Raw genomic sequence first — 72,089 nt, forward strand, 5'->3', positions numbered from 1 at the left:
GGCTCTTCCAATTTGAAAGCTAGAGTTTCAACAATTGGAAGGATCGACTGGGCAATTTCTTGGAGTGTTGATGGTTTTCTTGATCCCCGGCTTGGTTCTCTTGCTAAAAGAAACTCGAGCTCCTCCAAGACTTCTTTATTGGATAACTCATGCTCATCTTCCATCATCGAAAGGGACTTGTGGAAAATCTACCAACAATTCCTCTAATCGCAACTCAAAGATCATCAATCGTACATTCTTGTTGATAGTCTTTCGGAGGAATTATGTTCGCTTTCTTTCTTCTTTTCTTCGGTTCCATCTCCATGCTCAAGAGATCGTCACCGCACAGTACATCATCATCAAACATAGTAGATAAACCGGAAAAATTCTCACCTGAATGCAAAGTGATGGCGCTCAAATGCTCCTCGGATTCGATGGAGTTTCCAATTGCTCTGCCGCTAGTAACTAAAAGATCAAGCCTACTTGATGCTCCATGTTCTTAATCGAGGCTTGTTGATCTTCAAGTATCCTCTCCGTTTGTTGGAATCATCATCAAGACTTGTAATGAACCTCATCATCGGCCTCCTCCGACACTAACTCTTCATCTTGAGTCGAAGGTGCAACATTAGGTCATGTAGTTGCTGAATTCCTAGTGGTTCTTGGCCATTTAAGCTCCATCCAAAGGGTGAATGAGTGCTCCACTCTTGATTGTAGGTGCTTCCATACGAGTCATTTGGCCAACTTCCCGTATAATTCACCTGTTCACAGTTATAAGAACAATGAGCAACATCATTATACAATGGACAATCATTACACACATGTAAACCACAACAAAATTCACAAATGACTTGAGATGAAAGGATAGGAGAAGAGAGTTGATCGGTAGCCCTGCAAAACGATTCCACTCGAGCATCTAAAGATGCAAGGGCATCCCAATTTTTAGCACTCTCTTGGTTCCTGATCCCATTTTCCATTGTATCATACAAAGAGTTTAAATTTAGCATTGAACCTCCTTATCATTCACTATATGAATCATAAACTTAAACTATATAAATATGTACAAAATTAAAATAATTAAACAAATAAAAATAAAAATCATAAAATAATAAGAAAGAAAAAAAATGGCTAAATTAACAAATAGCAAATTTCACTCTAGTTTTCAAACAATTCCCCGGCAACGGCGCCAAAAACTTGATAGGCTAAATACGTGTTAGCTACAATCTAAGGCAGTGTACCTATCGATGCAGTATAGAACTAATGGCGAGTATCAAGGTCGTATTCCTCGGGAAAGCGAAAGCCCAGTGTTACTTCTTTGTTCTTTGTTATATTAACCTAAAATGGATGATGAATAACTTCTAAACTAGCTATTAACTACGAACTAAATTCTAAGGGAGATGCAGGAGTAATTGATAAGTGAAATAATCAAGACAAGAAGACAAATCCAAAGGGAATCTAAACTAGTTGGCAATCAAACAAAAGATAAAGGATCGGTGAGTCTAATTATGCTACCGTGGACGAATTCTTAACCTAATAACCTAAAGTTGGAATCTCTTCCTAACGATTGATTCTTAAATTAGCATTAAGCTTTAATCCGCCTCTATTAAGCTTTGTTAATTCTTAATCCGGCTAGTTAATTATCCTTATCTCTAAGCGATTATTAACCAGTTCTTGCTATTCAAAGTTCCAATTGCCAAACGGATTTCTCAATCTCATAAAGCAATCTAAACATCACAATTCACAACGTCTCATGAATAATGCATAATCTTATTAACACGGAAAACAAGAAGAATACAAAACCAACTCAAACAATCCAACAATATAATATCAAATCAACATAGCAAAGAAATCCCAATGGATTTAATCAATTTAGCTAAACATGTTCATGTTTAAAACAATATAGGAAATCAATTACAATGAAAGAATAATGAAAATAAAACATGTACACCCTTTTCTCTCGAATTGGATGAATAGCCCCAAATCTAGATCTACACTTTGATTAATCTCCCAAACTGCCTCTTGAATTGCTCCATCATCAGCACTCGGAATCTTACGATTCCGGATTCTTACTCACCGCAACTCTCTCTCGCACTCAAGACAAACCGAACCACCCAGGCTCAATGTCACTCTTTTTTCCCTCTCCTCTTCTCTAAGAAAAATGAATTTTTCTTATATATTTAACTCAAGACTACCGTGGTGAGTCCATGCCGCGTCAAACTGTGGATCTCACCATAGGTTTCACCACCAGTGTTTCTCCCCGTGTTGGCTACCACGGCCGTGTTGCCTCGTGTTATCCACCACGGGTCAAGGCCGTGGTGGCTACGGAAACCGTGCCCAAACTATTATTTTGAAGACCAAGTTTTGATGGTTGGTCACGGCCGTAGTCTAGGCGATGGTCGGCCTTGACTCAGCCGTGCTCAATGTGCAATGCGGGCTCTTATCCGATCTTGATGAATTCTCGTCCGCTTCCGCACGTATTGATCTATAATTGCTTAAACACCGATGATGGTCCTATAAATGTTCCTGAAATGCAAAAGAACATAAAACACGGGTGATCTGGGAATAAAAGCACAATAATTGCTAAGAACATACGCAATAATATGCAAGCAAATATGTGTAAAACTATGCTCATCACTAAGCCTTATTTGAAGTGAAGGATGCTCATAAGAATTAAATTCAAAAGAGCTAAGAGCTAATAAATAAGTCAGAAATTTTTTTCTTTTACTTTTTCTTCTTTTTTTTTTTAACATATATATATGCCACAACAGCTTACATAGGGGTTGCACGATTAGTGACATAAACAATGAGAACAATTATCCAATTTAGATTGAAGGGAGCATCAAAGAATGAATAAAAAGACTAAGTGAATTTATAACAAAATTAGGCACTATGATTCTATAAAAGAAGAAGCATAACACATAATTATTCAGTATACAGGGTGAAAGGAAAGATAAATGTATAGAATGGTGTATGTGTAGGGTGTATGCGTAAATCATGAAGAAAAGGTTAAGGCTCAAAACTGGTTGACTAATGGAAACAAAGGGTAGGCTTTTGGCCAGATGTGATGAATTCCTGAGTTGCCCAAATCATCTAATGGTATTCAAAAGTTCATGTAACCTCACCAAGCATTACAAAGCAAGTTCTAGAAGCAAAATTAAGTACAGTGCATACTCAAACAAGAAAAATCATGAGCATAATGTGCAATGGATGCTCAAATTTTAGTTCAAAAACTCACGTTTGAAGTGGCTAAAATTTTGAATTGGTTTCCAAACTTATCAATTGAATCATCACATAAATTGTATAAGAGATTGGCATAATCAAAGTTCAAAGTTCAAAGTTGAAAGTTGTAAATTTGCAAGGAACTCAAGTAACACCGGTTTAACCCGACCAAATTGACATATTGAATACAATGAAATTGCTTTCTAAGAACAAAAATCGAAAGGGACAATCAATTACTAGTGTGTGAATTAAGTCATTAATTATGAAATAATAAACTAAGCTTAAATGTCATGAAAAACATAGGTCCTAACATCCTAAAAATAAACAACACCAGTGATAGCAATTTCAGACACATCCAAAAGTCATGGGAAAAAGAAGAGAACATACGGTTTACCCACACCCACCCCACACTTGAAGAACACACTGTCCTTAGTGTAAAACAAAGTGGGTACCCCACATGGGATGTACAAATAAAGAAAGCAAAATCAATAATATCTAGGTACATGATATGTATGAAAAAAAAAGTAAATCAACACAGAAAATAAAAAGAAGATCTAGGGGGACTGCCCTGATCATCCGCCGAGGCTGGTGGAGTGGAAATTCAGTAGGTCCTCTGCAGGAGCTGAAAATGAAAAATAAAGAAATAATAGAAACTGAAAATAAAATTTAAATAGAATATGAGAACTAAAACTAATAAAATGTTTCAAAACTAAAAAAATAAAATGGTAAAAATATAAAATAAAATTTGGGGTGCCTCCCAAAAGCGCTTCTTTTTAATCTTTTATTTTCAATCGAAAAAAAAAGAACTTCAGAAAAAAAAAGATTGAGAAGAACATATACTCAATTTAAAATAAGTACATAAACTATATATATAATCTTCAGAAAGCGACCCATAAAAAGATTTTTTTTCGTCTAGCTGGACTCGGTAACCCCTCCTTTCGTGTGCGGCTTTAGCTTGCTCTGCGGCCCAATCGCCAGGCTATTGATATTGTCTATAAAAATATGAGTTGAGCAATAAGTGAGGCTAATCCTTAGAATGTCAGCATTTTTCCAAGTGAACCCTTGTAGGCAGTCCCTTAGAAAGGGTAAAGGCATCTCCCCCTCCTCAGGTGTCAAGTCCGCTGCTAGACTGACATGCAACCTGATATCATCATCCAGATATGTATAGTTGAGATGTTGTGGAAGATTTTTCAGCTCGAGGACTGGTGGTTCCTCAAGTGATGGTCTCAATTGATGCACACCTACCCTGTCAATCTCACAAAACTCCCCAATATTATCGCTTGGCTCCTAGGCTAACCAAAATTCAAGCTGCTCCAATACCTCCTCCTTTGACAGCTCATGCCCATCTTCCATTGGCGAAGCAACTTCTAAAAGGTCTACTCGATTAGAATTAGATCTCCTGGTCATACATTACCTGTAATGATAAAGTAGTAACAACCCAAACAAATAAATAAATAAGTAAATAAAATAATGACAAAAATAGAAAAGAAATAAGAAAAATATGGCTAAAGTAACAAATAAAAAATTTCACTCTAGTTCTCAAACATTCCCCCCGGTGCCAAAAACTTGATAGGCTATTTGTGTAGCTACAATCTAAGGCAGTGAACCTGTCAATGTAGACTAGCACTAATGGTGAGTAATATCAAGGTCGTATTCTCAAAAAAGGGTGATCCTAGAACTACTGCAGCATCTTATGATATCTAACCTTAACAAAATCAATGAAGTTGCTATTCTATGATTAAATGTAAGCGAGTGACTATCTAAGTGTTAGACAGACTGAAAGGATTTCGTGAAACAATCAAAGGAAAAAGCAAACCCAAGGGGACCTAAGCTAGTTGAATTTTAGTGAAGGTAGAGATTATATTGATTACCAATTGCGATTACCCGTGGACAAATTATTAACTGAATTCGGTTTTCCTCTCGAGATAACCGAAATCCTAAACCTAAGATTCTAAAGTTGGAATCTCTTCCTAATAATCGATTATTGAATTAGCATTAAGCTTTAATCCGTCTCTATTAAGCTTTGTTAATTCTTAATCCGGCTAGTCAATTACCCTTATCTCTAAGTGATCATTAACCAGTTCTTGCTATTCAAATTTCCAATTACTAAATGAACTTTTCAATTACATAAAGCAATCTAAACACCACAACTCACAATGTCTTATAAATAATGTGATTTCTCATTAATAATGAAAGCAAGAAGAAACAAGCATTGATAATCAAAGTCTCATAAACATTAAAAGCAATCCAACAACATAAGAACTCCAATGGGTACAACAATTCTAGCTACTCATACTAACAAGCAACACAAAGTAAAGAACAAATTCAAAAAAGTAGTTTGAAAGCATGTACACCCTTCTTCTTCAAGTCAGATGAACAGGCCAAAATCCCAAAATCTAAGTGATGAACCTCAAATTGCCTCTTGAATGCTTCCAAATCCACTCTTGATCTTCAATATGATGCTTGAACCAATGGAATCCGTCCATCAATATGCGAAATAGTCTCCCAAAGTCGAATATCGAAGTCTGAAAAAGGGTGGCTCGTGCATGTATGTGAAATCTCAAGTTAGAAAATCGAACTCTAGTAAAATAATTCGATTTTGCCTATATAATTGTCCTAGCACATCCGTGGTCAAGCCTGTGTTGGTCAGCACGGGCGAAGTCCAGGCCGTGTTGGACCTTCGAGTCTCAAAAATCAGGTCTTCTCCCTGACCGTGCCCTCGCCGGTGCTAAGCCACCATGGGCCGTGATGGAGGCCATGGTGGCCTTAAAAACCATGCCTAAAGGACACTTTTAAAGGTCAAATGTTGATGGTTCAGCACGGCTAGAGTCCAAGCTGTGCTCAACTTTGAAATAGTAGCCCTTGCTCAATTTTGATGGATTTTGGTTTGTATTTGCACGTATCTCCCTCGACTACTGATAATGTCCATCGATGATCACCTGAAACATGAAAGGAACCAAAACACAGGTGATTCTGGCATAAAATAAGATAACTATACACAAAAATGGAAGTAATTGGGCATATAAACATATGTAAAACAATGCATATCAGAGGTTTTCATGGACAACTTCTCAGTGTTCGGTAACTCTTTCTCACACTGCTTGTCTAATTTAGACTGCATGCTTGCACGATGTGTTAAGGCAAATTTAGTTCTAAATTGGGAAAAATGTCATTTTATAGTGAGAAAGGGTATTGTGTTGGGGCATAAGATTTCACATGCGGGGATAGGGTAGATAGAGCTAAGGTAGAGACCACATCTAAATTGCCACCCCCTAGTTCTGTTAAGACTGTTAGGAGCTTCCTCGGGTATGCTAGCTTTTATAGGAGATTCATTAAGGATTTTTCTAAAATAGCTAGGCCTCTTACTCAATTGCTTGTTAAGGATGTATCTTTTGTGTTTGATTCAGATTGCTTATAGGCTTTTGAGTTATTAAAAAAGTTACTAACCACAGCTCATATCATGGTTTCACCTGATTGAGGGCTGCCCTTTGAACTCATGTGCCATGCTAATGACTATGCAGCTGGAGCTGTTCTTGGACAGCGGGTCGAGAAGAAGTTCCAGCCTATCTATTATGCTAGCAAGACGTTCACAGACGCCCAAGAGCACTAAAACACCACTGAGAAGGAGTTGTTAGCTATGGTTATGCCTTCGACAAGTTCTGTTCATACCTTGTGCTATCAAAGACCATCGTCTACACAGACCATTCGGCATTGAGGTATTTATTCAGAAAGAATGATGCTAAACCAAGACTGATTAGATGGGTTCTACTCTTGCAGTAGTTTGATATAGAAATCAAGGATAAAAAGGGCACTGAGAACTTGGCAGCGGATCACTTATCGAGGTTAGAGAACCCAAGCTTGGTGGCACTTGATGACAGGGCCATTGATGATAGCTTCTCTGATGAGAATTTGTGCTCATTGCAGGTATATACTGATTCCCCTTGGCTTTTAGATTATGTGAATTATTTGGTTGCGAAGGTCCTACCAAAAGGTATGACATATCAGCAAAAGAAGAAATTCTTTGCTGACTTAAAATACTACATTTGGGAAGACCCCTTTTTGTTTCGTGTTTGTGCAGATCAAGTTATTCAGCGGTGTGTATATAGGGAGGAAACTTAAAAAATCCTTAAGCATTTCCATGAGGGACCAATTGGAGGCCATCAAACAGCTAATCGTACGACTAGGAAAGTGTTAGATGCGATATTCTACTGGCCTACAATCTTTCAGGATGCGAGAACCTTTGTCCAGGTTTGCGATGCATGCCAGAGGTCAGGTAATATCTCATCCCATGATGAGATGCCCCAGAATAGTATACAAGTTATTGAGATTTTCGATGTTTGGGGCATCGACTTCATGGGACCCTTTCCTTCTTCTTATGAAAATAAGTATATACTTGTGGCTGTTGAGTATTTTCTAAATGGCCAGAGGCGCAAGCCTTCCCCATTGATGATGCCAGGGTAATTGCTAGGTTCCTCAAGAAATTATTTGCTAGGCTTGGTACACCTAAAGCATTGATTAGTGACATGGAGACCTATTTTTATAATACCCAACTTGGGAAAGTACTTAAACGCTATGGGGTCACACGCCGGTTCTCTACACCCTATCACCCACAAACTAGTAGGCAAGTGGAGGTAACTAATAGGGGTCTAAAATGCATTCTAAATGGAATCGTGGGGACTAATAGGAAGTATTGGCTGCCAAGTTAGATGATGCACTGTGGGCTTTTAGAACAGCTTATAGGACTTCTATTGGCTTTATACCGTATAGGCTAGTTTATGGTAAGACGTGTCATTTACCTGTTGAATTGGAACACAGGGCCCTTTGGGCTTTGAAATCATGCAATTTTAGTGTTGATTCTGCAGGTAAAGAAAGACAATGGCAGCTGGATGAGTTAGAGAAGTGGCGTCAGCAAGCTTATGAAAACTCCATAATTTACAAAGCTAGGACGAAGAAGTGGCACGATCAGCGACTAAAAGGCTCGAAAGAGTTCAAAGCTGGAGATAGGATTCTTTTATATAACTCACGTCTTCGATTGTTTCCAAGTAAGCTAAAGAGCCTATGGTTGGGACCGTTCTTAGTCAAGCAAGTCTTTCCATATGGCATAGTAGAGTTGCATCATCTGGAGAAAGGAGACTTCAAGGTTAATGGACATAGGCTGAAGCACTATCACGAGAACTCGCTAGAAGTTGAGGAGTGAGTGAACATGGTGCTTTTCCCGCGAGAGTAGTATGATGTCGAGTCCAGCTAAATGACTCGAGAACTAAAAAGAAGTGCTTTTGGGAGGCATTCTCATATTTAGCTTTACATTTTTTTTATCAATCATTTGCATGTTTGATGGTAGTTCTACTTGCTTAGTGACTAAACCTAATTGTTTGAAGCTAGGGTTTTAATAACTTAAGTAGGATTCTTGGTGATTGGTGAATATGAAATTCCCTGTTTGATACATTTTTACTTGAATTATAGCCTAAATGTGTATGTATGTTTGTTTAATGCAGGTAGGGAGTTGGACGGTTCGAGATGTCAAAGAAAGGTTTGATTTCTTCACGCTTTCATGGGCGGTGGATCCATGCTAGTCTTGAGTCCTACCGGATGAACATGCACATATAAGAGTTTGGGAATTGGCCGTCCACCACGGCTTCCAAAGCCACCATAGGTTGCAACACCTGCCCACACCGAGTGGTGAACCCGCACATGAGGACACTTCAAGTGCAGGTGGTAATGCCTCGCCTCGCCGCGAGACCCGTGACTATAAAAGGAGGCCATTTCAAACCTCTTACAACTTTCCCTCTCTAAAGTTCTAAGGTGCTTTCTTCTTCTTCTCGATTTTTCTTACCTGTCACGGCAATTTCAAGTAAGTTTCTTCGCCTTTTACTTTTTATTTGGTTAAGTTTTAGTTTTTTATGTATTTTTATTATATAGGACATTTTGATATGCTCTAGTATTTGTCAATATTTATTGCTTTGATTGGTTTATTATTTTTTCATTTTTATTTACACTGCTTGAGTTTGATTTGGATTATATTTAGCTCAAATTAGTTGTTGTATTTTTGTGATTTTAATAATCACATGCTAAGTGTGGGGCTTGGGAGCTGTAAAGTTAATTTATGGCATTTTATTTTGATAAATTTATAGGATAAGTTCTCTTTATTTAGTGAGTAATATTGTGGGCTGGAATGCCATTGGGAATTAGTTTTCTATAGGAAATTGAGGCTTTAGTCTTAGTTTTAAGCCTAAAGCTTTCTGTTAATCAAATTCTAGCTGTTATTCTGCTAAATTTTCAATGTAATTGTGTGAACTTGATTTCTTGTTCGAATACTAATGATTGATTGTATTAGGCAATTTGAGGGATCGAGATCAATCATCATTGTTGCATGCAAGAACAAGACAACGCTATCTACTGAAAGATGGTGAAAATTTTTCTTTACTTCACTCTCACAGCAACCAACAAGAGATGTGATACCCCACCACAATAGCAACTAGTCCGAAAGAGCAAGAAGAAGAAATAAGAGGCTGAGTAAATCCACCCGCACCTGGTCGACATTGCTTATAGACATTTCAAAATGCTGATAATAAGAGCCACTTCTAAGTCATGAGATGGAAGCAAGTAATGGTCGGACGATGCATTGACTTTATATTCTGGAGAGAGTGGGGTTGGCTCAGGATGTTCATGCACTGTTTAACACACTGCCTTATGCACGCTTCTTCGACATCATTGAGCCTACCTACCGCGAGCTCACCATTGAATTCCTAAGCACCTTCTTCCTATAGCAACAGATCATAAATTGGCATCAGCCTAATGCAGTTTACTTCAAACTTGGAGGAAGGGAGTTCTCAAGGTCAGTTCCATAGTTCGGGATGCACTTGGGTTTATAGACTGAGCAGGAGATCTCAGGCGGGTAATATCAAGGATGCATCTACGTCCACCCCATCTCGTACGACACCATGTGGGATTCATTAGTACTCAGGCAAGAACCGTACTATCCCAGCAGGTCTAAGGCATCTAGCCTTCCGGATCATCTCCGCTATCTTCATACACTTTTAGATTACACTATTACAGGCCAAGGAGATAGTTTTGGAGCGATCACACAGACCGATGTATTCATTCTCTGGGCTATGCAACACTTCTTTACATGGGATATTTGTTGGCTCATTAAGTCCGTTCCTTCATAGTCAACGCCCAGAAGAAAATGCTCTGCTGCTTTGGCCCATATGTGACTAGATTGGCTAAGAGATTGGATGTACTAGACGACTGTCTAGCCGAGCTTTCTCAGATTGGTGACATGACACCATTAGGGGTTAGACATGATCAACATGGAAATGATCACGGCCACTCAACACCCATATGGCATTGAGTACGGGCTGTCATGCATAGTTTGTGCCATTTCAAGGGAGGAGCCCATACTCTTGAGATTCCAGATGTTAGGATTCCTAACCCAGCCAGAGTATTTATGCCTACATCTGGAGCTTCCTCTTCTTACTCTGCAAGGATATTGAGTGCTTAGATTAGTGCTTTGGCTGACCGACTAGATCGAGTTTGTGATTTACAGCAACAACACTATACTGAGTTTGTGCAACGTAGAAAAGAGTTTGGGCAGTTTCAAGATGAGACTAGGGCACAGTTCCAAGGGTTAAATGATATGCTCCAGCAGCTTATGCATGGATTGGATAGGCAGGCTACCCAGACGGACCTAATGGCGAAGTAGATACAAAAGAAGGCGGATTCCGAAGCATAATCTCAGCGATTCATTGATGATATGGAGTTTGATCTAAAGTGTTGTTTCACTTGATCCCGGCACACCACCATCGCCCTTCATGCCTTTTCTACTCTCTCTCAGATTAAGGATTAATGCTGGTGATAAAAATTTATGGTCTATTTCTTTTCCTTTTCCTTTTTATTTTCTTTCTTTATTTTTATTTTTATTTTTGTTTCTTTTGCATTTTCATTTTATTTTATTTGCTTTCATATTTCTTTCATCTTATGTTATTTTAATAAAACACTTTGTCTTGCCTTTATGCTATGTACATTTAATATGATCTTCATTCTTCTTATGTGCTAGCTATGTATATACCCATTTTTTTCTAACACTAAGGGCAGTGTTCTATTTAAGTATAGGGTGGGCATTTGTGGTTTTATTATCCCTTGATTGTTTAGGCAATGATAATGGACTGTTCTTAGGATGTTAGGACCTAGGTTCTTCATAACGTTTAAGCTTAGTTTGTTCTTTTGTAATTAATGACTTAATTCACACACTAGTAATTGATTGTCCCTCTCAATTGTTGTTCTTCAAAAGCAATTTCACTGTATTCAATATGTCACTTTTGCCGGGTTAAACTGGTGTTGCTTGAGTTCTTTTCAAATTTTTAGCCTTTATTTTTGAACTTTGATTATGCCAATCTCTTATACAATTTATATGATGATTCAATTGATAAGTCTGGGAACTAATTGCAAATTTTAACCACTTCAAATGTGAGTTTTGAACTAAAATTTGAGCATCCATTGCAAATTGTGCTCATGATTTTTCTTGTTTGAGTGTGCGTTGTACTTAATATTGTTTCTAGAACTTGCTATGTAATACTTGTTGAGGTTATATGAATTTTTAAATACCATTAGATGATTTGGGCAACTTAGGATTCACCACATCTAGCCAAAAGCCTACCCTTTGTTTCCATTAGTCAGCCAGTTTTGAGCCTCAACCTTTTCTTCATGATTTGCACCTATACACTACATCTACACTATTCTCTATATTTATCTTTTTTCTCACCCTGTATATTGAATAATTATGTGTTATGCTTCTTTTATGGAATCATAGTGGCTAATTTTGTTATAAATTCACTTAGTCTTTTTAATCATTCTTTGATGGTCCTTTTAATCCAAATTGTATAAATATTCTCGTTGTTTGTATCATTAATCATGCAGCCCCTGTGTAAGCTGTTGTGGCATATATAAAAAGAATTCAGACTTATTTCTTAGCTCTTTTCTCTTTTGGATTTAATTCTTTTGAGCATCCTCTACTTCAAATAAGGCTTAGTGAGTACTTTTGTTGATTTGGCATTTAGCTCCTAAAGCATTCATTCTAAATAACTATATGATTTTTCAGTATACTTTACACTTCTATCCAAATATTCTTACCTTTAACTTAGCCACATTTCAACCCTTGTAAAGACCCTTTGATTTTGGTATTCATTTATTCGCAGTAACGAAGATGGGGTTTATGAGCAAGCTTATGGTAAACAGGTTTTGTGCAGCTGCATTGAGGGAATTTTCTTGTTTACCTGTAAACACTATGAATGATTTAAGAGATTCCTATAAGGCAATGGTTCTTAGTCTTTAATACTGAGTTGCTATATATGTTGTACTTCAAGATGGTATTACTATAGTTCTTCTTTGAAGGTGTATGATTTTTTTAGCTACTTGAGTTTCATTCTTTATATGTTGAATAAGGTTAAGTTGTGAAATTTAACATGGATTTTGAGGGGTAATTGTTGCTTGTATATGCATTGAGTTATTGATTGCTTAAGGACAAGCAAAAGCTTAAATATAGGGTGATTGATATGCATTGTTTTACACATGTTTATATGCCCAATTACTTCCATTTTTGTGCATAGTTATCTTGTTTTATGCCATAATCACCTTTGTTTTGGTTCCTTTCATGTTTCAGGTGATCATCGATGGACATTATTAGTAGTCGAGGAAATACGTGCAAATACGGACCTGAATCCATCAAAATTGAGCAAAGGCTACCATTTCAAGGTTGAGCACGACCTCGATTCTAGCCATGCTGAACCATTGACATTTGACCCTTAAAAAGTGTCCTTTAGGCACGGCACCGGCCACCACGCCTCCATCATCAGGTGTGCTCAAGGCACGTGCAGAGGGCAACAAGGAAGAGCTATTTTGGGACTCTGGAGGTCCAAAGACGCTCGGCTCGACCGGCCCGCGTCGCCAAGGAGTTCTTGGCTTGACGGGCTTGAAGCCACGTGGTTGGGACAATTAGGCAAAATTGAATTATTTTTCTAGGGTTCGATTTTCTGACTTGAGATTTCACATACACGCACGAGCCACCATTTTCCAGACTTCGATATTCGACTTTGGAAAACTATTTCGCATATTGAAGGACAAATTCCAATGGTTTAAGCATCACATTGAAGATCAAGAGTGGATTTGGAGGCATTTAATAGGCAATTTGAGGTTCATTATTCAGATTTGGGGATTTAGGGCTGTTCATCTGACTTGAAGAAGAAGGGTGTACATGTTTTCAATTTGCTTTTTTGTATTTGTTCCTTACTTTGTGTTATTTATTAGCATGAGAAGCTAGTATTGTTGAACCCATTGGGGTTCCTTTGTTGTTGGATTGCATTTAATGTTTATGAGATTTTGATTATCAATGCTTGTATTCTTCTTGCTTTTATTATTAATAAAAAATCGCATTATTCATGAGACGTTATGAATTGTGTTGTTCATATTGCTTTATGTAATTGAGAAGCTCATTTAGTAATTGGAAATTTGAATAGCAAGAACTGGTTAATGGTCACTTAGAGATAAGGGTAATTGACTAGCCGGATTAAGAATTACGTAGTGAATTTAATCTTAAGGCTAACTTAAAATCAATCGTTAGGAAGAGATTCCATCATTTAGGTTCTTAGGTTTAAGGATTCGATGTTCTCGAGAAGGAAATCGAATTCAATTTAGAATCCACTCACAGGTAATCACAAATGGTAATCAATATAATCTCTACTTACACTAAAATCCAACTAGCTTTGGTCCCCTTGGGTTTGCTTTCTCCCTTTGATTGTTTCACTAAATCTTTACAGACTGGTTGACATTTAGTTAATCACTTAGCTTGCATCTAGTCATAGAATAGTAACTTCATCGATTTTGTTAAGGTTAGATAACATAAGATGCTGCAGTAGCTCTAGGATCATCCTTTCCCGAGAATACGATCTTGATACTCGCCATTAGTGCTAGTCTGCATTGATAGGTTCACTGCCTTAGATTGTAGCTATATAAAAAGTATATCAATTAGCTTTGCTGAACTGTTTAATAACCTTCGCTTTAGTGTCGGCCTCGTGTTTGGCCAGTAAGATACATTTTTCCAACTCTACAATTGCAATACCTTATAGATTTAGTTCACGATTAATATCCCTCTTCTAAGTCCTTAAGTGTGTTAACAATCGTACTCCTTGAAAAACACACAATCATCGTGCTAATAAGAAAATGAATCGCCTGTTAGCAATGCAGAAATGCATATTTAACAAATAAGACATAAAGATCGGTTAATGTATACCTCCCAAAGCTGACATCGATATAACCTTTTGCTAGGGCTTTTGAAGCTCCACATGGTCAATATTGGAGATCTTAATTTGTGATCACATTGCACGCTAGGAGAAGAAAAAGACACTGTTGTTTCATATTGTTGAGGAACTGCCCTGACTTCAACTAAAATAATAATATATCCATATTTAAGTGATATAAATACCTCATTCTATATAGTTAGCTGTCCATATAAAGAGTACTATGGTAGGTCTTTCACTTCATTTGCAATTATATGGAGGGAGAATTTGAAATACTGAAATTTTTAGTCGAATGCTTCAATGGAGGAAAAATAAATTGTAACCCCCTAGCTTTCAACTTGATCATATAAATTACTTTAAGGGAGAACCTTGCATTCAGAATTCTCATCAGTTTTTCCGTCTTTATAAATTATTTAAGATTATAGTGTGATTGATACCATAAATTTTATACAAATTAATGTATATGATAACTGATGCTCCAATATAGATGGATTATGATCATAATGATTCTATTTGGGAGCCAGTACGGGGCTATTGCCCTTACTGATCTCCAAAATTATATTTTAATATCTTTAGTTTTTTCTAATTTGTTCTAATTTTTCTTATTATCCTTATTGATATTTTTTAAATATTCTTGATTCTTAAATTTTCATACGTTTATCTCTTATTTTTATTAATGTTTTTATTTTTAATTATTAGTTTATTATTTTTTTTCCTTTATTCTTACAAGATTTTTCTCTTCATCTTTATTATTTATTATTTTTGTCTTTAGTTCATGTTAAATGTTTTTGCCCCCACTACTTAATTTTTTTTGGATTATCATGTAATTGTTGATATCATTGGTCACTTCTATAAGATCTTCACCATTGAATTAATATTTAATGGTTGAAATTTGCCCAATTTAGTATCTAAACTTCATTAAATAACTAATATAATTAATTTTTGTATTAATGTGTAGATGAACAATTATTTTTTATAATATATTAGCATGTATGAAGACAATAAGAAAATACAAAGTTAATAAAGATCTCATTAGCAATTAAACTATTTTGTGAAGCAAAACAACTTCATCATAGCATAGCATAACAAGGTAATCTAGATAGGATAAGATCCAACAATCAAATGACATTTCTAAGTTTCAAGCTCTCATTCTTCTTGGAAACATAATGCAACTCGTTAAGAATAGTATTTATGGCATTGTCCTTTCCCATTGCCTCATGTTGCCAATCAAGCACGAAATCTTTTAATGAGTCAGCCACCGAAGTTTGTATACACAAATCATTCTCCAAATCCGTCTTCCTCGTGTGCAGTTCAAGAAGCAAGACCTTTTGCCTTAACTAGTTGTCTTCTAGGTTTATCCACTAGAAGAACCCACAGTCCTTAATCTAAGTGAGAAATAAAATCACAAGGACTAAAAGGAAATGTGAGGGCATAACACTTGTTACTCAATACTAATGGAAAAGAGTTAGAATACATCAGCAATAGGTTAAAAATTTACCTTCCTAGCATACCAACCAATGTATCGCCTCTTTAGATCTAGAGTCCCACCTAAGTGTAAACATGAGCTTGAATATCATGCTCATAGTAAAGTTTTACAAATTTATTAAGAAAGGTTTAGGACTCAGAATCTCAAACCATGGTAGAGACCAGGCTATGGACATCTCTATCTCTATAGTGTTTGTAAGCTTAGATTCAAGAAGTCAAGCATGTAGTATGCCTAGCATCAAGCATTTATACTAGGACAATCTAGGTTTTTGCATGTGGGGAGGGGGGCTTGGATTGCCTAGTGTATAATATAAAAATAAGAAAATATGTAATATAAATAAAACACCAAATATATAAATAAGAAAATTAAATTCAACATTTGTCTACACAAGATGTCTAATTCCTCTTATCAGAGTATTAATTAATGGAGTGGGAAGTGTGCTACTTTTTTTATTAAGTATAAATGAGATGACGAGGTTCAGATGATTGAATAAAACTGAGAAATCACTTAAATGGGTCAAATGGTCATGTGAATTGGTAGATGTGGCAAATTAAGTGAAGTGCCACTTAGAGCATGTGTGTAATTTCTCATATTAGAGTGTCTGTCAGCTGTCTTATTTGTCATATTAGAGTGTTCATCTATATATGTGGGAAGTGTACTATATGTCTTGCTATATAATTTTAAGGCCAAATGTGAACTTTGGGCATTTAATTAGTTTAACACTCTAACTTTTGATGTATCCTAACATATACTTAAGCTTGCTTTTTGTTTGTTCTAATACTTTTTGATATGTGACTTCACACAATACATCCATATGTATCACACAAAGGTGTTCAAATATTACTAAAAAATAAAATTACAAAAAAATTCAAGCAAATCTAACTATATCCAAATCTACCCATTTTTCAAACCTATATAAACTCAATTACAATAATGGCTTATCTTTTTACTTACTATCGAAGAAGGAACAACAAAATAAATTATTATACTAGAGCATTCCAGTGAACTGTTCATAACAATTATGTAAAATCTTCATTTCAAGATCGATGGAACAATCGAAGCAACTCCCTTTTCGATGTACTTCTAGCCACTGTGACTAATATCCACGAAGTGGTTTATGGTTCTCATGTGGGCATATCCTAGGTACCTGCATAGGAAGCAAATTTTTTCATAGGAAGCATACATGGCACAACATTTTTCTTGATTATATTAGTGGATTGCAGCCATTTGCATCCCAAGTGACTCGACATGATGTATGACCTTATTTTACATTTACTAGAATTATTATAGGAATCCGTAGAAAATACACAAACATTGGGCATTATTATTGAGCCACTTTGAGCAAATGAGAAACAACTCTGGTTCACTCAATGAAAAATAATTTAACTTCAAAATACAAAAGTGAAACTTTATTCTCCGCATGCAAACACACAACAAGGAACCTTTCTACACTTTGATGCATTGGCCAAGGCAAATTATATAATATATGCATGATTTTAGCTTTCCTTAAGACGCTAGTATATTTTACAGTCTTATTAAATACCTTGCAACATAGTGCGAAGTTGTAAATATCTACCCTATTTCTGCCATGCATCGCACCGGCAATAGAGGATATCACATTAGAAGTAAGAAGTTGAAAATGCAAGTTCTCCATATGGATAGTTATTTTTGGCTTCTTTTTTAAATAAAGGTTTTAAGGGGAGTTAGTACTTTGACGACAAATATTAAACATGGCCATTAGTATTTATATAACCACAGTAATAACCTTTAATAATTACTCCGATGAATGAGGAGTTGCGTCGATTGTTCCATCGATATTCAAAATTTCTTTTTCAATTTTATTAAATCACATATTTTTAAGCTGAATCAATAAAATGACTTAACAACTTGCTACCTATTGTTTATTATTTAACCAATGAATGCCATTTGTCACTGTATTATATTTCTTGAAAGTTCAAATAAGAGTTTGATACAAATTATATAATTTATAGTATGAAAGAAGAATGAAGAGCAAAAACAGAGAACATTAGCGCAATACACCCCCTTATTCTATTATTCTTGTTATTTACATAAAATAATCTTATTAATTATTAAGGTTTGCGGCCAAGGCCACATTATAATCATTTATTTTAAACACTAATTTAGTAAATATTTAAAAATCTAATACCAGTACCTTGAGATTTTTATATATAAAATTAAATCATGAATTGATTTTAATCAAATAGAAAACATGTAAATACTTTTAAAATAATTAAATGATTATTTTAAAAGTATTCCTACAATGGTTGTTTATTTATTTTATTTGTATATATTTTCTCTTACATATATATAATGAGTTTTTTTCATTTTATTTATGTATAAAGAAATCATAGTTTAATTTATTATATGCTATAACCAGACTTTTCATGTGTGAGTATTAGCTACAACATATTATAAAGACAAATCTATAATATTTATATAAAGAATGCCAAGTTTTTCTATTATATTCCATGTGGTAAAATTCTATGAAGCCATATTATATTGTTTTCTAATGAGAAATGACATATAACTGTGAACGGCGGTTTCAGGCGCACGCCCAAGTGTCTTTAGCGACTACGGCACTGCAAAGCGTTTCCAGCTAATTAGGAATGCACTAACTAGTCATAGAGACTAGCACGGAGATGGCAGTTGCCACCCGGGTAATTCATCGGGATATTTTTATTAGTGAGTGTTGTTTTTAAATTCCATAAGGAAGCTTTAGGCCACAAATCTAAAGATGGATCTGGAAGCCAACTTCCATATTTATTTATTTTTATCTTTAATTTTATTGTTTAACACGCTATTCTTTATAAATGCAGCAGTTATATTTTTACATATCAAGCACTACAACATGTGATGTCCACATAACTCTAGCCTGTTTTATTAAGCCCAGCCCATGTTTAAAGTTTTTAATCTAATTTACTAATTAGTTATGTACAAAGCCACCTAGTCTAGTCCAATTATAGATTATGCTCTGAATTCCAGTCTTTAAACTTTATGGCTACTTTTTATGATTAGGCTCAATTAAGTGATCTTAAATCTAAATATGACCCAATTAACTTAATTAAAATATTACAAAGTCCACTAGGTCTATGTTAATTTTAGAATTTAAGCCCAATTACCATTGATTAACTTAATGGACTATAATTTTTATTGTTAGGCCTAATTTTAAGGCCTAATGTCTATATGATCAGTTTTAATTTAGGCAATCATACAATATATATTTAGCATTCATTCAAATAAAGTAAAAAGTAAAATGTAAAAAGTAAATCTAGCTATTACAATCCTCTTACAACTAAAACACCTAATACTAAATACAGTACACAAATATCTTAATAATGTTGGAAAAACATATATAATGGTGCAACGGAAGCTCTAAACATTTGACATCTCATGGAAATTAAGGTTACAAGTTATAATTGAGAATTTAAGTTGAGAAAAAGAAATGACTTTTCTTTTATGAACGTGAAGAACACAAAGAAAAAGACTACAATCTTTGAATAGCATAATTCAATTCTTAATTATTGATGATGTTTATATTAGAGAATCAAATAGAGATTCATAATTGCAAATCCTCTAGATTATCTTACATAACCAACCTTAAGCAAAGCTATTCAATCCTTAAAGATGAAAAACTCTTTCTCCACTCTCAAGTTTCCTACTATGATAACCTTGTTATGATAGTAAATATGTCGATTATCTCTATTCTTCTTATGATAACAGGAGTAAGAAACTCTCTCATATAATGTTAAGGATTCATAATTCTTAACACAGTGTACAAATACATGTCATTACAAAACTATTTTATGATGACATTATGATGACATGTGTCAAATAGTATTAACATATATCATCATAAAACTCTTTTGTAATGAGAGGCGTCAAGCTATATTGACACCATGTGTCAAGCTGCTTTTTTAACACATGCCATCATTAAACTTTTTTTGTGATGACACGTGTCAAGCTACTTTCTTAATATATATCATCATAAAACCCTTTTGGTGACGACACTGTCAAGCTGCTTTCCTAACACATGTTATCATAAAACCATTTTATGATGACACGTGTCTAGATGCTTTCTCTACACATGTCATCATAAACCTTTTTATGATGATGCGTGTCAAGCTACTTTCATGACACGTGTCATCATAAAACTTTTTTGTGATGACACGTGTCAAGCTACTCTACAAATACATGTCATTACAAACTCTTTTGTGATGACATGTGTCAAGCTCCTTCAATATATAACGCTTATATATTATACATTATCATTAGTTAGATATTTACAGACTTTAACTTCAGAAGATGCTAGTGTTCCTACTCGAGGTAAAAGTCAAGTCCATCGTCGTACTTGAGTTGATCTTAATGTGTGTGACTTTCTAGGTGCATTATTAATTGGTAATGGAAATTTAATATTAAACTCTTTAATATTAATTAAAACACTTTAATCAACTAAGGGAACAATTAAATAATAGTCCCTCAATTGTTCCCATAAATTATAAGTAACGTCTAGCAATATTTTATAATTACCCAATTAATAATAAAAACATTAATCATCCATGAACCATTTATTTATGATTACCATGTAATTGAATCCTTCCATTAAACAATATCCCGATCAAGTGAGGATCATAGATTAGTCAAATCCATTAACTTGATTCTATGACCAAATCCAGGATACATCTCGACTAAATATGATTAATGCGAAAACTCCTTTTCTATTAATCATAATTACCTCGGCCAAGGATTTCTTAGTCAAGATGTTATCGAATCGCATAGGATATTCTCCTTGTTTACTCAAGGCAATGGATTCCTTATTAATGAACACCTGCCTCCATGGATATGCAATTGGAGCCACTATATGCAAGTACCCAATCTAGGTATGAACGGATACCTAAAGCATAAGCAAATTCCAATTACATATTCATGAAACAACTCTGTCACCTCAGATCTGAGAATTAGTTACAACATTATAACTTAATAATGAATCAGTGACTTAAGTAAATCATCCATGTGATTCATTATTTTTTCAAGTCATGTTCAGTCCACTCGTATCCTAAGTGACCCATAATGATTAACTTAGTAACTCATACTAAATGGTATGAAACTCACCATCCAATATATATTAGTATCTCATACTAATCATAGGGTTAAATGCATTATGTTGGTCTTCCTGATTAAAGATGTCTACTATTTAATCCTACAACTAAGAACTATTTTATAAGATTTATTCTAAAGATGATCTGTCACTCATATTCTCAACTCTTGAGAATGGAGTCTTTAATAAATATTATTGGACTTTTCAATAATTATATTGCAACAAAAATAAATGATAGACAACTGACATTAATAAAAAGATATTCATTACACAATAATATCAGAATGTATGAACCAAAAAGCAAAAGTCCAATCGGTTTTTAGGACATACATCTAACAAAAAAATACATCGAAAATTCAGAAAATCAGAGTTGGAGGGTGAACAACCGATCAACTCAAGGCATAGAGCCGATCGACTCTAGGGCTTTTTCATGGCGGTCTTGGATTTCTTGAGCATTTTTATGTTTCAGAGCCAATTCTACATGATTAGGACCTAAAAAAATGAAGCAAAAGAGATAAAGAAAAAGGTTAAAAAAAATTAAGTCACACAAACCCTAGAAATAAGACAAATTAGTAAATGAAAATGACAATTTTTAGATTCTGATCATGGAATCCTAAAACCAACTTTAATTATAAAAACATAAAGAAATTCCATATTTAATATGTTACCCTAATAATTTGACTTAATTGGATCTAAAGAACCAAAAGCAAACATGTTAACATATTTAAAATCCTGCATATTCTTATTATCATATTCAATTCCTAGCATATGTTCATATTATCAAATTCAATGCCTGGTAAGCATGTTAGTTCAGAAGAAAGCTTATTCTAATCATTTAAAACACATAAGAAATAATAAATCCAAAATAAAATCTAATCATGTTTCTAAAACATAAAACATAAAGGAATACAAGAACTAGTTTAATAGGAAAGATGATGTTGATGATGCTGGATATAGAGAAACCCTCAGGTTGTCACTGTAGATAGTTGTTCTACGAGTCAGAGCATATGACAAAATGGTTGAATCGGAAATAAGCTAGAAATTCAATTCTGCTTTGAGATTTCAGAAAAACTTTTGTCGTTCTAAATGGGTTTTCTACATTAGAATTCTTTCTTAGTGGCTTGCTAAGAACTAACTTTCTACATATGTACTCCCCGCAACTCTCTCTCGCACTCAATACTGTGCAGAAACCGAACCAGCCGCCAGGGCTATATGTCACTCTTTTTCCTCTCTTTTTTTCTAAGAAAAATTCATTTTTCTTATATATTTAACTCAAGACGGCCGTGTTCAAGGTCAGTGGTCAAGACGTCAAGTCCAGCCGCGGTTGAAACCTGTGGATCTCACCAAGTAGGGTTTCACCACGGTAGTGTTTCTCCCCGTGTTGACCACCACGGGCCGTGTTGCTCCTCGTTATCCACCACGAAGGCCGTGGTGGCTATGAAAACCGTGTCCAAAGTGCCAATTTCAAGAATCAAAGTTATTGGTTGAGCACGGCCGAGTCCAGGCCGTGCTCAATGTATGCATCATGGGCTCTTGTTCGATCTTAATGAATTCTCGTCCGCTTCCGCACGTATTGATCTATAATTGCTTAAACACCGATGATGGTCCTATAAATGTTCCCCGAAATGCAAAAGCACACAAAACACGGGTGATCTGGGAATAAAAGCACAATAATTGCTAAGAACATACGCAATAATATGCAAGCAAATATGTGTAAAACTATGCTCATCAAATTACCCCACACTTAAGCTATTGCTTGTCCTCAAGCAATTAACAACTCACCTCATAAAACTACAGTTAGCAATTCCTTTCAGTTTATGCCCCTAGTCCACAATGTGAGAGTATTCAACACATCTCAAAGGATACTCAATCATAAATCAAATTACAAATCATTAACAAAGAATGGAAATAATATTAATGCATGAGTAACTTAAATGACAACTCAACACAAACATCATGAACCAATGCCTCACAGGGATCACTCAAGTCGCTCAAAGTGTATATTAGGTGAATAAAAAATGCCTTAAAGCAAATGCACAAGACCCGCTCACCATAAGCTTGCTCATAAATCATATCTTCGCAAAGGGTCTTTACCAAGGTTGAAATGGGGCTAAGATAAAGGTACGGAGATTTAGATAGAAGTGTGAAAGTGCTGGAATTCGTGCGATAAATAATAGTATATGCTCAAAGGATTAAATGCCTAAGATCACAAAAAGAATCATTCACTAAAATCCCTACTTCATAGAATAACGCTCGCAAATGCTCTAAATCCAATAAAAAGATAAATAATTAAAGAGATTTGTTTATTATATATTCTTTTTTTTTCTTCTTCTTCTTTTTTTTTTATAATAATGAACTAGCAGCTTATTAGCGACTGCTGCATACAACTCGAATAAACATAAAGAATAACAAATACAAATTGGATCAAAGGGAGCATTTAAAATATCAAAAAGATTTAGTGAATTTACCAACATAGCAACTAGCATTTTAATCCCACATAAAGTTGAATAAATCACAGAAAGAAATTCCAGCATAAGGGTAAAGGAAAGATAAATGTAAAGAATGGTATAATTGAAGTGTATAGGTGTAGATTATGAAGAAAAGGTTAAGGCTCAAACACTGGCTAACTAATGGAAACATAAGGTGATAGGCTTTTGGTCAAATGTGGTGAATCCTAAATCGCCCAAATCATCTCATGGTATTCACAATATTCATGTAACTTCAACACGCATTACAAAGCAAGTTCTAGAAGCAAAGTTAAGTATAATGCACACTCAAACAAGAAATATAAAGAGCATAAGTATAATGAATGCTCAACTGGCTCAAAATCTCACTTTCAGGTGTGGTATTAGGTGCAGTTGGTTCGCAACATCATTAATTGAATCATTACTTAAGAAACACATGCATATGATATTATCAACGTTCTAAGTTAAAATTCGACAATTCGAAAAATAATTAAATAACACCGGTTTAACCCTAAGTAGGTTGATGTGTAAAACACCATAAATTGTTTTCTAAGGACAATGAACAGCAAAGAAAAGTAACTACAATTCTATAAATCAAGTCATCAATCAGCTCAAAGATAGCATACTCAAGTGCATAAAAACACAGTGTCCTAACATCCCCTAAAAATACACAACACCTAGCTATAGTAATTTCAGATATATTAAAAACCATATGAGAGATTAAGGTTTACTCATAAGTACCCCACACTTGAAGAACACACTGTCCTCAGTGTAAAATGTTATGGATACCCCGCATGGAATACTCAACTAAGAGAACAAAGGCAATACAATCCAAGTGCATGACATGTATGAAAAATAAAGTAAATAAATGCAGAAAAATAAAAAGATCTAGGGGACTGCCCTGATCATCCATCGAGGCTGATGTTGTGGAAATTCAGTGCCTCCTCGGTAGAATCTGAAAATAATAAAATAAAGAAATAAAATCAAAACTAAAAATATGAAAACTAAAACTAATGAAATGTTTCAAAACAAAAGGTTAAAATATTAAAGATTAAAGATAAAGTTTGGGGTGCCTCCCAAAAGCGCTTCTTTTTGATGTGATGAGTCTTTTTAGCTGGACTCATGGTGAAAAGCAAACGGTGGGGATTGGCGACCATCCATCCTTCTTCCAAGCAAATGGCTTCAAATATCCGCTTAGAGGGACAATCGTCAACTTCCTCTTCCCGACAATCAAGCAAGCTGCCAGTATGATGGGCAAAACTCACTCCTCATATATTTGCACGTAGTCATGATGCTCTAGGGGCTCTTCTAATTTGAAAGTTGGAGTTTCAACAATTGGAATGATCGACGGTTGGGCAATTTCTTCAGGAGTGTTGATGGTTTTCTTCAGTCCTTGGCTTGGTTCACTTGCTAGGAGAAACTCGAGCTCCTCCAAGACTTCTTCATTGGATAACTCGTGCTCATCTTCCATCATCGAAGGGACTTGTGGAAAATCTACCAATAATTCCTCTAACTGCAACTCGGCATCATCAATCGGCATTCTCGCTGATAGTCTTTCGGAGGAATTATGTTCGCCTCTTCCTTTTCTGGTTCTATCTCCATGTTCAAAGAGTCGTCCTGCACATAAGCATCATCGTCAAACATAATAGATAAACTAGAAAAATTCTCACCTGAACGCAAAGTGATGGCGCTTCAAATGTTCCTCGGATTCAAAGTAACGTTTGATGGAGTTCTCAATTGCTCTTCCGCTAGTAACTTGAAGATTAAGCCTACTTGATGCTCTATGTTGTTAATCGAGGCTTGTTGATCTTCAAGTAACCTCTCATTTGTTGGAATCTTTCCTCAAGACTTGTTATGAACCTCATCATCGGCCTCCTCCGACACTAACTCTTCATCTTGAGTCAAGGTGTAACATTAGGGTCGCTGATGTAGTTGCTGAATTCCTAGTGGTTCTTGGCCATCTAAGCTCCATCCAAAGGGTGAATGAGTGCTCCACTCTTGATTGTAGGTGCTTCCATACGAGTCATTTGGCCAACTTCCGTATAATTCACCCTGCTCACGCTATAAGAACAATGAGCAACATCACTATACAATGGACAATCATTACACACATGTAAACCACAACAAAATTCACAAAAGACTTGAGATGAAAGGATAGGAGAAGAGAGTTGATCGGTAGCCCTACAAAACGATTCCACTCGAGCATCTAAAGATGCACGGGCATCCCAATTTTTAGCACTCTCTTGGTTCCTGATCCCATTTTCCAATGTGTCATACAAAGAGTTTGAATTTAGCATTGAACCTCCTTATCATTCACTATCTGAATCATAAACTTAAACTAAATAAATATGCACAAATAAAATAAAATAATAAGAAAGAAAGAAAAAAAATGGCTAAATTAACAAATAGCAAATTTCACTCTAGTTTTCAAACATTCCCCGGCAACGGCGCCAAAAACTTGATGGGTGCTAATCGTGTTAGCTACAATCTAAGGCAGTTTACCTATCGATGCAGTCTAGCACTAATGGCGAGTATCAAGGTCGTATTCCTCGGGAAAGTGAAAGCTCAGAGTTACTCCTTTATTCTTTGTTATATTAACCTAAAATGGATAATGAATAATTTCTAAACTAACTATTAACTACAAGCTAAGTTCCGAGGGAGATGCAGGAGTAATTGATAAATGAAATAATCAAGACAAGAAGACAAACCCAAAGGGAATCTAAACTAGTTGGCAACCGAACAAAAGATAAAGGATCGGTGAGTCTAATTATGCTACCCGTGGACAAATTCTTAACCGAATTCGGTTTCTCTCTCGAGATAACAGAATTCCTAAACCTAATAACCTAAAGTTGGAATCTCTTCCTAACGATTGATTCTTAAATTAGCATTAAGCTTTAATCCGCCTCTATTAAGCTTTGTTAATTCTTAATCCGGCTAGTTAATTATCCTTATCTCTAAGAGATTATTAACCAGTTCTTGCTATTCAAAATTTCAATTGCCAAACGGATTTCTCAATCTCATAAAGCAATCTAAACATCACAATTCACAACGTCTCATGAATAATGCATAATCTTATTAATACTGAAAACAAGAAGAATACAAAACCAACTCAAACAATCCAACAATATAATATCAAGCCAACATAGTAAAGAAATCCCAATGGATTAAATCAGTCTAGCTAAACATGTTCATGTTTAAAACAATCTAGGAAATCAATTACAATGAAAGAATAATAAAAATAAAACATGTACACCCTTTTCTCTCGAATTGGATGAACGACTTCAAATCCGGATCTACACTTTGATTAATCTCCCAAACTGCCTCTTGAATTGCTTCCACTACGGTTTTGCACTCGGAACCTTGTGATTCCGGGATTCTTACTCCCCGCGAACTCTCTCTCGCACTCAATAATCGCGTAAACCGAACCAGCCCGCCAAAGGTTATATGTCACTCTTTTCCTCTCTTTTTTCTAAGAAAAATTCATTTTTCTTATATATTTAACTCAAAGACGGCCGTGTTCAAGGTCGGCCGGTCGACTAGAAGTCCAGCCGGCCGAACCGTGGATCTCACCAGTAGGGTTTCACCACTGCAGTGTTTCTCCCTGTGTTGGCCACCACGGGCCGTGTTGCCTGTTATCCACCACAGCCGCGGTCAAGGCCGTGGTGGCTACAAAACCATGCCCAAAGTGCCAATTTCAAGAATCAGTTATTGGTTGAGCACGGCCGAGTCCAGCCGTGCTCAATGTATGCATCATAGCTCTTGTTCGATCTTGATGAATTCTCGTCCGTTTCTGCACGTATTGATCTATAATTGCTTAAACACCGATGATGGTCCTATAAATGTTCCTGAAATGCAAAAGAACACAAAACACGGGTGATCTGGGAATAAAAGCACAATAATTGCCAAGAACATACGCAATAATATGCAAGCAAATATATGTAAAACTATGCTCATCATCGATGTATCAGTATTGCTTAAAGAATACCTTGAGAAAATATAACTAACCTTAAATCTAGGATGTATCATTCTATTTATAGCAGTACGGTTAGGAAATGAATTTTTTGAATATCACAATAAATTAATATATATCAAAACACTAAAATATTATTTTCAACTTTATTATTTTTACTTTACTTTATTTTTTCTATTATATCTTTTATATTTTTTTTATATGAAATGAATTTTTGAATATGTCAAATTAAAGTCAGCATAACTTAAATATTTAACTCCAATTGAAAAAAGCCAGTATGTTTACCGAGGATAGTATTACCAATATATTTTATTATAATACATTTAAAACATACTTTCATTTTACCTTTACTTTTTTAAAAAAAGTTTTGATACATCCAAATTGCAACTTTATTTCCTTTACCGGAAGAACTGAGAACTACAATAAAACACATTTTGTTTAGCTTCCAAGGTGATGTTAAGGACTCCCAAAGCTGAGACAGAACAAGCATAAGCCTAATTCATGGTCAAGTACATGCATTCTATCATCTTGGAGTCTTCATTTTATTTATTTGTTCATTTATACTGTATTAATCTATAAATTTAGTTTCTACATTAGAATTCTTTCTTAGTGGCTTGCTAAGAACTAACTTTCTACATATGTCGATGTATCAGTATTGCTTAAAGAATACCTTGAGAAAATATAACTAACCTTAAATCTAGGATGTATTATTCTATTTATAGCAGTATGGTTAGGAAATGAATTTTTTGAATATCACAATAAATTAATATATATCAAAACACTAAAATATTATTTTCAACTTTATTATTTTTACTTTACTTTATTTTTTCTGTTATATCTTTTATATTTTTTTATATGAAATGAATTTTTGAATATGTCAAATTAAAGTCAGCATAACTTAAATATTTAACTCCAATTGAAAAAAGCCAATATGTTTACCGAAGATAGTATTATCAATATATTTTATTATAATACATTTAAAACATACTTTCATTTTACCTTTACTTTTTTAAAAAAAGTTTTGATACATCCAAATTGCAACTTTATTTCCTTTACAGGAAGAACTGAGAACTACAATAAAACACATTTTGTTTAGCTTCCAAGGTGATGTTAAGGACTCCCAAAGCTGAGACAGAACAAGCATAAGCCTAATTCATGGTCAAGTACATGCATTCTATCATCTTGGAGTCTTCATTTTATTTATCTGTTCATTTATACTGTATTAATCTATAAATTTACGACCCCCCCCCATAGCTTTACCCCAAACTTAACAGATAAATTCACACTGCCAAAAGAAACAGGCAAGATCAGAGGAATGCAAATTACATACCCACACAAACACTTTGGAAAGGCATAATGGTTAATCTTCTGTAATGTAACCCATAAAATTGTACCGTGTTAGAAAGAACTCTAGAAACCCTTTAGGCCACATTGTGAAGGGAAGTGAGTTTGTTGAGATCATCTTGACTTGCATTCTTCACCTGAAGCTGGTGTCCAACCGCTAACGTCCTGTAAAGAAGAAACCGCTTGAACCTCGCAATGCATTTACAACAATCTAAAATTGCAAGGTTCCTGGGGCTGCTGAGCTGCTCCCAAGAGCTTTCTTCTTCAAGCCCGAATTGTCTCATCTCACCAGATCAATTGGACAAAAAATTGTACAGAAATCCTGTTAGAAATTCAAATTTTAACTCTTCCTTAATCCAGACATAGAAGGAGGATTCTGCTCTGAACCCCCAGGTACAAACACAGGAAGTTGGTTTGAGCCAGAATCTCTTTTGAATCTAGATTCCCTAGGCAAGTTCAGTGCCAGCCTCTGTTGACCCTCTCTTGAACCTGAACCTCCACTTCTTGAACCATCCCTAACTGGCAGACTCAAAAGTGGGCCACCAAAGAAAATGGAATCCCCCGAGTACATCAGTTTCTCAGCTTGCTGTGCAGGAGTCTTAATCGCTGAAGATGAAGACACTTCCGGTGGAATGATCGGCTTTCTACCTTGATTGCTAATCTCTGAACTAGATTTTGGCACTCCTATTTGTGTTGTTGATCTGTTTCTAGCCTCAGAAGCTGAGACAGGAATTGATACATACCTGCCAGCATCTTGGTCCCAAACAACAGATGTTCTTTTGACTTCTCGAAGAAGAGAAGTAGCTGGTGCTGAAAGAAGTAATGGATCAGTACTACTTCCCTTCTGCATAACCTTTTCACTGATTCCTGATATAGGATCTGATAGAGGGTCCTTTCCAGAAAGAATAGGTGCCTTGGAAGCTACAGGATGTTCAGGAACAAAGTCAGGGACTGAGTTTGCTGCACTAAAATGACCCAAACCATGAGTTTGCGGTAGTGGGCTAAGTGTGACTGATTCATGGATGTGGCTTGGGCTGCTGAAGCTACTAACGCTTTGAGTCCCAGTTTCATACTCATCCCTGCTACCTTGACTTGGAACAAAAGAGTTTGCAAGGGTAGATAATCTCAGCTCATTCTTAATATCTTTGTTTGCACCCATGTCGGTGCTCACACTACTTCTGACACTCATGTTACCACTAGAGCTATATTCAGGATCTGTTAGACGATGGTTATCAACAGGCCTTAACACTGAGGAAGACGCCCTGGCTTTGGCTGCTGCCCTCATAGCCTCACTTGAGTCTAATTTTGCAAGTCTCCAAGCACTAATTCTAACAGGCCTTTTGGGAAGCTTGATCCCTCTTTCTGCTGCTCCAGCTGCATCTGGATCAATAGTTGATGGGACCATCCCAGGCTCCAAGTGCGGTACAACTTCATCCTATCACAACCAAAATTTAAACAAGTGTTTTCAACAACTATGAAGGTAAAAGCTTGTTCTAGGTAATTATTTACAATTCTAACCATAAGAAATTTTGAAACTTTTTAAATGAAAAACAAAATGTAGGAGATAGGGAATTGACAACTGACTCTTAATGCTTTTCATAGCTGTTCAATACTTCAGATTTTATACTACTGAATGAATTTGATAAAGGACCTCATATACTCAAATAGGCTAGTTTTGTGAAAAGCTGAGTATATCATTTTAATGGATGGAACAAAATTCTGTTTGAATTTGCAGAATAATAAGAATGAAGTTAATTTGAGTTAATATAGTATACTGGGTTCCGCTTATAGGACAAAAGATACCAATGAGATTCCAGTCATTACATTAACTAAGTTAAAATGCATATTAGACATGAAAGCATAAAGAAAAAAATTTAATGAAATAAAAATTCATAGCTTGAGAGGACGTTGCGAGATTGTACATGTGTCAACAACATATTAAAATGATAATGGAATTCAATGCAGAAAAGAAATGAAACCTGACAAGCACAGAATCACATAAGGATCTGCAAAGAAAGGTAAGATTATGGATTTGTTTGTTTGGAAATGTTAGGTGGAATTGAGAATGGGAGAGTCAACAGGTAGTAGTTCTAGATCAATTAACTTCATCTAACAACTCTATCCAGTTGATTCTTTTCAGCTTTTCCGATAAACAGTGAGAATAGAACCTGCAAGATATTCATATACAAGAAAGTACAAAACCAGAAATAAATTGAACAGACATTTGTCCACTTTTACCAATTAACATGAGATGGCTTGTTACGGATGCCTTTGTAGAATGCAAATATTCACGAGTCAAAGGGTGCCAAGGATGGTAATTGATATCTAGGATATTAGAATCCTATTAGGTTTCCTAGATTAGAAGAACTTATAATTAGGAAGTTTTTATAAGAGTAAATTATAGAGGTTTCCTAGATTAGAAGAACTTTTGATTAGGAATTTTTTATAAAACTAAATTATAGCTTTCCTAAGTAACTTTCCTACTTCTATATAATAAGCAAGTCCTATTTAAAGGACGTAAAAGATAAAAATAAGACAAGCAGAATTTTACCGAACTTCAGAGATCAGAAACTCTCTTTCAAACAAGTTCTAAGGTATCAAGCTCCCTTCTAACGAGCTTGAGTGATTCCAACAAAAAGGCGCATGAATAAGAACAAAGGAAATGCCTTGCAGGATTTTTGCCCTGTGACACTATCCTTATCTTGCAGTCTTAACAATTTGGTATCAGAGCCAGACATGATGGGTGATTCTAGTTAGAATACCGACATTGGATCCCTCCTCCAACAAGAACGAGCAGCAAATGAGGCTAGGATTACAGAGGTGGAGACACCGCTGGGCAGCCAACTGCATCAGTTATCTCTTCAATTACAAGAAAGATTTGCTGCATTATCCCATTATACCGAAGAGATTCTGCTAGAACTGCTAGCAGCAGCAATATACTTGGACAACCACAAACCCGACAGCTCCTCAGCCATCTGGGGGAGGAGCACCACCAAGTGAGGTGGTTCCCCGGTATACTAAACTCGATTTTCCGAATTCTGATGGCTTAGAGGACCAATGGTTTGGCTAAGTTCTCCAATCAACACATAAGTGAGGCAGATAAGGTGGGATTGGCAGCGTCCCATATGTTAGGAGAGGCGCAATTATGGTACCACCAATTGGAACAAGAAAGGCCCTTAGTTGATTGGGTGGAATTTAAAGAGTATTGCATTCTCCGGTTCGGACCTCCTGTGTGTAGTAATCCACTGGGTGAGATGGTCAACTTGAAACAAACAAGCATCGAAGAATAACGCCAGCTCCAAGAACGATTAGCAAGAGCAAGCAAATATGTCTACACAGACCAGCACGTCAGCTTGTTCACAGAGGAGCTGTCGAACCCTATTAGGCTGGATGTTGAGCTCCATAATCCCCCAGATTTGTTACATGCAATGAATCTGGCTCAAGCATTTGAAAAGAAGCAAATATTGATGAAGGAAGCAATAGCGAGGAAGGGGTCTTGGCAAAATGCTAGGAGCAATTTCACTTTTGCTAACAATTTGGCAAATTCGACTTCCATACTTTCTACAGACAACAACATCCAGAGAGCAACCACTGCGCCTTCATCTACCCCTTTCATCAAAAAGTTATCAAGGGCTGAAATGGCAGGGAGAAGGGCAAAAGGATTACGTTATAACTGCAACGAACCTTATACAACTACACATCAATGCAAGAAGCTATTTTGGTTGGAACTAGCTGACGCAAGTAATAGTGAACAACCATCAAAACATGAGGGTGAACCGGAAAATTCATTGCACGCCTTCACAGGTCAGTAGGGCACCAAAACAATGCAATTGCAGGCCATCATGAAGGAACAACCGTTGTTGAGTTTGGTAGATTTAGGTAGTACACAATTTCATTAGTTCTACAGCAGCCAAACGAACTGGATTGCCAATCCAACCTCAGACAGGGGCAAGTGTGTCAGTGGCCAATACAAAGAAAGTTTACAATGAAGAAATTTGTTCGGGTGTATTGTTTTCTATTGCTGCCCATGATTTTCAAGCTGACCTTTATGTTATTCCTTTGGCTGGTTTTGATATTGTGCTAGGTTTTAAATGGTCGCAAACTTTGGGCCCATTCTCTAGGACTTTGCTGCACTCGCTGTGTTTTAACTCTGGAAGCAAACAAATAACACTCGAGGACAACAAACAGGTCAGAACTGTCAACTCCACTTAGTCCATGATTCGAGGAACAACCAAGACAGCCTTAGTGTAGTGCAGCTTTTGGCAAAATTTTCTGATTTCTTTCAGGAGCCAAGGGGACTGCCACCACTCCACAATTGTGATCATCATATTTGTTTACTATCGGGAACCAAGCCAGTGATTGTTCGATTGTATTGTATCACTATCCACATTTATAAAAGGGCGAAATTGAACATCAATGTGCCCAGATGCTACTTGGGAGGATGTTGACCATTTTCGCAAAGTCTATCCTTAATTTGAGCTTGAGGACAAGCTTTTTCTTCAAAGGGGAGTAATGTTACGGATGCCTTTGTAGGATGCAAATATTCACGCAAGTCAAAGGCTGCCAAGGATAGTAATTGATATCTAGGATAATAGAATCCTATTGTATATAGGATTCCTATATTAGAAGAACTTATAGTTAGGAAGTTTTTATAAGAGTAAATTATAAAGGTTTCCTAGATTAGAAGAACTTATAATTAGGAAGGTTTTATAATATTAAATTATAGCTTTCCTATTTCTATGTAACTTTCCTACTTCTATGTAATAAGCAAGTCCTATTTAAAGGACGTAAGAAATAAAAATAAGACCAGCAGAATGTTACCAAACTTAAGAGATCAGAAACTCTCTCTTTCAAATGAATTCTAAGATATCAAGCTCCCTTCGAGCTAGAGTGATTCCCAGTCACACAAGGAATAAGAACAAAGGAAAAGCCTTGACAAGATTTTCCAATTAATCGCCCCGTGACATGATCCTTATCTCGAAGTCTTAACATGGCTGTTGACATCTGAAAAAAATTCTTATACTAAATTCATAACAGAAAAAGAAATTAGCTCCCTTCTAACAAGCTTGAGTGATTCCCACAGTCGCACAAGGAATCAGAACAAAGGAAAATCCTTGCAAGATTTTCCAATTAATAGCCCCGTGACATGATCCTTATTTCGCAGTCTTAACATGGCTGTTGACATCTGAAAAAATTCTTATACTAAATTCATAACAAAAAAAAAAAATTATTTAATTACGTTCATAGTCATGCACTAAATGCAACATTATCAGAATATATGGTTTTACAAAACTAGTGTGACATTTAGCCAACATTGTTGGTGAAGGGTAACTTCGGGAGTCTAGCATCATTCTTTGCTTGGACCACTGAACATTTTGTCAAGTTATAAAGTAAAATAGCAAGAGTAAGCATTGAAAAGGTAATACCTGATAATCCACAAATACCCTTGGAGGGGTACACCATGCTCCTTTATACTGCAGACCAAGTGAACTTCCACCACTGAAGCCAGTAGTAGCAGAGCCTGAAGGAGAGTATAGCACATTTAGCAGATCCTCATCCACAGATGCTCCAGCAGGTGCCTCACTCATTGCTCTCATTGCCACAACATACTCATAAGTTGTTATACCCTAATTTAACAAATACACAGCCATTAAAAACATGAAACTTCATATTGTTGGAATTTCCTGAATACCTATTTTCTGAAATCAACTCTTTTTCATTTTACGCCAACTTCAGTAGCTGGAAATATACTTTACAAGTAGCTTAAAGCCAGATATAGTTTTAACAATTTCACGCTTAATTCTGCTGGTCAATGTTCTCAGTAACCAACATGAAAACTAGACAATGAAAATTATATCCAACTGATCGCCACAAACCTTTTTGATCAATATCATGTGGAAAAAGAAAAGTTCACCCAGAGGTATACATGCCAGAAGCGAGACTGCAGTACATACAGCCTGTAGCAAGAGAAATACAATATCAGAAACAAGGATTTTGAAAATATTTTAACAGGAATATGAGATATCAGCTTTGTCTGAGAATATTATGCATAGGTACCACGACTGTAGCAAAAGGAGCTCGAGAGAAACCATTTCCAAGTGTGTCAACAATTTCAGCATTCATGCTCTTTTTATTAACAAAGCAACGCACCAAGACAGCAATGCCAACTCCAGCTTCAATTACAAGCTGCAGAGATACAAAAGGAGAGAGGGAGCAATATTACTATTCTTAAAACAGTATTTTCAAAGAAGAATTGCCAAGGGTATAAACAGGTTGAAGCTCAGTGCATACCCACACAACACTAATGGCCATAAGAGAAATAAAAGTCACATAATTTTTGTACCCGACACAATTGTTAAGCCACTGCATTCACACCAGAGACACGTTAATTTCAAGGAAACTAAATTTTGTTCTTCACAGGTTGAAAGAAAATTCAAGATGCGAGCCTGCGAAGAAGAACCCTTAAAAGCAACATGAAGATTTACCCGACAATGGTGATCAAAACCATCAACACATTTATCACAGCTTCGACAGTGCTTGCTGAATTTGCGTACCTGCACATATTTAAGATTGTACCTTTGATCAGGAACAAAGATGTTATTTCCTTTAAGGCACTACTCGATATAACCAACAACTAGATAAGAATATTAATATCAGATTGATTATATTGTATACCTCAGCATTGCACAATGTACAAAATAAAGCATCTTCGGAGCCCTGTTGCTCAGCTGCACCTTCCTGTTTGCGGCAATCTTCGTGAACAAACAACGCACAGAAGATTCCTCCAGTGTTATAATAAGATCTTCTGGTCAATAGTTGACCCGTAGTGACCATGCTCCCAATTTCTCTTGCTGAGCTTTTCTTGCTAGAGTTAGCTGCAGCAATAGAACTTTTAGTAGCTGATGATGGGGAAGAAGGCACTGCACTACCAGTTTCATCAAATTTTTTGGGTAAATCTTTCTCTGATAAGCCATGATCCCGATTGGAATCCCTCATTAAGTCTTTGTTGAACTTATGCATAATGCCAGGATCTGCAGGATTAATTGCTGTGCACCGAACATAAAGAATGAAAACAAGGAGTACCTGCAATGCCATAAGAGGAAAGATGGAAAAATTATCAGGCATAAATCTCAGGAGCAGGGGGAAAATTAGTACCTTTGTATTCTAATATAGTAGTCATCAATGTGGAATGAATAGATCTTGAAAATTCACTACATGAATCACTGCAAATAGGTTGACAAACATATGGTACTATCTTGATATAAGTTTCTTTTTTTCCTAGTAGTAGGGGAAAATAAAAAAGAAAGAAATGAATAAAACAATATGGTCAAGCTGCACAAACACAAGAGGGAGAAAGAGATAGAAGAGGGAGGAGGGCAGGGCATGGAAGAGAAATAAAGAATAATTTCAATTAAAGGGGATTATTAACTAAATGGACATATAACAACAAATTGTGCCTAGATATCAAAAAGTTAACATGAAAGTTTATCATCCATTTCACCAATAATTTCAGAACTAATAAGACTCATACTATGCAATATAAGAAGTGACAAAGTCACATACCACTGGAGTGTAGGTGGCAATCAGCGCGTACTCCCAAATGCGGCCTCCAAGGAAGGGGGCAAAGAAAGCATAAAATGCAATTACTAATAAACAGAACACAGTAATTGCAACAACCTATCAAACATAACAACCAGTGTTAGGATATAAAATTGCAAATAAGAATAGTAAAATCGAAGGACTTCACTAAAAGAAATATTTATGATGTGGGAAAAAAAGCCCCACAGGCCTACAAGAATATGCAAAAGAATGATTTCTATAAAGTTTATTGGAAGCAATTCCTTAGGTACTTCTGTATTTTCATTTTGGCTTTTGGGTCTATTGAATTAGCTATGCTACAGAAGATAGCTCTCTGATACGAAAATAAAAGAAAAGAAGAGGAGTACAGCAGCACCCACGTGGCACCATTCCAGAATATTTTCAACAGATTTTCTCATGGAAAGTTCAAGAAGAAGTCAACAGATTAGTAGGGAAATATTCTGATAATTAGTTTCTTAGTTATCATCTGTTATTTGTTGTCATTAGCTATCATTTAGTTGCTGACAATTTAGGATAATATTTCTATTTTTATTTACATAATTCAGGATGAGGTTTGTATTTATCACTCCTTAGAAGTAGGGAGTTATAGTGCTTTGTCTGTGTATTTGAAGATGAGATTGTTTAATGAAGAGGCAAGCAAACTTTCATCTAAATATTGTGAGATCAGTGAGCTCTCTTCCTAATTGAGCTCTCATATTACTATTAGTTAGTCAAGATAGGCAGAGGAAAAAAGAATCCCAATAAATCTCCTTCTCCAATAAGGTTAGGAGAGGATTTTACACTTCAAGGTCCCATTACTCGATCCAAAGCCAGGGCACATATCAATTTGGTATTAGAGCCAAAAGTAACGGGAGATCTGCATACCTTATAAGAGCAATTTAACGAATCCTTAACAATCAACAAAGCTGACCAGGCTGCAACCAATGCAAGACAACAAACCATGGTAGCACAACTAGAACAACTCATTCACACTCTAAACACCCAGCGAAAAGAGATTGATTCTAGAGATGGAAGCATCAATCGTGCACCTCGTGAGCCTAGAAACTTCAACGGGATAGACCGCACTGAGAATCGCCAAGTCTTTCCTCGTTATACAAAATAAGATTTCCCTCCTTTTGATGGAAATACTGATCCTTTGGTTTGGTTGAATCGCTGCGAGAATTTCTTCCACCATCAACGAACACCTGAAGAAGAAAGAGTATCTCTAGCCTCATTACATTTAGAAGAAGATGCCCAAGTATGGTACTTAAAATTAGCAAGGGACAAGCCACAATTGACATGGGCTAACTTTAAGTATCATTGCAACTTAAGGTTTGGGCCCCCAACAGGAAGCAATAAGTTAGGTGAGCTGTCCAAATTGAAACAGACAGGATCAGTGGAACAATTCCAACGCCAATTTGAAAAATTATCTGCTCAGACCGCTTCGTTAACTTCGGAACAGGGGATGCAGATTTTCATTGGTGGATTACGAGAAGATATAGCTGTTGAAGTGAAACTCCACAACCCACCTGACTTATCAACAGCAATGAGTCTTGCACGACTCTACGAGCGGCGAATCACAACTAGAAAAGCTGCAGCGCAACCCTCTCGCAGAGGTGAAGGGAACTCCATTCATAGACCAATGGAAGCTGGTGCTAAAAGTTCCCCTTACATTTGACGCCTTACACGAGCCAAAATGGAAGATAGAAAGGCGAAAGGTCTTTGTTTCAACTGTGATGAACGATTCATTCCTGGACATAGATGCAAGAAACTATTTTGGATAGAAGGAATTGAGGAAGAAACCACTGAAAGCAATATACTAGAACCTGAAATTTCGTTTCATGGTAACCCAATCTTCTCAAACAATGCAGGTGAAAGGGGAAATCCATGGGAAACCAATACCGATCCTTATTGACTCGAGAAGCAAGCAGAGCTTTGTGGATGAATCCTTAGTGGGTTATCTTCAGATTCCAACAGAAACCAAAGGAAACCTCAGGGTCATAGTGGCAAACGGCGAAAAGCTCAAATGTTCTGGAGTTTGCCAAATGTTTATTAAATTGGATAGACAAACATTTCAGTTTGATTTATTATTACTTCCATTATATGGTTTTGGTGCAGTTCTAGGGGTTAATTGGCTCAGAATTCTTAGGCCCATTCAATGGGATTTTGCAACAATGAAGACGACTTTTCAATGGCAGAATACTCCAATACAACTATATGGTATTAGGGATTACAAAATTCAATCATCACCAGCCTTTGCCTCTACTATCATGGAACCAGAGGAGACCTCTTTAAAGAATTTACTATCAGAATTTCAACAACTTTTTCAGCAACCGGCAGGATTGCCACCCTCTCGCCCTTGTGACCATAGCATTCGTTGGCAACCAGGTTCCAACACCGTCGTTGTGAGGCCTTACAGATATTCAAATATGCAAAAGGATGAAATTGAGAGACAATGTCAAGATATGCTCCAGCAAGGGATCATTAGGCCTAGTCACTCTCCTTTTTCTTCACTAGTACTTCTAGTTAAAAAGGCAGATAACTCATGGTGGTTCTGCATTAATTATAGGGCCCTGAACGCCAAAACAATCAGGGATAAATTCCTTATCCCAGTGATTGACGACCTATTGGATGAACTACATAGAGCTCGCTATTTCTCTAAACTGGACTTGCGCTCGGGACACCACCAAGTTCGTATGTACAAAGATGATGTGGAAAAAACTGCATTTCGCACTCATCATGGGCACTTCGAATTCCTTCTCATGCCATTCAGCCTTACTAATGCTCCATCAACTTTTCAGTCCCTCATGAATGAAGTGTTTCAGCAATACTTACGTAAATTCGTTCTTGTATTTTTTGATGACATCCTCATCTACAGCAGCACATGGTCTAACCACTTACACCATCTCAGAATTTGTTTCATTTATTGCAACAACATTCTTTATTATTCAAAGAGACTAAGTGCTTGTTTGCTCAATCACAGATAACTTACCTTGGTCATATAATTTCAGCAGAAGGCGTGCAAGCAGATGAAGAGAAAATTGCAGCCATGATTAATTGGCCACAACCAACCACAATCAGAGCTTTATGGGGATTTTGGGACTTACAGGCTATTATCGAAAATTCGTTTAGAATTATGGCATGTTGGCAGCTCCTCTTACCAATATGTTATGGAAGAACTCTTTTACTTGGACTACTGACTTAAAAGCTGCATTTGAGGCTCTTAAACAAGCCATGACAACCACTTCAGTCTTGGCACTACCAAATTTCAACAAAAGCTTTGTGGTAAAGTGTGATGCATCTGATAGTGGCTTAGGAGCAGTCTTACAACAAGAAGACAAACCTGTAGCATTTTTCAGTAGACCATTGGCACAACACCACCATCACTTGCCAGCTTATAAGAAGGAACTTATTAGTCTCACTAAAGCTGTGGGCAGATATATCACTCAACTTTATTGATGATTAACCACTTTCATATGGAAAATTTGTCCTATTGGTGGTAGTCGATCGCTTCTCCAAATATGCACATTTTCTTCTATTAGCGCATCCTTATTCAGCAGCTTCAGTAGCTCGTATTTTTTTTGATAATATCTTTAAGTTGCATGGTTTACTCGAGATAATTGTAAATGACAGAGATGTCACTTTCACAAGCTCTTTTTGGACTGAATTATTCAAGTTGTGTGGCACCAAACTATGCTTTAGTTCAACTATCACCCTCAAAGTGATGGACAAACCGAAGTGGTTAACAAAACCATCGAGATGTACCTACGATGTTTTACAGGTGACAAGCCAAGAAGTTGGGTCAATTGGATATCTTAGGCAGAATATTCGTACAACACTGGGTTCCATTCATCTCTGAAAACAACTCCATTCGAAGTTGTTCACGGCCAGGCACCTCCACGCCTCGACTTACTATCCAGGTGCTGCCCGTATTGAAGCAGTAGACCAAGAATTGCAGACTCGTGATCAAACTTTGCAACTTTTGCGAGAGAGACTTTTACAGAATCTTATAAAAGCATCTTATGATAAGCACCATAAGGAGGTTTCTTTTGCTGAAGGAGTCTTGGTCATAGTCAAACTCCAACCATATAGACAATTATCCCTGGGCACTAAAAGAAATAGGAAACTGTCACCAAAATTCTATGGACCTTTCCCAGTTGAAGCAAAAATAGGGTCCGTGGCCTATCGTCTCACTCTTCCTCCCTCTTCCAAAATCCACCTTGTCTTTCATATTTCCAGTCTAAAAAAATTCCAAGGAAATTCAGTAGACATCATGCCCCAATTACCGATAGTACAAGGGAGAAATAGTTCCTACACCAAATTGGATAAACAGATGGTCTCAGGAATTGCCCAAGTTTTGGTTCATTGGGATGGTTTATCTCCTGCAGATGCTTCTTAGGAGGACGCCAACCAAATTATGGAGAAACATCCTGCATTTGCGCTTAAGATCAAGCGTGCTTTGGAGGGAGAGAGTGATGATACGAAAATAAAAGAAAAGAAGAGGAGTACAGCAGCACACGTGGCACCATTCCAGAATATTCTCAAGAGATTTTCTCATGGAAAGTTCAAGAAGAAGTCAACAGATTAGTAGGAAAATATTCTGCTAATTAGTTTTTTAGTTATCATCTGTTATTAGTTGTCATTAGCTATCATTTAGTTGCTGATAATTTAGAATAATATTTCTATTTTTATTTACATAATTCAGGATGAGGTTTGTACTTATCACAACTTAGGAAGTAGGGAGTTCTAGTGCTTTGGCTGTGTATTTAAAGATGAGATTGTTTAATGAAGAGGCGAGCAAACTTTCATCTAAATATTGTGAGATCATTGTGCTCTCTCCCTAATTGAGCTCTCATACTACTATTAGTCAGTCAAGATAGGCGGAGGAAGAAAGAATCCCAATAAATCTCCTTCTCCAATAAGGTTAGGAGAGGATTTTACACTTCAAGGTCCCATTAATCGATCCAAAGCTAGGGCATATATCACTCTCCTTCCTGTCAAACTCCTCACTGCACCCAATAAGATTCAATATAAGACCTCCAAATGGAAATCCATGTTTTCGCTGCCAGGCTTTTCCTTTGGAGACAGATACCTCATCATATAACTAGTAAAAGAAAGATTTCAGCCAATTGTTCATTGTAAAAGCATGAAATTACAGAGGACAAAAATGTGGCAAACAAAAATTAATCCAGCGTACATTGGACATTATCAGCCTTTACTGATAAAAATCGCATTCATTATAAACCTAACCTTAAAACGTAAAACTTCTGAAAGTGGTCTATTATAAATATACTTCATAACTGCATGGTTAACAGCATAACCGATCACACAGAATTTGACTCAGTAAGAAGCAAAGGTCAGGACAACATTGTGGTTACATTGTCTTATTCCAGGACAAGTTTCATGGAAATGAAAGGGGCAGCCTCAGAATCTGACAGTGTCTGCCCTGTCCACTCAGAAACCAAAATATACTAAACATAAAAAAAAAAAAAAAGGAAAGAAAGATTGTCTATGTTGATTGAGGACTTAAAGTCATCGAACCTGAGTCAAAATCCATCATCAAGGGGCAAATGTAAGCAAAATTACTGTATGGTAAATAACAAGCTATTGAAATTTAAATGATCATAACCCCATTGTAAGTTTGTACACCAACACTTCCAGTTCTTTCCCAAAAGAACTGTAGAAAGACAAAAATGTATCCTTTCAAGAAGAATTGGCTTGAAAGGAAAATTAGGGAAATAAATAGAGTAGATGTAACAGCCAGAACAGTGTATTCCACCTGTAATGCCAAATAACCATCCCAAAACAGCCTGTAACATTATAGTAGCCCAAAAAGAAATATCAAGAAATGATAATTATTTAACAATTATGCTCCAAATAAATAGTTGTTAAGGAAGAAATGACCACTTGACAATCCTTAATTTGTTATTAGGATAACAATTTAACTCATTATTAGAGTCGCAACTTAAAATCAACTATGGCTCCCACAAATAATACCCACCGAAAACGAGAAACCTAAGCATAATGACCCATAATGGAATCCAATTCAAACAAGATTTAGATTTAGATTGGTAAGCATTAAGAAAAATGAAAAACTCAGCATGTGGACACCATAATTGAAAAAATAGAGAAATATGTGAAACAAAATTATGTCATTCTAAAAAGAATAGTGTTCCTAGCCTTCTATATTAGTTTGTGAATAATTAATTTGTGAAAGCCAGATATGCATTTTAATCAGCCTTAGATTATGTAGTCTTTCATTATAGCAAACACATTGCAATCCAAAAGTAGATAAAAGGATCTGCAGTTAACATCTCATAGAATTGTGAAAGTAAAAAATTTAAGAATGGAATTAGTAACGAGACTATAACAATGGCAATGAGGGAAAAAAAATGGTGCTCAAGCGTTCCTTGTTTAATTTATCAATTTTGAGTAAGTTAAAATCTATAAATGCCTAAAATGTGAAAGGAGTGCCATTAGTGCTAAACTAACCAAACGTGAGAGTTCAAAAGATTAAGTAATTTAAACTTATTTATGAACTAAAAGGCACACAATAAAACAAATGCATCCTCGTGAGTAACCTTGTCTGCAGGATATATATATATATATATATATATATATATATGACTTAACACAGGAAGAATTACTGAAATCAAGAAATCCCACGTGAAGCTAAGAATGAAAGCTTCAGGTATTTATGAAATACAACCTAACAGTTATTCAGAACAGATAAAAAAATGTGTAAGTACCATATTTTGTCCCTGATTATTCAAGGAAGAGCATTTTAAGGCTAGGGACCTCTTAATTCTAAGTTAGCAATTTAGCATCACTTGCATGGAGATCGAAGAACTGATCAAAGAAACTTGATTTCAAGATAAACTTGACCAGCCAGAAAGTAGTATCATTATTATAGAGCTAGTGGAATTACACTAGCAAAACACCACATAATGAAATACAACCTCATCAAACCTATTGAGATACAACAACATTACAAAATGCAACCTGATGCTGTAAATTCCTCCGCGCTTAATTCTCTCAAGACTGACATAAACATGGACAGCATTATATGAAGCCCTAGTCACAGAGTAAAATCATAGACCTTGTGTTTTTCTTGTAAATGAACTTACACCAATGATTTATAGCTCTTCATTCACAGCAATCAGCTTTCAAACAAATTAATAATCACAAATTACTCTATTTTTTCAAGATGGGAACTAAAAATCAAAAGCTTTCCTTTTCTTTCTGACCTTGAATGCTCTACGTTTGGGAGCACATTTGCAAAAAATTTAACAACGAAGCAGAGAAAAATAAACTATGCTCCATCTTGTAGTTAATTCAACGCAAGATATCATACAAAAGTAAAACAACAACAAGAACCCAGTAACAGAAAACTCATTTAACAACAACCAACTTCTACAGGCTTTAGAAAAAGAAAGAGAGAGAGAGAGAGAGAGAGAGAGAGAGAGCTTGAGAAAATAGAAAACTCACAAAGAAAAAGAAAAGAATAAATACACAGCTTTACGATGTCTAAAGACAAATCAGCTAAATTCAAACAAACCCTAAACAATATAGAATAAGAAAAGAAGAACGATAATGAATTAAAAAAAAAACGAGTGCTTCAATCAGAAACCTGAAAGGTGTGTGCAGGTAGTTGCCATCCATGCTTTCTCACCATGATGATTGCACAATCTAATACTAAACCTAACAAACCCAAAATCAAGCAAAACAAGAACCCCTTTGTTTAACAAAGAAGAAAAAAGAAAGAGAGAGAGCTGAGCTCTCTTTATAAAAAAAAAAAAGTAAGCAGGAAAGAGAAAACAAAAAAGAAAAGAACAAAAGGAGAGAGATGTATAAAGGTCCAAAAAAGAAAGGGAATGTGAAAATTCAAGTAGCAGTAGTGGAAACTGTTATCTTCAGAAAAAAAACACAAAAACTGACAAAAAAGGAAAAGCGTTGACAGACAGACAAAGGGATAATCAAAAATCTCTCCGAATGAATTAAAAAAAATGGATAAAAGAATGAATATTTTTGTCTTTCAATTGTGAAGTAGGGACTGCCCACTCAACTAATCCATTTATATTCTCTGTGTTACTCATCGTCTTTAAAATACTGTATATAAGTAGTACCCAAAAGATATTGTTTTTAAGTTGTTTTAACAATTTCTTAATTCGATTGCAGAACAAGTTAAGAGGTAATTCTGTCTTTTACTTACATAAGTGTTGCGCCTTAACAACAGTAGCTCTAAATCAAATTTTTTTGAATAAAATTATTCTTTTAGCAAACACATTTCTATTCAATCCGATCGGATTCCTTTTTTAATTTTCTATTTATATAAAATTTATTTCTATTTTATAATAAGACATTCATGTTGATTTGATAGTGAATTGCTTTGAATTTTATTTGTCTAACTTTTTAATATTTTTTTATTGGTTTAATTACTAATTAAATTCTGAGCTTTATATTTTTTTAATAATTTTATCTAATAGTATTAAGATTTTAAAATAAATATGATGCAATAAAAACAAGAATTGCAAATGATCCTTTAAGCTTTCAAGGAGGTCCGATGACAAAATCTAAGTCCAAAAGGATGCAAGAAGCTTTATTGGACTTAATTAAAGATATTTGGAGTGTTCAAACACAACAAGATTGAGCCCAAGATTTAGGATTGCAAAAAGAATCTAAAATCATCAATTTAGTGCAATAAGTTTGAGCTGAACTTATAGGTCTAATAAGATTCATTTGAAGCCTTTTTATTTTTATTTTTATTAGGTTTCTCTTAAATTATGGGGTGATTAGTTGTCTTTTAGAGTTACAAAATAGATGCACATAATTAGTCATAATTTGGACTTACAAAATGGATGCACATAATTAGTTGTCATTTGGAAATTACAAAATGAGTGACATCAATGTAAAAACAGCCACTTTTAATAAGTTTTAAGGGGAATTAAAGGAAAAAATGTGAGAAAGCTCAAAAGATATCCATTTAGGTTTTTTTGTCTTGTTTTGGCTATAAATATCAAAGCCAAATCCATTTGTAAATATAGAATTGATGAATGATAATCTTTGTTTGCTCTTTGTAAGTGTTTTTGCTTAAGTTCTTGCATGAACTTTGAACTTATCAAACTATTTTTAGTTTGTGGCATTCTCTAATCAAAATTTTGTGTTTGATTCTTAACTTATCAAATCATACTTGGTTTGTGGCGTTTGGAGTTGAATTCAAGTGCTAGTTTCATTGTTGGAACTAGTTTTCCCTAACTTCACTTGAGGAGATCCTTGGGTTTTGGAATCATCTTGATTGGAGGATGTTTTCTTGCATTCCATATATATCATAACTCATTAGTTATTTTGGTGTATGGTTGCTAAGATGATGATTTCCTATCATTTGGTATCAGAGCTTGCTTCAAGTTAAGGTTTGCTTATCTTTGTGTTTTGTGTGTTATTGAAGTTTCTCATCTTCTTCATTTTTTCTTTAATTGTGCCGAATTCTTTTTGTTTCAATTTTTTTTTGTCCTTCTAAGTACTCTTTCTTTCCAAAGTTTACACATTTGTGTTTATAAAGTAAAATTTTGTTGTCTCTTGCTAAAATTTTTTGTATTGTTCATAATTTCTTTTCACTTTTGTTATTATCATTAAAAAAATAAAAAAAGATCAAAAGATCAAACAAAAAGAAGGTTTGGACGGCATAGAAGCCCTATTCTATTGTTTTTTTTTTCATTGCTTTCTTGTGTCTAGTTACTTTAAATTCGGTCTTACCTAACAACTTGATCTAGACCAAGCTTTTTTTTTTCACTCCATTGAATTGCCATAATCTGATTTGGTTTGTTTAGGTGATTAGTTCATCTAAGAACCTAAAGTAAAAGCAAGAGAGGTAAAAGGCAATAGTGGTGAGACTAGCATCGAGAAAAGCTAAAACTTTGAGTCAAACACGAGTGGTGTGACATTTTAATTGAGAAAAACACGTGAGGGAATTTTTTTGTGAGGCTATCCTAACTTGTTTTACAGGTTTTTGTGCAATGTCAAAAGAACAAGTTTCAAGTAGTGTTGGAGCATTCATTGAGCAAACTTTGCAAACAATGCAAAAGGAGTTTGAAAGAATGTATAGGCGAATGGATGATGTTGTTGAAAGCGTGAGAAGGCAAGGTGAAACTATTACAAGGATTCAAAACGAGCCTAGAAGGGAAAGGCAACTAGCCTTTGAACAAGAGGATTATGATGCCGAAGATGACTTGGAGGATGACCAAGCAACCACTTTTGGTGGAGATGACCATCCTAAGAGACACAATAAGAGATCAAGGCAAGATGGTGTAGATCGCAACCTAGGTAGCATCAAAATGAAAATTTCTTCCTTTCAAGGAAAGAATGATCTTGATGTCTACTTGGAATGGGAGCAAAAGGTGGAGATGATCTTCGAATGCCATAACTATTCGGAGGAGAAAAAGGTAAAACTTGTTGTCGTTGAGTTTTGTAATTACGCTAGTGTTTGGTGGCATCAATTGTGTAGGGAAAGAAGGCAAAATAGAGAAAAACCCGTAGGGTCATGGATGGAGATGAAACGCATCATGAGAAAGAGGTTCATTCCTAACTACTACTATAGAGATTTGCATCAATTATTACAAACTCTAAGGTAAGGAACCATGAGTGTGGAGGAGTACCATAAAGGAATGGAAATGGCTATGATTAAAGCAAATATGGAAGAGGATAGAGAGGCCACCATGGCAAGATTCTTGAATAGTCTAAACAAGAATATTGCTGATCTTGTGGAGTTGCAACATTGTGTGGAGCTTGAAGACATGGTGAATGTGGCCATGAAATTGAAAGGCAACTCAAGCGAAAAGGTGCAAGTAAGTTTGATTTTAAACTTAATTTGAGTTCTAGTTCTTCTAATTGGAAATCGAATTGGAGTAAAAAGGATGATATATTTACTAAGCCTAAAGTTGATGAGAATAAGAATAAAAATGAAATAGGCAGCAAAAATAAAGTTGAGAATCAAGCTAATCAATCTAGAAGCTTGAAGTGTTTTAAGTGTCTTGGACATGGTCATTATGCACGTGATTGCCCTAATAAGAGGATCATGATTGTTAGAGATGGAATTGTTGAATCTGAAAGTGACAATAAAAATGATGATAAGAATGATGACTTGCCAACTTTAGAGGATGTTAGTGATGTTGAGTATGCTAAAGAGGATGTGTTAGTAGTACAACGCACACTTAATTTGCAATGTAAACACGATGAACATGGAGAGCAACGTGAAAATTTATTCCATACTCATTGTTTAATTGCTAATAAGTTGTGTAACATGATTGTTGATAGCGAAAGTTGTACTAATGTTGCTAGTACTTTGCTTGTGGAGAAATTGAAATTACCAACTACCAAACATCCAAGGCCTTATAAGTTGCAATAGTTGAATAATAGTGGTGTTGTGAAGGTAAATAAGCAAGTGCTAATTTCTTTTTCCATTGGGAGATATAAGGATGAGGTGCTTTATGATGTGGTTCCCATGTATGCTGGACATGTTTTGTTGGGACGACCTTGGTAATACGATAGGCGTGTGATTTATGATGGGTTCAAGAATCGATATTCCTTGACTATTGATGGACAAAAGTTCAATCTTGGACCGTTATCTCCCAAGGCTATTTTTTATGATCAAGTGAGAATTAAACAACAATATGAAGAGCTTGAATCTTCATATGGAGAATATCTAGGGAGGGAGCAAGAAATAGTGAAAAAAAAAAGAAAAAGGTGAGGTAAGTGGTAAAAGTGAGTGTAATGGGAAACACAAGGTGAGAGAAAACAAGGGAGATGAGAGTGTAAGAAAAATGAATGTGTATGCAAAGCCAAGTGATGTAAGGAAAACACTAACCTTGAGGCAGCCCTTACTTGTACTTATGTACAAGGAAGTTTTGATGATTTCTAACGATCTTAACAAGGATTTGCCTAGTATTGTTCTTGAGCTTTTGTAGGAATATGAAGACCTCTTTCCCGAAGATGTGCCTAAAGGATTACCACCAATTCGAGAAACTGAATACCAAATTGATTTCATTTCGGGTGCAAGCATACCAAATAGGCCAGCATACAGATGCAACCCCGATGAGACAAAAGAAATCCAAAGGCAAGTGAGTGAGCTTATGGATAAGGGGTACGTAAGAGAAAGCATGAGTCCTTATACAGTTCCTGTAATTTTAGTGCCTAAGAAAGATGGTTCGTGGAGGATGTGTGTTGATTATCGCACCGTCAACAAAATAACGGTAAAGTATCGCCATCCTATACTAAGGCTAGATGACATGTTGGATGAATTGCACGGTGCTTGTGTGTTTTCTAAAGTGGATTTAAAATCTGGATATCATCAAATAAGAATGCGTGAGGGTGATGAATGGAGAACCGCTTTCAAAATAAAACATGGATTATATGAGTGGTTAGTCATGCCATTTGGTTTAACTAATGTTCCAAGTACTTTTATGTGATTGATGAATCATGTTTTGCACGTTTTGATTGGAAAGTTTATAATGGTTTATTTTGATGATATTCTTGTGTATAGCAAATCTTTAAATGAGCATGTAATACATTTAAAGCTGGTTTTTTATGTGTTAAGGCAAGAGATTTATATGTTAATCTTAAGAAATGCAATTTTTGTACTAATAAAATTACTTTTCTTGGATATATCATTAATGACAAGAGAATTCATGTTGATCAAGAAAAAGTAAAAGTAATTAGAGAGTAGACAAAACCTACTAATGTGCATGATGTTAGGAGTTTTCATGGTCTTGCTAGCTTTTATAGGAGATTTATTAAGGATTTCTCTACAATTGTTGCACCTTTAACTGAATGCATTAAAAAGAATGTGGGTTTCAAGTGGGAAAAAGAACAAGATAATGCTTTTAACTTGCTAAAAGACAAACTTAGTTCAGCACATTTACTTGCTTTGCCTGACTTTGCTAAAACCTTTGAGGTTGAGTGTGATGCAAGTGGAATAGGTATTGGTGGAGTCTTTACGCTAGAAGGAAGACCAATTGCGTTCTTTAGTGAGAAGCTAAGTGGAGCAAGTCTAAACTACCCAACTTATGACAAAGAGTTTTATGCTTTGGTAAAAGTTTTAAAGACATGGCATCATTATCTTTGGTATAAGGAATTCATTATACACACCGACTATGAATCTTTGAAATATATCAAAGGACAAAGGAAGCTAAGCCGTAGGCATGCTAAATGGATGGAATTTATTGAATCTTTTCCATACATCATCAAGTACAAACAAGGTAAAGAGAATGTTGTTGCGAATCTCTATCTAGAAGGTACGCTCTAATTTCTACACTTGATGCAAAATTATTGGGTTTTGAGTTCATTAAGAAATTATATAATTCAGACCATGATTTTGCTAATGTATATGGGGCATGTGAGAGAGGGTGGTTTGACAAGTTCTATAGACATGATGGTTTTCTTTTTAAAGAAAATAAGTTATGCGTGCCTCAATCTTTTTTAAGAGAGTTGCTTGTGAGGGAGGCACATGGGGCACTTTGATGTGAGAAAGACTTTAGATGTTTTAGAAAATTATTTCTTTTGGCCACAAATGAAAAGAGATGTTCAAAAAATATGTGAGAGATGCATCACTTGTAAACAAGCTAAGTCTAAAGTGATGCCTCATGGGTTGTATATTCCACTTTCCATACCTAATGAATCTTGGGCAGACATTTCTATGGACTTTGTTCTTGGATTACCTAGGTCAAGGGGAGGGAAAGATTTTTTTTTTTTTTGTTGACAGGTTTAGCAAAATGGCAAATTTCATTTCCATGCCACAAGACAGATGATGCAACTCATATTGCGGGGTTGTTCTTCAAAGAAATTGTAAGATTGTATGGGGTTCTAAGGACAATTGTCAATGATAGAGATGTCAAGTTCCTTAGCCACTTTTGGAAGACACTTTGGAGCAAGTTGGGAACAAAATTTTCTATTCTCAACAACTTGTCATCCACAAATGGATGGACAAACGGAGGTGGTTAATAGGATTCTCTCACAACTATTGAGGGCAATAATTCAAAGAAATTTGAAGAATTAGGAAGAATGTTTGCCACATGTTGAGTTTGCATACAATAGGAGTATTCATGGTACAACAAATTGTTTACCTTTTGAGATTGTATATGGGTTCAATCCATTAACTCCAATAGATTTACTGCCATTACCCATTAATACGGTTAATTTTGAAGGTAAGCAAAAAGTTGAATTTGTTAAAAGCTTACATGAGAAGACGCATGCTCAAATAGAGAAAAGAAATTAACAATATCAAAAGTAACACAAGGGGAGAAAGAAAGTTGTATTTGAGCCGGGTGACTGGGTTTGGGTACATTTGCGAAAGAAAAGATTTCCAAGCCAAAGGAAGTCTAAATTAATGCCAAGAGGGGATGGGCCATTCTAAGTCCTTGAAAAAAATTTATGATAATGCCTACAAGATAGATTTCCTAAGTGAGTATGGCAATGTGAATGCTTCTTTTAATGTTGCTGATTTTTCTTTATTTGATGTAGGCGATGAAGTTGACAATGAGGCTGATTCGAGGACGAATCCTTATGAGGAGAAAGGGAATGATGCAATAAAGACAAGAATTACAAATGATCCTTTAAGCTTTCAAGGAGGCCCGATGACAAGATCCAAGTCTAAAAAGATGCAAGAAGCTTTGTTGGGCTTAATTAAAGACATTTGGAGTGTTCAAATACAACAAGGCTCAGCCCAAGATTTAGGATTACAAAAAGAATCCAAAATCATCAATTTAGTGCAATAAGTTTGGGCTGAACTCATAAGTCCAATAAGATTCAGTTGAAGCCTTTTTATTTTCATTTTTATTTGGTTTTTCTCAAGTTATGGTGTGATTAGTTGTCTTTTAGAGTTACAAAATGGATGCACATAATTAGTTGTTATTTGGGAGTTACAAAATGAGTGACATCAATGTAAAAACAGTCATTTTTAATAAGTTTTAAGGGGAATTATAGGAAAAAACGTGGGGAAGCTCAAAAGACATCCATTTAGGTTTCTTTGTCTTGTTTTGGCTATAAATATCAAAGCCAAATCCATTTGTAAATATAGAATTGATGAATGATAATCTTTGTTTGCTCTTTGTGAGTGTTTTTGCTTAAGTTCTTGCATGAATTTTGAACTTATCAAACTATTTTTAGTTTGTGGCGCTCTCTAACCAAAATATTGTGTTTGATTCTTAACTTATCAAATCATACTTGGTTTGTGGCGTTTGGAGTTGAATTCAAGTGCTAGTTTCATTGTTGGAAATAGTTTCCCTAACTTCACTTGAGGAGATCCTTAGGTTTTGGAATCCTCTTGATTGGAGGGTGTTTTCTTGCATTCCATATGTATCATAACTCATTAGTTATTTTGTTGTATGATTGCTAAGATGATGATTTCCTATCAAAATATTTTTATTTTTAATTTATTTAAACAAATCGATAATAATTTTTGTAATTTTATAATAAGAAAAATGATGTGGTAAGTTAATTCTGATTATTAATATAAAAATTAGTAGGTCAACAAAAAATTTATTGTATTTATATATAAAATGTGTTAAATGGTGCACATAGGGATGGTAGTCGGGCAAGTATTTCTAGGTATCCGACCCGATTAAACCCTATTGGGACATATTTGGATGGTGATAAACGGGTTTGGGATTTAAATGTAATATCTGTGTCGGGTTTAGGTCAGATTCTGGTTCTGGTTCGACCGCGCGAATACTTGAACTCGTTTATGTAGACGGATACGAGGACAGGGTACCTGACGCACTACCCGTTTATTTAAACGGATATTTTATAGGGTACCCATCCTATTAGACTCATTCATAGATTTTTTTTTATTTTGTTCTCCATGTGTATTGAATCTTAGACTTTTTATAAAAAATAAAATCATTCTACCATTAAGCCATTTAATAATTTTTTTTTTAGAAAAGACATATATGTGTGTGTGTATATATATATATATGTAAAGACTAACAAGATTCTGTTGTGCAGGATCCTCAGACGAGACAAGCACAGAGCATACACTTGTTAAATCTTAAATAAAAATGGAAGATAAGATAATAAATTTTATTAATGAATGAACAAATATACAAACTTTGAAATAAAAGCTTTAAAATGAAAGCTTTAAACAAAAGAAATATAACTTACAAGAGTAGTTGAACACAAGAGGAAGGTGGTTTCTCACTATCAATCTCACACTCTCTTTTCTCACTATATTTCTAATGGTATGACTTGAAGAATACAAGAGTTTCTTGTTCTTTCTTCGTGTGTTTCTTCTTTGGAAAACTCCTCTATTTATAGAGGTCTTCAGCCTTCAAGCCTCATAATTGAAGCTTTGGATGCTCTTCATAGTGGAGTGAGGGGCTCCACGTCTTTTGGATGCTTTTGATAATGGAGTGAGAGGCTCCATGACTTTTGTAGAAGTTGTCTGTCACGTTTCAGAAGTGAGGAATCTTTTACTTTAAAAAAGTAAAGGTGCAGAGTCTTTTGTCTTCTTTCTTTTCTTTTAAATGACTTTTATTTATTTATTGGGCATTTGGCCCATTATAAAAATATTTTGGGCTGTCATTTCTGGTTTTCAACCGAAGGGTTTTACAAAGATGTTACTTGATGGGCTTCAATATCCCAAAACAGTCATCTTCGTTCGAGTCACCATCTAGATCTATTGTTGCTGACCTGGTGCTAGAAGAGGAAGATGAAGCTTTAGATTTTCCTTTGGAAGAGGCGGTTTTCGACAACTGTTTGATCAATTATAAGCAATCTTCTTCTGTTTGAGCCGCCGCTAGCTTTGGAATAATGAAGGACTTCTGTGCCAGGAAAGTGGTATGTTCTTTCGAAGGTGGCAAAAAGCTATTCTTTGACAGAAAACTTTGTACCATCTTTAGAGATAATTTTTCTTGGTGGTTAAATTTATCCCACCATTTAACTTTGAATCTTCGGGCAAGGATAATCTCTCCATCTGCTGCTTGGTTGAAATAGAAATACCATACACATACCCAGGAGAGAAAAAAGTTTGAACAAAATAGAAGTAAAGAGGGAAAACATCTTTCTAGTTTGTTTAGTTTATAGTGGACTTTGAATATATTAAACAGAGATAGAACTTCTGAATTATGGTCTCACGAACATTGCCATAAAAATTCCACCATTGTTTAAACCAATATGGTATTTTTGAAGTTTGGATTGTGCTTGTGTCGAAATAGAAAAGCCAAGAATGGCTTTGTCCTTCGTTTTGAAGAAGAAAGGTATTAAACCAAGCTTATTGGTAATCCCAATAGTTGAAGAAAGTGTTTAGGCTTAATGGGTAGGTTCTTTGGAGGGAAGTTGGAAAAGATTTTGATGAATGTAAATCCATTCCCCAATCTGAAGGGTGGAAGATTCTTTGGATGGTGGATATGGAATATGCAGGGTCTTTGTGGTCTTTATGCTTTTTGAACTGTTTGAACTTTGCAGAACCAGTTACCTCAAAGATAGACTGGTAGTAAGATTGAGGCTTTGATATATTCCAGGGTTTGAAGTACCATCCTGGAGGAAAAATTTTGGAAATTAGTTTTGAGGGGCTTTCTGTACAGAATCCTTCCTCAATAGTTAAAATGCTTTGAAAATTTTGCTTTTCTATATACTCATTGGTTTCTTGAGAGTTGGGCTTTGAAATACTTTGAGAGCTCTGAGATAGGTTTTGAGGGAAAATTTCTATCTCAGGTTTTGAAAAAGGGATAGAAAGTATACCTTTACATTTGTTGGAAGAGGATGATGTCTTTGGAGAGGATGTCTTTAGAGAGACTTCAGGGTAAAGTTCTACTAGTTGCTTTGAATATTCTTCGACCCTTTTTAGAAATTCAGGATTTTACTGTGCAAGCCACTCCTGAATTTGTAATTGCTGTTGGGCCAGATCTTCTTTGCTTTTGTCAATTTCTTCCTGGATGATCTTGGTCCAGAGTCTGATAGGCTTTGAAGAGGAGAGTAAAATCTCCTTTTTTGGGTTTTGAACAGGTTTTGAATTTGCTTTCTCTTCTTTGTCTTTTGCTCTCGATTTTCTTGGCATTTTCATTCCTGTTTTTAAAGAAACTCTCTGGTTAGAAAGTCTGGAATTGAATTCGAATCTCCTCTTATGTATTCAATTTTAAAATTAAAAACAGAAAGAATGGCTTACCATCTGGCAAAAATCTGTTTTGAAGCTATATTTTGAACATCTTTTTGTAAAACTTCTTTGGCGAATTTACAATCAATCCTTAAAAGAAATTTTTGATTTAAAAGGTTGCTTTGAAATTTTGAAATGCATAAAACTATCAAAAGAATTTCTTTTTTGATAGTTGAATAATTTGTGTATCATTCCAGTGTGCAGAAGTAAACTGGACAATGCATTCTTTGTTGTTTTGAACTTGTTTAAGAATTCCACCATATCCTAAATTTGATGCATCAGTTTCAATAATTTTGAATGCAGATGGATCAGCTAGGTGTAAGCATGGTATTTCAGAAACTTGCTTTTTAATGCTTTGGACAATCTTTGTATGCTCATCAGTCCATGCAGGGGGTTTTTCTTTAATCTATCATGGAGGGGTTTTGCTAGACAATTCAAATTTGGATAAACATCCATGACATAATCTAAACTGCCAAGGAACCTTTGCAATTGAGGTTTATCCAAAATTTTATCTGAAAATTTTAAAGTAAAGGCTAGAGACCTTTCAATTGGGGTGATGGTTCCCTGGGAGATGTAGTGTCCAAGAAATCTAATTTTTGTTTGGAATAAAGATATCTTAGACTTTGAAACTACTAGACTATTTTTCTTAACAACATAGAAAAATGTCTCCAAATGTTTAAAATGTTGCTATAGAGAATTTGAAAATATCAACACATCATCTATATAGACAATGCAAAACTTTGAATAAGGATTAAAAATATTGTTCATAATTTTTAGAAATTCAGAAGGAGCATTTTTTAATCCGAAGGGCATTATATTCCATTCGTACTGGCCAAATGGGACTGTAAATGCAGTTTTGTATCGGTCTTTAGGATGAATCTGGATTTGCCAAAATCCTGACTTCATATCAAACTTTGAAAAAATAAAAGCAAAATGAAGCTTTAGAAGAAGATCTTTTTTGTTTGGAATTGGGTATCTAATCCACTTTAGAGCTTTATTCAACGGTTTGTAATTTATCACCAACCTAGGTGTTCCTCTTTCTATCTCACTATTTTTGTTGACATAGAAGGCTGCACATGACTAGGGGGATCTGGATTTGGTAATCAAACCCTTTTGCTCTAAATCTTTTATTTCTATTCTACAATGGCTTTCTAGGGTTTCATTCATTTGGATGGGTCTTGCTTTGGTGGGAATTTGTTTATCACAAAAATCTTTTTCATATGGTAAATCTACCATATGCTGTTTTCTTTTTCAAAAAGCATTAGGAAGATCAGAACAGACTTTATTTTCAATCTTCTTTTGCAAATCAGAGATTTTTCTTTGGACAAAATCATTTTGCATTTGACTTTGGATTCTTTTCAAATGCATATCTTGTTTTAGGTGAAAAAGCTGGGTTTATTTTCCTTTAATCAAAGCATTTATCTCAAAATTATAAATTGAGTGGGCTTTTATGAGATTGAGATTTCACTTCTTGGGTTTTCTATAAAAGAGAAAATAATCTTTGAATCTTTAGCTTTAAAAATGATACCAGCAGTAGTTACTTTGAAAGGAGCAATTAAATTGATAAAAGGAGTTCCCAAAATAACCATTTGCTGTAAATCCTTTGTAAGAATAAAAATATTTTTTAAAGCAATATTGTTATTTAGAATTGCGACGGTTTACATGATTCTAATTTTTGAACTATTACCGAGGTAAGCCTTTCTTTTGTTTCTTGATGATACCTTTTAGGAACCAGCTCATAATTGATACAGTTGAGGTCTGCTCCTGTATCAAATAAAGCGATAGTTTCTATTTGGAAATCACCAGGGCAAATGAGTTTTATTTAAATCAAATATTTTCTTAAGGTAATTTCTTTTAAAATATTAATGAAGTTTTCTGGCACATTTTCAGAAACCTCAAGATTTTGAAAATCATTTTCTTCTTCAGAATCAGAATCACTATTCTGTTTAAGAATCAAGCTTTGGAGCAAAACAGAATCATTGTGTTATTTTTCTTTTAAATCTTTAAGCTCTGTTTTGATAGTTTTAATTTCTTTCTGAAGTTCTTAGATTGTAGGAAGAGGGTTTTTTAACCTTTTCCCTTTATTCAAGATCATAGCAAGATCATAAGTGTTCTTACTAGAAGAAGAAACAAGGGTTTCAGTTTTTAGGATTTCTTTCAAAACTTATTTTTGGATTTGGGGGTCATTAATATGCTTGACGGCTTCAAGAAGAGCTTCTTGTTGCCTAGTGAGTATATTAATATTCTTTGGAATATCATCAGAATCTGATTCAAAATAATCGGATGAGGTTTTGATTTCATCAATTTGAAACTCATCCTTACTATTCGAAAATTCTGATTCAGAGGAATCAACAAGAAGAGCTGAAATCTTGCTCAAAATTTCTTCTTCTATTTGGAGCTCATGAAGTTTTTTAGAAAACTTGTAATACTTTGAAGTGTGACCCTTTTTCCCACATTTATAGCAAGTAATTTTGCTAAATCTTTTTTGAAATTTTATTTTGGAAATTTAGAAGATGATGGCTTTTTGTAGAAATTCTCTTTGTTTTTAGGAGTTCTCCTATTTTTAAAAAAACGTTTGTTCTTAAAAGATTTAGAGAAATCTTCTTTGCATTTTTCTTTGCAGGTAGGGGAAGGTTCTATGGGATTATACTCAAACTGGTTGCAAAAACTACCTAATTCTTGCCTAGTCTTCTTCATTTCCCATTTGAGTTGTCTTTGGAGTTTAAGGTCATGGCAAATCTTCAATCCTTCTTTCTGGATAAGGCTAACTAATTCACCATAAATGTAGAAATCATAAGGGATCTAGCCATTATGAGCTTCTCTTATGGTATTCCTAACTCTTTCACCTAGTATCTTAGGTAAACCAGCTAAGAATTTTTCTTTCCAAAAAGGTTGGTTTGAATCTTCCCTAAGCATGACTCTGGTCAGGAAAGTATCTTTATAAGCTTGGAAATTGCTAAGCTTTTTACAGGTTAGATTGCTAAGAAGCTCAGCATTCTTATCTTTCTGATGGGTGCTACTCGTGTTAGCTACAATCTAAGGCAGTGTACCTATCGATGCAGTCTAGCACTAATGGCGAGTATCAAGGTCGTATTCCTCGGGAAAGTGAAAGCCCAGAGTTACTCCTTTGTTCTTTGTTATATTAGCCTAAAATTAGCGATAAATAATTTCTAAACTAACTAATAGCTACAAACTAAGTCCTAAGAGTGATTGATAAACGAAATAATCAAGACAAGAAGACAAACCCAAAGGGAATCTAAACTAGTTGGCAATCAAACAAAAGATAAAGGATCGGTGAGTTTAATTATGCTACCCGTGGGCGAATTCTTAATTCGGTTTCTCTCGAGATAACCGAATTCCTAAACCTAATAACCTAAAGTTGGAATCTCTTCCTAACAATTGATTCTTAAATTAGCATTAAGCTTTAATCCGCCTCTATTAAGCTTTGTTAATTCTTAATCCGGCTAGTTAATTATCCTTATCTCTAAGCGATTATTAACCAGTTCTTGCTATTCAAAATTCCAATTGCCAAACGAATTTCTCAATCTCATAAAGCAATCTAAACATCACAATTCACAACGTCTCATGAATAATGCATAATCTTATTAATCACCGAAAACAAGAAGAATACAAAACCAACTCAAACAATCCAACAATATAATATCAAGCCAACATAGTAAAGAAATCCCAATGGATTTAATCAATCTAGCTAATCATGTTCATTCTCAAAATATACAAGAATTCAATTACAACAATAAGCAAAGGTAGAGAAAACTCGATTACACCCTTGGATGAGAGTAAACAGCCCCAAATCCTTTTGCTCCAATTGAATCGATTCTTGTTCCTCTTGCTCGATTTGAAAATCAATCAATGAACCTCGCCCAATCTTCGATCCTTCAAGGAAATCTGATTGAAACCTTGATCCAAGTCTCCTTTTCCCTTGGTTTCAGCTCAGAAAACCCTTAGGGAGAGAAAAATTAGGGTTTGGGACGTTCTAACCCTAGCCTCCCTTTTTTTCTCTCTTCGTTCTTTTAATTAATACCCCATGTCGCCTCCAACACGGCCATGTCCCTGGCCGTGTTACTCTCTGTGGTAGTGCTCCATAAGATCTACTTCTTCTTTGATGTCCAACACGGCCGTGTTGGTTCCCGTGTTGGTAACACGGCTGTGTTATGTTGGGAACACGGCCGGTGTTGAGACCAACACGGCCATGTTCGACTTCCTCATGCTCGTGCCAGCTTGTTTGGCGACTTTGGCGTCCAATTATGCTCCAATTCTTTCCTTTTTCATTCTTTGACTTCTTTTAGACCTAATGCACACAAACATACACATAGGGTGAGTGTTGGTACTAATTTACATCCAAATATCCATAAAATTGATCTTAAAAACCCCATTTAGATGTGTGTATTTTACGCACATCAAATAACCCCACATTTAGCTCATTGCTTGTCCTCAAGAAATCAAAAGTAAAATAAGAAAAATAAACCACTAAGGAACAATACTTAAACTGAAGACAAACTAGAAAGCTCTTGCACATATCCTTAACAAATGTAAGTCAAACAGAAAGAAACGAAGCAATCAATTCAAGTATCACAACCAAGATGCTATTGATTCATAAAATACTATCTCAACAAAATTATTTAGAACTAACTCCTCACCAGATTCACTCTAAATCACTCAAAGTGTTTAAAGGGGTAGTGTTTAATCGCTCAATGCATCAACTACTGCCTTACTTACTATATGCTTGCTCTTAAATCCTACTCCTACCACTTATGGAGAGTCAACAACCATGTCAAGAGGTCTTTATAAGGGTTGTAATGGGGATTAGGTAGGGGTAGGTAAATTTAGTCAGAGTTGAACCTATGGTGTTCTGCAATGAAATACATGACATGCACACAAGCCACAAAAATTATAAGGGATAAACAATGAACAGTAGTCCAAGGTGGGAAATAAGAATAAAGTCAAAATGTTTAGCTCACTTACTTTCTTTCTTTTCATCATCTTTCCCTCTTATTCTTCTATTTCTATATTTTTCTTCTTTCTTTTTTTTTCTTTTTCTCTTTTTTTTTCATAAGGGAAGAACATTCACATAATAGAGTGAATTTCTTTTTGGATTGAAATAAGCTGCTACAAGATTCCAAAGCTATTCCCAAGACAAAAATTCCCAATAAAACAACTCATGTGCAAAATCATAACCCAAAGCATAATAAAACTAAGTGGTAATGGAATATGATACAAGAAATGGTGAAAGAAGGGGTTATCTACAGAATCAATAAACAAATGAAGGCTATTTGGCTAGAATGAAAACCTAAGTGCCTCTATCATACCAAAGTATTAAACTCTCGTTATGGCCCTCATAAGCATTACCGAGCAAGTTCTAAAGGTAAAGACAGTAATCGACACTCTCAACAAGAAATAAATATAAGCATATAAAGTGTATGCTTACAATTGAGGCTTAATTTCTCACAAGTGTGCTTTTTGAGTAGGTCCAAACAAAAATCATCAAAACAGAATTAAATAAACCAAAGCAACTTAGTGCAAAACTCAAACTAATTATCTTACATTCTTCCGCAAGACTCAACACTATCGGTTTTACCCGATCACATGGACATAAACAGGATTTCAAAAGCAAGTCAACAACAAGAGCATCAAAACAAAGTGAAATTTTTTTAAAATTTTACAAAAAATTGCACAAAGAATAAACAAATAACTGAGATAGAATAAATGAAATGCGATATATACACTAGAAAAGGATCTGAATTTCATATACAAAATAATAGAACATGAAAGCAAGTATATATTGATATCACCACCCCACACTTGAAGGACACACTGTCCTCAGTGTATAAAATATATGAAATGAAAAAGGAAAAAGAAACTATCGCCTGATTATGGCTCCGGGAGTGAAGAGAGGTGCATCGTATGAGGAGTGGGCTGCTCTATGAGGATCGAAAGTAGTGTCACATGCGGTGGTGGATCGATATGAGGCTCGTTAAATTTGTTGTGTTAAAGGGTGCTCGGTCGGAGAGGGAGGGCCGGTGGATCATCCGCTAGAGGGATGTCAAAATGGCTCGCTCTAGAACCCGTGGACAAGCGGTGCAAAGTCTGTAGTAAAAATATCATCAAACATGTCATTGGCCATAGAGGCCTCTAACCTACCTCCCTGCTCAATCGGGGGCATAGCCTCGCCTCTCAGGCGAGCCATCGTCGCTCAACCTCGACAAAAGATCCCTGTTGAAAAGCCTTTTGTCGAATGAAATCACTGCCTCTGCCAACCTCTGCACTCTAAGCCGCAGCTCTCTAAACTCAATTGGGGAGACTCCTAAAACGGTGAAGAAGACCCGGAAGGTAGGCAGTGCGGAGGAAGACTTGATATCGGAAGAAGGTGGGACATCCCGTGTACCATGGGCTCGTGGGGCGGTCGCTCCTCGCGAGAACATTCCTCGGTCTATACTCGGTCTTAGTGGACCGCCTACGAGTCACCATCCCCATACTAACCATCTAAGGAAGTCCCAACGTTTAAATCACCCCCAGCTCTGTCAAATGTGGTATCGTTTCCTCCAAAACTCCTAAGCTCCTAGCCGGTTGAGTAATGTAAGTCCCAAAATAGAAAAATACCTTCTTTGAGTTGTTGCGAGCTGTCGGCCAATAAATACCCCATGTCGTGGTGGTCTTTGGTGCATCTTTGTAAAGTATAAACAGTCCGGTACGGATAACTACACCACCGCTATCTCCCCCGTTGATGGTCCTAGCCAATGCATGCACCGCAATCCTCGCAAGTTAGGCGCCTTGGGTGGTGACACTGTATCCTCGGTGTCATCAAATCTCGGCCCACATCTGCGGATATGACACACCCGTAAACCTCTCCAACTGCATCCTCCTCAGTCCACAAGCTTAAGTGTACCCCAAACTGTTGTACACTCATCGTGAAAGTCTGCCTTGCTAGTCCGTCGCATCCGGTTGTTGGAAGTCCCGCAACTAGCTGCGGAAAGAAAGTCTGGCAAACTCCATAGTCAACTCCCTATATGTTGGTTCAACAATGTCAAAGAAATGTTGAAATGTGGGCGTCTCAGATATCGGTGATTGCAAGTCCGATCTTGTGATCTATCCTCGCCCTTTCCCAAATCTTTATGCCTCATCGATTGATATCTACCGCTCAAAGGTGGGCTGTCCTTGGAAAAGTAGGAATCGATGGCTGCGGTGGTCTAATTTGGCTGGTCGGTCGGTGGTGACGATCGAGAAGAAGAGGAACCATCGGTCGCCTCCTCTTGTAAACTCCCCGATCCTCGTCCGGTGGACATGGTACCTGAAAGAAAACTTTTAGTACTAAGGATCAACAAAATTCACAGCGGCATAACGGCATAAAATGAACAAACCAAACGATTTAACTCGATAAAATTAAACTGCTCAATGTCCTGCAAAGAAAATTTAATCCACAACACTGCCAAGCAATGCTAACCAATTAAATTTGCAATTCATCCATATGGAGTTTACTTCGCCATAATCCATCACAAGGCAAACCAACATGCTAATATAAAATAGACACAAACAGAGTCGACTATCTATGATAGAGCGTATTGTTTAGCGGCCGACAATAATAATAAAGAGAAAAATAAGGAATTAATCACAATCGTAAATAATGGTAGAAAAGAAAAATAGAAAATATGAGCAAGTTAAGTATATAAACTACATTAAAGAAAATAAAAGAAATTCAAGCACAAATATGAATGTAAATGCATGCACCAAATAATAAAATAAGGAAATAAACAAAAAAAAATTGAAACACAAAATTCGAACACAAAGAAAACATAAATTCGAACTAATATCAAAATAAAATAATGGAAAACAAAGTTGGAGGGTACTTACTTGACAAACGCAATATCCAAAGCCTTTGAGATGAGAAATAAGAAGTCAGAGAGTAAGAGAGGAGATAATTGCCAAAATAAGAGGAGAGCAAAATTTTTTTAAGATTTTGAATGAAGTGGTATATATAGGCAGTGTGCGGAACACGCCCATGTTCGCCAACAGGGGACGTGTTCATGAACACGGTCATGATATCGGGCCGTGTTAAGTGAATTAAAACGTGCTGACTTACCACTTCTGAGAACACGCCCGTGTTACGGACACGGTCTTGGACACGGGAACGTGTTGTGGACACGGCAGGGCATAAATTCCGGTGTTAGCTTCTATGAACGTGTTCATCTTTGTTTGATTTTCTTCAATTAGAACACGGGCCGTGTTAATGAACACGGTCTTGAACACGCCCGTGTCGATCTCCAGATAATGCAAAAGTTGCGATTCTCAGCACTTTCTCATTCTTTCTCACCTGCAAAACTAATAAGTCCTTAACTCATACACTCAACATAAATAAAACTTAACAAAAACCAACTATAAAACCTAATCAACTAAGTTCACAATGCAAGGGTAAAGTATTCAAATTGAAAAATAGAATTTGGGGTGCCTCCCAAAAGCGCTTCTTTTTGATATGATGAGTCTTCTTAGCTGGACTCATGGTGAAAAGTAAACGGTGGGGATTGACGACCATCCATCCTTCTTCCAAGCAAATGGCTTCAAGTATCCACTTAAAGGGATAATCGTCGACTTCCTCTTCCTGACTATCAAGCAAGCTGCTAGTATGATGGGCAAGACTCGCTCCTCGTATAATTGCACATAGTCATGATGCTCTAGGGGCTCTTCCAATTTGAAAGCTGGAGTTTCACCAATTGGAAGGATCGATGGTTGGGCAATCTCTTCAGGAGTGTCGATGGTTTTCTTCAGTCCCTGGCTTGGTTCACTTGCTAGAAGAAACTCGAGCTCCTCCAATACTTCTTCATTGGATAACTCGTGCTCATCTTCCATCATCAAAGGGACTTGTGGAAAATCTACCAACAATTCCTCTAACTGCAACTCAGCATCATTAACTGTACATTCCTGTTCATAGTCTTTCAGAGGAATTATGTTCGCCTCTTCCTTTTCTGGTTCCATCTCCATGTTCAAGAAATCGTCCTGCACAGAAGCATCATCGTCAAACATAGTAGATAAACCAGAAAAATTCTCACCTGAACGCAAAGTGATGGCGCTCAAATGCTCCTCGGATTCAGTAGCGTTTAATGGAGTTCCCAATTGCTCTTCAGCTAGTAACTTGAAGATTAAGCCTACTTGATGCTCTATGTTGTTAATCGAGGCTTGTTGATCTTCAAGTATCCTCTCTGTTTGTTGGAATCTATCATCAAGACTTGTAATGAACCTCATCATCAGCTTCTCCGACACTAACTCTTCATCTTGAGTTGAAGGTGCAAGATTAGACTGCTGATGTGGTTGCTGAGATTCTGGTGGTTCTGGGCCATCTAAGCTCCGTCCATAGGGTGAATGAGTCCTCCACTCTTGATTATAGGTGCTTCTATATGAGTCATTTGGCCAATTGCCCGTATAATTCACCTGTTCACAGTTATAAGAATAAGGAGTAAAATCACTGCACAATGGACAATCATTACTCAAATGTAATCCACAACAAAATTCACAAAAAACTAGATGAAAGGATAGGAGTGGAAAGTTGATCTGTAGCCCTACAAAATGATTCCACTCGAGCTTCTAAAGATGCACGGGTATCCCAATTTTTAGCACTCTCTTGGTTCCTAATCCCATTTTCCAATGCGTCATACAAAGAGTTTGAGTTTAGCATTGAACCTCTTTATCATTCACTATCTGAATCATAAACTTACACTAAATAAATATGTACAAATAAAATAAAATAAATAAATAAAAAAAATCATAAAATAATAAGAAAGAGAAAAAAAAAGGCTAAATTAACAAATAGCAAATTTCACTCTAGTTTTCAAACATTCCCCGGCAACGGCGCCAAAAACTTGATAGGTGCTACTCGTGTTAGCTACAATCTAAGGCAGTGTACCTATCGATGCAGTCTAGCACTAATGGCGAGTATCAAGGTCGTATTTCTCGGGAAAGTGAAAGCCTAGAGTTACTCCTTTGTTCTTTGTTATATTAACCTAAAATTAGCGATAAATAATTTCTAAACTAACTAATAGCTACAAACTAAGTCCTAAGAGAGATGCAAGAGTGATTGATAAACGAAATAATCAAGACAAGAAGACAAACCCAAAGGGAATCTAAACTAGTTGGCAATCAAACAAAAGATAAAGGATCGGTGAGTCTAATTATGCTACTCGTGGACGAATTCTTAACCGAATTCGGTTTCTCTCTCGAGATAACCGAATTCCTAAACCTAATAACCTAAAGTTGGAATCTCTTCCTAACGATTGATTCTTAAATTAGTATTAAGTTTTAATCCGCCTCTATTAAGCTTTGTTAATTCTTAATCCGGTTAGTTAATTATCCTTATCTCTAAGCGATTATTAACCAGTTCTTGCTATTCAAAATTCTAATTGCCAAACGGATTTCTCAATCTCATAAAGCAATCTAAACATCACAATTCACAACGTCTCATGAATAATACATAATCTTATTAATACTGAAAATAAGAAGAATACAAAATCAACTCAAACAATCCATCAATATAATATCAAGCCAACATAGTAAAGAAATCCCAATGGATTTAATCAATCTAGTTAATCATGTTCATTCTCAAAATATACAAGAATTCAATTACAACAATAAGCAAAGGTAGAGAAAACCCGATTACACCCTTGGATGAGAGTAAACAGCCCCAAATCCTTTTGCTCCAATTGAATCGATTCTTGTTTCTCTTGCTCGATTTGAAAATCAATCAACGAACCTCGCCCAATCTTCGATCCTTCAAGGAAATCTAATTGAAACCTTGATCCAAGTCTCTTTTTCCCTCGGTTTCAGCTCAGAAAACCCTTAGGGAGAGAAAAATTAGGGTTTGGGACGTTCTAACCCTAGCCTCCCTTTTTTTTCTCTCTTTGTTCTTTTAATTAATACCCCATGTTGCCTCCAACACGGCCGTGTCCCTAGCCGTGTTAAGGACACGGGCTGGTGTTCTTGGCCGTGTTACTCTTTGTGGCCGTGCTCCATAAGATCTACTTCTTCTTTGATGTCCAACATGGCCTGTGTTTGTGACCGTGTTGGGAACACGGCCAGTGTTGAGACCAACACGACCATGTTCTGCTTCCTCATGCTCGTACTTAGCTTGTTTCAGTAGCTTTGATGTCCAATTATGCTCCAATTCTTTCCTTTCTCATTCTTTGACTTCTTTTAGACCTAATGCACATAAACATATGCATAGGGTGAGTGTTGGTACCAATTTACATCCAAATATCCATAAAATCGATCTTAAAAACCCCATTTAGATGAGTGTATTTTACGCACATCACTTTCAGAAGAGAAGGGTCTCCTATGAAGTGGAGAAAAATCGTCAAGATTAAGGTTGACACAACATCCTCAATAGGATTTCCTAACTCATCTAAGATGGGGGTCCCTTCTATGGTGGTTTGGATGGCACCTAGGATTTGGAGCTGTTGTACTTGTGTGAGATGGTAATCCCATCATCCTTTAAGCTGGCCAGAAAATCCAGCTATAAGGAGCTCAGTAATAGCTCTATCAGAGATATTGCTTTGGGTTTTATAAGCATTGGCTGCCATGGTCATCTGTTGTAAGAGACCAAGGATGTTGTATTCTAACATTCCATCTATATTCCATTCATAGATAGAAGAGGCATTGAACCTGGATTGGGTAAGGATATTATTTATATTTTCTATTCCTAGATCTGGAGTAGTATTCCTAGAAGTATGCCAGGTCAATCTAGGGGCTTGCCATCCCAATCTGTTAATGTTGGAAGGTTTTTCAATGACACTTTCAAGCTCTGAATCATTAGATTCATCGCATTGGGCTTGATCTATAGCACTGATATTCCTACTGCTTTGAGGAGTATCCGGTACTAGGTTTTTGGAGGACTCAGAAGTGGCTAATTTGCTAAGCTGTTCCCTGACTGCTCTAGCAAACTCAGTTTACTTCTGAAATTGATCTTGGCTAGGCATTGAGATTTGGTAGGGTTTGAAGACTGGATTTTTAAGCTTTTCTGATTGGCTTATCTCTCTTGGATGATCAGTGTTGGGGGATTGGAGAGGTAAAGACTGTAGGAGGTTTTTGGATCTGGCTTTCTATCCTAACAAGCTGCTTCCCTATTGTGTTAAGATAGGTATTCGAGAAATTGTTCTGCTGAACAATATTCTTGACATTTTTCTCAAGCTCTTCTCCTACTAATTTGTAAGGTGCAGCCTCTATTTCGTTCTCTCCATAAGGAATGGTTATTTTCCTAAGGGGAGGATGTTCAGACTGGATGGTTTGGTTTTCCCCGACCTTCCACTCTAGAGTCTTGTTCCTTACAGTAAAAGGACTAATAAGTTTTTCTTTGAAAGGATAAAGAATACTATTTTCTTTGTAATAAATCTGAAACCAATCAAAAAATTTGATTTGGATCTTGTTTTGTATGCAAAATTGTTAGTATCTTTCATGAATACTGTCCTTTTCTTGTAAAAAAATATTTAAAAAACCAAAGTTTTTTAGAATGGTTTTTCTTTGAATAGAAATCTTCATGTAAAAGCTTTTTATTGATTTGAAAATCTTTTGAAATCATGTTGATTTCTGCTTCTAGATTTTGCATTATTGTAGATGGTGATGGTGAAGAGGGGGTAGAGACGGTCTCTATATCATCATTTTTCTTTGATTCATTGTATACGAGCCTAGGGATATTGCTTTGGTAATCAACATTCTGTAATATAGTGTTTGAATTTGGTATATCAGATGTTGAAAATCTTGGTTGTGTTTGTGATGGAGTTGGTTCTTTGTAAGGGGCATAAATAACAGAAGGTATTTTTGATACCCTTCCAATATCTATGGTCGATGTTGAATAGTCATCATCAGAAAATCTAGAAGAGGTTGATTTCCTGTTGAATGTAAGTTTTACTTTTCCATCTGGAAATTGGGTTATGTTTCTGAGATTTGTATTTGGCTCTGTTTGCTTTGGTGATTCAGGTTGAGTTGCGCCTTCAAGGATCCATTCTTCTGGAAGAGTGATATCTTTCCATTGAATGGTTTTTGGAATAGTTGCATTGGATTTGGAAAGATTTGTTTGGAGAAATAATGTTTCTTCTTTTGGTTAGTGGAGCTTGTGTTTCGAACCAAAAGTAGAAATCATGGCTTTGTAATGTATTTTAAAAATCAATGCTATCGGAATAGATCCTTCAAGCATTTTGTAATTATGTGTCTTTATTTGAAGAACCTCTTTAAAATATTTTTATCATTTAAAAAAATTGTAATGTTTGGAAAACAATTGAAAGAAATTGGTCCTTTATTAAGGCTTGACTCAACAGTACCTAATAAAAAACATAAAAATTTATAAACCTAGCATCTCTAAAGACTGCTAAGATGGAAGTATCTAAACCTTCTCTGGTAAGGGGCTTTATTTCTACTTGGACAAGGCCTATATGAATGTACTTAGTCTTTTTATTTATGCTTCTAGAGGGTCTTTGGATTCAAAAGATAAATTTCTTCAAAAAGCTTTGAAATTTAAATATCTCTTTCTTGAGTTTTGATAGTAAAATCAGTTTTGAAGAGAGGAAACTTTGAAAACTCATAGATTTACTTTTTTTGAACCTTGGGTATTTCCCAATCATTAATATGCTTTGAAAAATCTTCAATAGTGATTTTCTCACTATTTACTAAACCTTTAGACCTTGAAGACTCAAAGGTAGAAGAGTTTGAGAAAGAAGAAGATCTACAGAATATATATATATATATATATATATATATATATATATATATATATATATATATATATATATATATATATATATATATATATATATACACACAAAAAACATATATAAAATGATTTCTTTTATTAATCTCTTTTAATAAAATCAACACTACGTCATCAATCATTATATCTGCTAACAGTGTATATATATAATATTATTATTCTAAGATATAAAAAAATTATACTAAATCACGTTAAACAATTATTATAATGCTCAATCTAATATATTACCGTTATTAACTTATGATTATGTAGTGTTAGTATAACATTAATCATGTTTATTAAATAATCTTGACTAATTTTATGTCTCTTAACTAATTAATATAATATAAAAAGAATCTTATACCATATTGTTATGTAATAGAATTTAAATTTTAACCTTAAGTTCTTAATTTTAATTAATAGATCTCACTTTTATTATTAAGATTCTATATTAATAAGTATATGTATTGTATTATTTCGTCTAGAAATATAAGACAATTTTTAAAATTTGAATATATTATATAGTTTAATTTTTATTTTTATAATATTAAAATTTAATATTTATATGAAAATTAAGATATTATATATGAATTCAATAAATTTTTTATTAATAAATTAAAGAAACATATTACATATAAATTAAAAATAAAATTTAGTATTTTTAAGCAAAACTATGTAGTTTTAAGTAAAACTATGCAGTTTCAAAGTAATCTATATAGTTTTAAATAAAACTACATAGTTTTGAGTAAAACCACGTAGTTTTGATGTACCAAATAAAAGAAAACTTAAATAACATTACATAGTTTTAAGTAAAACTACGTAGTTTTGATGTATCAAATTAAAAAAAAAATTAAATAAAATTATATAGTTTTGAGTAAAATTACATAATTTTAATATTCCAAACTTAAAAAAACTGAGGACAAAGTAAATCCTAATTCTATTATTATCTTTTCATCTCAAACTCACATCAGCTTAACCCTCTCAAAGTCTCCACCACCCACCCTCTTTTTCACACCGTCGTTCACTCTATTGCTACTGCCATTCACGTCGTCATTGCTGCCGTCCACACCATCGCTGCTGCGATTCACTTTGCTGCTGTGTTCAAGCTGCCGCTGCTGCCGTCCACGCCGCTGCTGTTGGCGTCGCCCTTGCTGCCGTCTTAGGTAATTAAGCTAGGAACGCAACAACTTTGTCAAATTAGATGTTTGCGAAAGGTTCTTGAATTAACGATTTTGATTGTGGCTGTCATTTTGGATGTTGATAATGATTCATTGTGGCTGTCAAATTAGATGTTTACCTATCTTTCTAGCAACAAAAGCAACTGATATCAAATACATAATGTTAATTTTGAAGGATAAGAAAATAGTTCTTAACTAAAATACTTTGCCATCTAAATCTCTGTCTACTTGTATCCACACTTCTCATAAGATTATTTGTTCTCAATACTGCAATATAGAATAACCTTATAGCATCCCATTGATTGAGCATGGCCTGTCAGGAAGGCGATAATTTTCTTTCCCAGCTGTTTCCCTCGAGCAGTGGAATCAACCACAACATCTTCAATGTGCCCAACTTTTCCGCAATCCCTTACGAACTTCTTTTCAATAAACACACTCCCAGTTGCAATAATCTTCTCAGATCGGTCATCTTCAATTACACAAATAATATGATCGACACCGTAAGAGCTAATCTCTTCAAACCGCTCTTCAGATTCCTTGTTTGATATTGAATCACAAACGGTTAATTATAGCAGTAACTCTATAAATACATTATAACTGCTTATTTGATTTTTTTCTTTTTATTGCGCAAGTATTATTTAAATATTTCTTATAATAATTGTTATAAATAGATCTATTATTTAATGTTTAAATATGTTAATAGTGTTATTCTTTTCAAATGTGGTAGATAAACATTTTAAATATGAAGTTGAAGATCTACAAAGTGTAATAAATATTGCATTTTATTTAGTTTTTATTATATACAACATTGTTTTAAATTTTATTGAATTTATATTTGTTTTGTATTAATATATTGAACATTTAATGTTGAATACTTATACTTGATTAGTTTATGTTTTATTATTATTTTTATTCATTTAAATTATTGTAAACGGGTTCGGTAAACGGGTACCCATTTAATTTCTCGTATATTCATATAAACATGTTTTAATGGGTAGGGTACCCGCTATACCATTTAAATACCTATAAAATTTATTTAATAGTCATTTAATCTAAACTAGTCTTAATCAGGTTCGGATAGTTTGCGGATAATCCTATTAGAATTTGGGATGAGTTCGGATTACAAGGGTCACTTTTTAAACAGATTTGGGACATATTGAGATAAGTATAGTTTAAACGGGTTTGACTTCGGGTTCGGATACCATTAAATGGGCGGGTACCTTACTCGTTGTCATATCTAGATGCACATATAAAAGACTTTTAATAGTTATATTATTAAATTTAAGACAAACTATTTTTTCTGTTTTTAATTATTATTTTTTTAGTAAGCATAATTGCTTTTCATATCATATTTCTTACAGTAAAAATTTTATAATTATTATTAGAAAGTGGTTTTAAAAATAAATTAAAAATATAGATATTTATTTTAAAATTTTGAAACTATTTGATAAATTTATTAAAAAAATATAAAATTTAGAATTTAATTAATAAATTAGCCTTTTTTTCCTTTTTTTATGTTATTTTTCTTTTTCTTTTTTTTTCTCTTTTTTTTTTCTTTTATCCTTTTCTTTAATGTTTTACTTTAGTACCTATCCACCGTTATTCCTTTATATTTTTCTTTGTTTTAGTAATGTTCTTTCATATATTTTTTATATTATTATCTCCTCCTTACTTTTTATATAAGCCTTCTCTTGCTCTCTCTCTCTCTCTCTATATATATATGTTATTTTTTAATAAAATTTGTTTTTCTTTTAATTTTTAATAAAAATAAAATAACTATATTACACTATTTACAAAAATTTATAAGTCGTATAATATATTATTTTAAAATTAGCTCATAAAATAAAAATTAATTATATTTGATAATTAAATTTAATTATAATATCAAAATAAATCATTATAAAATATCCATATCATTTTTCTTGTTATAAATTGAATCACTAACTTTTTACTCTAATGTTTTATAGCTTAAATATTATTAAATTTATTTTATAAGCTAGTTATAAAATAATATATTACACAACTCGTAGAAATACTTTAATAGTGTAATATAGTTATTTATTTTTATTAGAAATTAGAAAAGAAATAGAAAATTTAAAGAAAATAAAGAAACTATAACTCTCAAAAGAGTTACTAACTTTTACTCTAATATTTTAGATGTCAAATATATTTAATTTGTTTCATAAGCTAATTAAAAAATAATGTCTTACACTGCTTATAAAATATTTTAATAATATAATGTAGTTATTTTATTCGTGTTAAAAAATAAAAGAGGAAATAAAAGAGTTTTAAAAAATACAGAAACTAAAAATTAAAAAACTTAAAGAGAATGTTCAAAAACTAAAACTAATTTAAAGAAATAAAGAACCTAAAACTTAAAAGGTTTAAAGAGAAAGTTCAAAAATGGAGCAAATGGAAATTGAACTAGTGCCAAAGTCGCATGAGAAAGTTACACTTACCACCAAGCTAACTACGTTACAATTTTTCTACAGTGATATTTTATATAAGAATAATTTTTATATAATTATAATAAACATTCAATCCTAATTTGAGCTAATTGTAAATAAGAATAAATTCTATATTATAATA

At 35.1% G+C, this 72,089-nt stretch overlaps 2 protein-coding genes across 3 annotated transcripts; both read right to left on the reverse strand.

Moving 5' to 3' along the window:
• Window positions 1–28,655: 28,655 nt before the first annotated feature.
• LOC8264916 (probable protein S-acyltransferase 19) lies at window positions 28,656–44,501 on the reverse strand. 2 transcript variants are annotated; one of them, XM_015720422.3, is made up of 9 exons: window positions 44,076–44,501; window positions 36,431–36,544; window positions 35,543–35,950; window positions 35,353–35,421; window positions 35,159–35,230; window positions 34,925–35,053; window positions 34,744–34,824; window positions 34,294–34,494; window positions 28,656–30,302 (listed from the first exon to the last, which is right to left on the reverse strand). In XM_015720422.3, exons 1-9 carry the CDS (start codon window positions 44,118–44,120, stop codon window positions 29,208–29,210), a joined length of 2,214 nt encoding a protein of 737 aa, XP_015575908.1. In that variant the 5' UTR covers window positions 44,121–44,501; the 3' UTR covers window positions 28,656–29,207. The 2 variants fall into 2 exon arrangements, with proteins under 2 accessions (XP_015575908.1, XP_048236168.1); XM_048380211.1 differs by lacking the exon at window positions 44,076–44,501 and adding an exon at window positions 37,331–43,866.
• A 24,461-nt stretch (window positions 44,502–68,962) lies between these two features.
• Window positions 68,963–70,735, reverse strand: LOC125371318 (glucosamine 6-phosphate N-acetyltransferase-like). The gene is made up of 3 exons (XM_048379994.1): window positions 70,721–70,735; window positions 69,785–70,036; window positions 68,963–69,494 (listed from the first exon to the last, which is right to left on the reverse strand). The coding sequence occupies exons 1-3, from the start codon at window positions 70,733–70,735 to the stop codon at window positions 69,285–69,287; spliced, it is 477 nt and encodes a 158-aa protein (XP_048235951.1). The 3' UTR covers window positions 68,963–69,284.
• Window positions 70,736–72,089: the final 1,354 nt, after the last annotated feature.

The sequence above is a fragment of the Ricinus communis genome, chromosome 10 (assembly GCF_019578655.1).
Source record: "Ricinus communis isolate WT05 ecotype wild-type chromosome 10, ASM1957865v1, whole genome shotgun sequence".
In the NCBI taxonomy this organism is placed as follows: domain Eukaryota; kingdom Viridiplantae; phylum Streptophyta; class Magnoliopsida; order Malpighiales; family Euphorbiaceae; genus Ricinus; species Ricinus communis.

What these genes read in the sequence shown, in the direction of transcription:
- LOC8264916 (XM_048380211.1), bottom strand. Translation starts at nt 37,432, where the DNA reads ATGAGTTGTTCTAGTTGTGCTACCATGGTTTGTTGTCTTGCATTGGTT. An exon ending in TGGCCATTAGTGTTGTGTGG is followed by an intron (nt 35,054 to 35,158) that starts GTATGCACTGAG and finishes GTATCTCTGCAG; the next exon opens with CTTGTAATTGAAGCTGGAGT. An exon ending in ACATGATATTGATCAAAAAG is followed by an intron (nt 34,495 to 34,743) that starts GTTTGTGGCGAT and finishes TTGTTAAATTAG; the next exon opens with GGTATAACAACTTATGAGTA.
- LOC125371318 (XM_048379994.1), bottom strand. An exon ending in AATCAATGGGATGCTATAAG is followed by an intron (nt 69,495 to 69,784) that starts GTTATTCTATAT and finishes TTGCGTTCCTAG; the next exon opens with CTTAATTACCTAAGACGGCA.